General features: G+C 50.5%; 1 long non-coding RNA gene across 2 annotated transcripts; it reads left to right on the top strand.

The window, feature by feature from the left end:
- The first annotated feature begins 31,333 nt into the window (after positions 1–31,333).
- On the top strand, positions 31,334–65,534 carry LOC144317467 (uncharacterized). 2 transcript variants are annotated; one of them, XR_013383477.1, is made up of 5 exons: positions 31,334–31,475; positions 45,834–45,920; positions 48,479–48,620; positions 50,866–51,148; positions 61,909–65,534. It is a non-coding gene; the product is annotated as an uncharacterized LOC144317467 (long non-coding RNA). The 2 variants fall into 2 exon arrangements; XR_013383476.1 differs by lacking the exon at positions 61,909–65,534 and having other exon boundaries at positions 50,866–51,478.
- The last annotated feature ends 5,463 nt before the right edge of the window (positions 65,535–70,997 follow it).

Here is a 70,997-nt window from a genome sequence, read left to right as displayed (position 1 = left end):
CTGGCTACACTGTGGGGACGGGAGGCAAGGTCCCTGACCCTGACTGAGCATTTGGTCTAGTAGGCACTTTGCACCTGCTGGTTCTTCCATTGGTTAACACGGAATCCACACCACAGCCCTGTGTGGTAAGGACTCTTGTCATCCCAAGTGGGTATTTGCTGGAGCCTCCAAACTGGCCTCCCGATTCTCTTACCCTCACCCCCCCGCCTTAAGTTGATTCTCACACCATAGCCAGACTGAGCCTGTGAATCTGTGGGCCAAATCATGTCACCATTTGGCTCAAAACAATGCAGAGACTCTATTTTACTCAGAGAAAAAACAAAAGTTCATACGATGGCCTGGAAAGGCCTTGAACCATCTGGGCTGTCTACCTCCCTGGCTCTATGACTTCTGACCACTCCCTTGGTCACTCAGCAACAGTTACTATGGCCTCTCTGTTCCCAGACTGTGGGCTCTCTCCCACCTCAGGGCCTTTGCACTGGTAGTCTCCTCTTCCTGGAGCATCATCTAGACATGGCAACGTGGGGCTCTCTTACCTTCAAGTCCTGTTACCTTCTCAGGGCAGCTACCTTGGCCAGTGTGTTTACAATTGACACTGCTTCCTCACTCTGCACTTGGATCTTCCTTCTCACCTCCCTTCTTTTTCCCCATAATATGTGCCATCATCTTCTCACCCGTTCTAGAATAGCTGTGTCCAGTAGAGCTGTCATGTGAGCCACACATGTAATTTGAAATTTTCTAGGAGTCAGATTTAGGGAGATAAAAAGAAACAAGTGAAAATAATTTTAATAATACATTTTACTTAACCCCAACATATCTAAAAATACCATTCCAGCCTCTAATCTCTATAAAAATTATTAAGGAGAGATTTCCCTTTTGTTTGAAATCTTTGAATCTGATGCATTTTTTTAAAGATTTTATTTATTTATTTGACAGATTGAGCACAAGCAGGGGGAGCGGGAGAAGCAGACCCCTGCTAAGCAGGGAGCCCGATGTGGGGCTCGATCCCGGGACTCTGGGATCAGGACCTGAGTTGAAGCCTTAACTGACTGAGCCACCCAGGGGCTGCATGTGTTTTGTTCTTATGGTGCCTCTCAGTTGGGAGCAGCCACGTTACAAGTGCTCGCTATACACATGTAGCTAGTGGCTAATATTTTGGAGAATGTAGCTCTAAAGCTTACTTTCCCTTTTGTCTGTCTCTCTGCCCTCCACCTCTGACCCCACTAGAATGCTGGCAAGGTGCGGGCAGGCAGAGATTTTTTTCTGTTTCCTTCATTGCTGTACCTCCAGCTCCTAGAACAGTGCCTGGAACATAATACGTGCTTAATTAACGTTTGTCAAATGATTGAAATTGAGAACCTGAGGCCTGGTGACTGAAGGGTTCATCCCAAGGTCATGGAGGTGGGTGAGGCCAGCAGTGGCAGTGGGGGTTGGAGGGGGCTCGCTGACAGGAGGAGACACTTGAACAGGCTTGGACAAGGAGGGGACTCAGAGCCAGCAGTAGGGATTAGGGACAGAGAGGCCTCTCGGTCAGTGCCAGGCACCATTTCCCCCTGCGGATGGGGCTTATGGTTTCTGCTTGCCAGTTGGGAAGTAGGAGGCTCAGAGAGGGCAAATAACGAGCCCGAATTTATGCACAGCCAGGAAATGGCCAAGCCAGAATTTAAACCAGCTTTCCAGACTGCAGTTCTAGTGCTTGGTCCACCATACCGTGGTTGCCCCGGGGCTAGGGCAGAGCATCAACAAGTAAAAATGAATTGTCTAGACTGAATACAAACAGCCAGAAGAAAAGTGGGACAGGGGGAGGATGTGGTGGTGGCCAAACCCAGGGCTGAAATCCAGAGTCCCCAAGTGTGGTAAGGCAAGGCAAGAGATGTCTCCAGGGGCTGGGGCTTGTCAGTGGAAGATCCGAAACCTAAGCATGAAAGAAATTGCAACATGCAGCCTTGGAGGAGAGAAACAGTCTTTAAATAGACTATGGGGAAAAGAAGGATAAAATGAAAACGTTGCATCCTCTGGTTGTATAAGACCTGCTCATCCCCCACCCTGGAGGGAGGCCCAGCGCCGAGCTGTCCCAGCTCATCTCTCCCTCTGTGGGACTCACACCCTCCCCTCTGGCCTGGCCACTTTTTCCCCCTGGAGATACACAGTGCTCCTTCTCAACTCCGATCTGCCCAGCCTGAGTCCCTTTCTTTTTTTCCTAAGCAGGGAAGGATCCTGGCCCTAGCCCCAAAGGCCTTGGGAGTACTTGCTTCTCCAAGGAACCTGCCAGCTGACTCTCTTCCCTCCTGCAAGGAAGCTGGGCAGATCCACACAGACCTTGGTGGTGCTGGATCTGTTTCATATGTGAGGACCATCGTGGTGGCCTGTGGGCAGCCACGGCTGCCAACTGTTCTTCCCATCCCTGGGCACACGTGCCATCCTCTCATCAAGAAGTAGAGTCTATTTTTCCTCCTTTGCATCTGGGCTGGCAGGAGAACCTGCTTTGACTAAGAGAACATGGCAGAAGGGCTGTTCTGGGGCTTCTTGGCCTGCATCTTCAGGGACAATGTGGTTTCCATTTTGCCCTCCTGAAAGGCAGCTGCCATGTTGTAAGGAAGTCCAACTTCCCTTGGAGAGAGCCATGCAGAGAGAAGGAGAGAGGCTCAGGGCAGGAACAGCTCCCAGCTGTTCCAATCATCCCGGGTTGAGGCACCAGATGTGCGAGAGAGGTCATTTTGGATTCTCTAGGCCCAATGGATCTGCTCTTGCCAACAACACATAGAGTGAGAAGCTATCTGTTGCCCAAACATACGCAGTCATGAGCAAATGCACCAACTATTGCTGTTTCAAGCTATGAAGTTTTGGGAAGATTGTTACCTAGCAATCATAACTAAATCACCCAACTAAGTGGTCACTTCCCTGGGGCTGGGACCTTTGTCTCTTCTCAACCATAGTGTTTTATTGGCATGTGGTGGGTAGAGTGAAGTTTGAAGAAGGAAGGACATGTATAGTATAGACTCAAAGACCAGGGGTCTGTCTTGGTGGGAAGTCTGGTGGGAAGATCAGGACAAGGCAGTATTGTCCAAAGTTTTGGAGTGAGGAAAGCAAGTCAGTTCTATGGAGGTCTCATCAGGAGAAAGTGGGCCTTACCTACAGCATAAGTCGGGGAGGCTAGAGGCTAAGAAGAACTGGCCGAGAGAGAAGTATAAGGAATTTGGAGGAAAAACCTATGGAATCTTTTTCCCCTCCCTTCCTCCTCTCTTCCTCCCATCCTCCAGCATTTATGGACTACCAGCTATATGTGCCATGCCCTGGTATAGAATGACTTCTCCTTTTCTAGGGGTGGCTTTAGCACACCCCAGCCTAGAGACGGGGGGTGGGGGTGGCGAGTGGAGGAGGTAATCTCCAAGCCCTGCTGGGTTGGCCTCAGAATTGTTGGGGGAGAGAATATGCAGCCACCTGCACAGGCCACCACCCATCAGGACTTGGGGAGTAGGGGAGGGGAACCGGTAAATATTTATAATCTGCTTGGAAAGGGAAAAGGCAGAGATAGGGCCTGGCGGAGGGCTGCAGAGGAGGGGATGGAAGCCACTCAGAAGGGGGAAGAGCTGGAAGGGAGGGGAGCGGGAGTTCATGGGAAAAGGACCCCTCAGGCTGAGGTGCCTATGGGTGGAGGGCGGGGTCTGGGTCTCCTCAGGACCAGGGGGCTGGGATCCCAAACAGCTTTTAAAAGCTTGCATCTGCCTTTGGTGGTGGTGGGATGGAGGGGAGGTAGTCTGTTAACAAAAGAAATAAAGTCCTGCCCTCAGGTGGCTCCCTTCTGAGGGGGTGATGTGGCCTCTGCCCTCAGGTTGTTCCCTGTCCTCACAGAGGCTCTAGTCTGAGGGAGGAGCCAGAAGCCTAGCCAGCAGATAGCTCTTTGTTGATTAAGATGGAAACCACTCTCAAGAAAGCACTCCCTTGCCTTCATTTGGCTCTGGCAGATGTTTGGAATCACAGGGTACGGGTGCTTGACGAGCCCTGTTGGGGGCCTGCACCCCCATCCTTCCCTCTTCTTCCAGCACACATTTACAGGTCCTGCAGGGCTTCTCACTCCATTTGTTAAGAGCTGAGCACAGCTCATCAGTCTGAGCCTTGACACACATCCCCTGACGGTCTCTGGGTCTGGCTCCAAGTGGGACAAAAGCCAATATGTGTCCCCCTCCTGGGGCCCTGCCTGTTCCCTCTGCTGGGAAGGTCTGAGCGCCCCATTCATCACCTCCTCAAGCTCCCTGCAGGGAGACCATGTCCCCACTCCCCACCCTGTGTTGGCTAAGCCATCAGCCTAGGACTGGGAGTCTCCCAGGCAACGGGGTGACGGCCTGCGGGGCCCTGCCTGGTGCCTCTGTAGAGACTTGATGGGGCTCATGGACTACCAGCTCCTGAGCCTCACCAAGACTTCTGACAGGTCTAGGCTAGGACCCCGGGTCAGCCACTGGCTAAATTCCCTCTCTGGGCCTTGACTTTCTCTTCTCTGAAATGGGGACAATCACACTAGCATTGTGAGCTTGTGGGGAAGAGGTGATGTTGACATGTGGAAGTACCTAATACAGTGCCTGGTACGTAGGATGTACTCAAAACCAGTCTTTATTATGTTGTTATGTCTAGTCCCCACATCAATGTCTTTTTCTTCTCTGAATTCCTCCTTTGGTATAATTTGGTTGGTTTTTTGCCGCCTCAGTTAAAAAAAAATTTTTTTAAGACTTCATCTATTTATTTGTGAGAGAGAGCACGCACACGCACATACATGCATGCACATAAACACAAGTGTGGGGTGGAAGGAGGGGCAGAGTGGAAGGCAGGTTGGGGACATGCAGACTCTGCAGTGAGGCCAGAGCCCCACAAGGGGCTCAATCCCACACCCCTGAGACCCTGACCTGAGCTGAAATCAAAAGTCTGCTCCTTAACCGACTGAGCCATCCAGGCACCCCCCTCACTTTAAAATTTTTAAACTGAAAATAAATAAATAAATAAATAAATAAAATAAAAAATTTAAACTGAAATACCATGACTGGGTTTTATACAGAACTTTGTGAGGGTAGATCCTTCTTCTCTTACTGAGAAGTGAGGCAAGCCACGGTAGGTTCAGCCCTGGAGCCCAGGAGTGAGGAAGAGGGGTCAAATTGAGGGGAGGGGGTGTGGAGAGAGCCCTCTTGGTCAGGGATGATGCCCTGTGGCTCTTAACCCAGGGCCGGGCACAAGGCATGCCATGAGCATTTGAGAAATTAATGAACAAATGAGCAGGGCCAGAACACGAGGCTATTCTTTTCTCCTAGTCCCCCCAAACACACCGGGAGTCCCCAGTCTGAAAGAGGAGGCCTTGCATCTACCCTTCTATACACAGCTGGGCCTTGGACAGAAAACCTAGAGACCTGAGACAGGGCTGCCTGGGCCAGCTGCTCTCAGACAGTTCCCAGCTTCCATCTGATGCACCCAGAGTGGAGGAAGCTCTCAGGGGGTCCATCTCAGAAGTCTCCCAGGACTAAAGTCCTATTGTTTGGCAGAGAAGTTTTGTGGTATAGGTCTAGTCCTCTGGGACTGGGGCAGGGAGAAGGAGGCTTTCCCTGGAAATTTGACAGCTGGAAGCTTCCATTTCGGTGGCAGGGGTGGGGGGTGTCTTCTGGGGAAATATTCGGGGAGGGTGTTTACATATATTTTTCTTCTGGTACAGGAATCCCCATGTCTACTTTAGCTCTCTCTGCTTCACTCCCCATGGCTTCTTCTCTGGTTGATCCACACTCACTCCCTTCCATCCAGCTTGAGAAAGAGAGAAGGTGGCAGGGCCTCCATTTAGGGCTGGGCTCCTAAAGCTGGGATCCTTGGGGGAAAGCCTGCCGCTAGCAGTCACCCTTGAGGCCTCCCCTCACCCAGGGCAAGACAGGTCTTCTTTCACACAAGCACACCCACAGGCTTGCACACATGCAAGTATGACAGGGGTCACTGCTCCCAGTCACGGGGCTGCCGCCTGGTTGGGTAAGGGCTCCCAGGGCAGGGGCTGTGAGGCTCAGCTGAGGGCTCCGTCTTCTCAGGATGACCCCCCATGGGGCTTGGGGCAGGGGGTGGGTGCTGACCTGGCTGTTGCCCATGACCCAGATCTGCCCTCTGGGAGCTGCTGATTATTCTGCAATAACCACCTCATGGATATTAATAACCCTCTGTCTGGCAGCCACAGACTTGATAACACCAGGTCACTTCTGGTCTGGCCTGGCCTAACCGCCTGGGTTCAAATCCCAGCTGCTAATTCTGGGTCCCCGATGTCTAAAACCCAAACCTACAACACAGCTCCAACCGTGACAGCTTTTAAACCACATCTTAGGGCAAAATTAGCTTTTTGAGTCTTAGTCGTTGTTTGTTAAACTGGTACCATGACACCCAAGGATGCGGGAAATTAGGATGGGCCTAAGGTGGTGACTGGCATGTAGTAAGTAAGTGCCCAGAAAAGGTCAGCAATTGTTGTTGTTGTGACTGGGCACAGGGTGGTGGGAAGAGAGGATTTGGGATCCAACAGAGCTGGGCTCTACTTTTCACATACGTAGAGTTTTCTGGCTCTCTGAACCCCAGGGCAAGTTACTTGACCTCTCTGTGCCTCATTGCCTTTATCTGTGAAATGGGTGTGATAACACCTATCTCCCAGGTGTTAATGTGGATTAAGTTAGATAATGAATATAAAATCATTGCCACCTAAGAGGGGGGGCTCAATAAATATAGTATATGTTGCAGGAAGAATGAACGTTAGTCACATCCCTCTGTCAGGGTCTCTAGGGGCTGGGACAGAGTCTCTGTCATTGGTCTGGGTGCTCCCTGAGGATGGGGGTGCAACTCCAGGCTTGTTTCCTTGAGGCCGATCTACAGAGTCCAACAAAGGCTCAGCATCTCAGATGATTTATTCCCATGGTCGGTATGGAATGTGGAAACAGCCAGTGTAGAAACCCACAAGGGAAGACAGAAAAAAACTTTTCCTTTCCTCTCAGTAATGGGAGACAGGCAGGGCCTGGGACCCAGCACTAAGCCCTGCTCCTGGGCCTGGGAGAGGGGATGTTTGTGCCCACAGAGGTTACGAGAGCTCAGAGAAGGCCCTCTGGTGAGGCCAGTGGGCTCACCCCCACCCCCCACCCTTCTGGCTATGGCCACCCTTGGCCCTGCCCAACTCCGGAGGCCAAAACAAAAGCCCAATCTGTGGGTTTGTGTGTTGGGGGGTGCAGGGAGGAAGGAGAGCAGAAGAGACATCAGTTGGGGGAAGACCTCTGCTTGATGCTAGTAAAACCCTCCCCCAGGCCCCACGACTTCAGAGAAACTGCCCACAGATGCCGGTGGTGTGCCAGGCCCAGCCGTTGGTTTTTGTCTAAAAGGAAGTTTGCATGAAGACTCTCTTATCTCAACTGGCCTGATGTGGCTGCTGAGGAGTGAAAGAAGCCATCGGCTCCCTTGCCCACCACCATGTACCCACTCCAAAGGCTTTTCCCAGCGGTCTCCATCCTGGCCACACTTCTGGGGGAAGGAGGGGAGGTGGTTCCTCAAGCTAGGGGTGTCTGTGGATCTGAGGGGGTGCCTGCTGGGGCTCAGGGGGTTTTAGAGCCTCTCATTTCTGCCCCCCTCCCCTGCCCCTGTACTGGGTATTTGGATACCTGAGCTTCTGCTGCTATTAGTTCATGTGAGCCTCCTGGTCAGCCTGACCCTTATAGGTATGAAGAGGAAATGTCCTGGAGGTAAGGTTGCCAGGCACAGCAAATAAAAATACAGGACACCCAGTTAAATTTTCATTGTTTGTCTGAAATTTGAATCTAGCTAAGCATCCTGGTAACCCTACCTGAAAGGAGTGACTGGACCTTCCCCCTATGTGATTCCTTAAGGCACTTTGAAGATTTATTTATTTATTTCAGAAAGACAGAGAGAGAGAGACAGAGAGAGACAGAGAGAGAGTGTGTGCACATGTGCCTGCGTGGGGTGGGAGGGGCAGAAGGAGAGGGAGAGAGAGAATCTGAAGCAGACTCCTCTCCGAGTACAGAGCTCCACTCAGGGCTTGATATCATGACCCTGAGATCATGACTCACGGGGAAATCAACAGTCCAACGCTTAACCAACTGAGCCACCCAGGCACCCCCCTTCAGGTGCTCTGAGGCTTCTCTCCCTTCTCCTCATCCTTCTTGCTGCCCTGCCAGTGAGGTTCCCAGTGTAGATACTGCATTTGATCCCCTGCTCCAGGTATGTCCATAATTTCTGGCTGCAGCAGAAATGTGAAACAAATTAGGAGCCTTCTGAGAGCACAGGCAAGGTCTCCCTGCCCAAGACTGGGGGCTTCCTGAAGGGGGGTGCTTTGTTCCTCACCACCCCAAGACTGGAACCTCTGTTTCTCCTCCCAGTCATGATTGAGACCATTCTCTGGAGGAAATGAATCTGACCCCCAAGCCTGACCTTTTCCATAGACTCAAAAAAGTCTTGAGTGCTGGGACCTGGGGGAGTCCTAGAAGAGCCTGCTTCTCAGCAAACCTCCTTCTCCTCTTTTCTGATGGTCAGCCAGTGTGGGAGCCACCTGAACTCTGGATGGGGCTCAGTCCCCGATCAGCCCTGTGACCCTAGGCAGGCTCTGGGTCCCCTCCGGGCCTCAGTGTCCCTCTACGTACATCCAACACATCCACTGCTGACCTTGCGGCAGTGTTTTCCAAACTGCAAACTGTGACGTGTCAGTGGGTCAGGGGGTCAGATCAGTGGTCTGCAGCCAGCATGATGCTTTGTCTTAATTATGAAAGAGAACAAAAAATATTAGGAGAGGCTTACATGTAGTGTGGGTAAATATGATTTCTTGCAGCTCTCGGGGTATGTGTTCATATGTGTTCAGCGGTCATAGGGCAGGATGTACTTTTTTCACACGAGTTATGGTAAAACAAAAATGTCAGGAAGAAGCTATCTCAGAATCGGTGCGAAAAGGTGGCAGGGGCTGCTGGAGACCCTGAAATGGGTGTCTGCTACTTCTCTACCTCATGGATGCCAGGCCCACTCAGGGGTTCTCCTTCACTCTCCCAGGTGGTGTAGTCCTGTCTTCCTGCCCTGCTTCTGTGGGTGCGGACAGACCCTTCGCAGAGACCAGGTCTCACCCCGCTGACAGCCCTCAGGAGCTGGGGCTGGTTCCTCAGCCAGTGCAGCAAAAGAAGGTGCTGGGATCCTCAGCTCGGCAGTGCCAGCCTGCCCAGCCGCCTGACTCTGCCCAACAGTAATGCTGTATTGGGAAACCGGAGCCCTGGCCAAGTGGAGAAGCACTGCTGCCTCCCTAGCTTTCCCAACTGCCCTCCACCCTGCCAGCGCTAAAGCTTATTAACCCCTTCGTGGGGCCTGGGGGAGGGGCCCTTTCTAGGAGTTGTGGGGTCTGGGTGGGTGGACATGATGGAGAGGGTGAGGGCCTGGGGACCCTCTGCTGGGTGACCTGACGAGTTTCTGGCTTTCTGAAACTCACTGCCCTGTCTTTACTCTGGAGAATAAGATCCAGGTGTGACCCACATTCTGGGGAGGATTTGAGGATAAAATGGGAGGAAGTTGGGAAAGACCTGGTAGATTGCTAGATTGTTCTATCACTACTTGCCTCTATCTCTGTGAGTGCTGTCATCTTGCGGTCCAACTCGTGTGGTAAAACAAGCGGAAGGGGAATAGGCCCTGGAGTTGGGTCAGACTCACTCAGGGAGGGGAAGATTTGGTGTGGGGAGAAAAAGGTAAAGTCAAAAGCTCTTGATCTGTTTGCTTGCAGTCTGAGGGAAAGAATAGCCTTGTCTCAGAAACCCCCGTCTGAGGGGGAGAGACACAGCCCTGTCCTCAGGGAGCCCCAGTCTGAGGGGAGGCCTGTGGGAGCCTACCTCCTTGACCTTTTTCCTTGGGGTGGTGGCTACAGTAGGGCCCTAGAGGCGCTGAGCGGCTGGTTTGCGAGAGTTGGCCAGGGCATTACCATCCCTTTCCCTGCAGCATTTGCCTGTAGCCCTAGGTATAGTATGGTCTGGAGAGTACCAGGGAAGAGTCCTTTCCCTCAGCCATGCCAACCTTCACCCTGCTAGCTCTCTCTCTCTCTCTCTCTCTCTCTCTCTCTCGCTGGCTGACCATAGGTCTGAAACCACTTCCTTAAATTGCTCTTTAGATTTAGGGCTAGAAGGGATGTTGGAGGTCTGTGAGTCCCAGATCAGAGGAGCAAGTGGAGGCCTGGAAAGAGAAAGAATCCTACCTGAGGTCATACAGGGACATAAGTGCAGACCCTAACTCCCAGACCTGTGCTCTGGGCCAGCTGGAGATGTGGGTCAACTCAACACATGTGTAACTGAGAAGTCACTGTGAGGGAGTGGAGGGAGTGCATGTGTGCATATGTGTGCATGCACGTGTGTGCATGTGTACAGGGGTGGTGGGAGGGCTCCGGTACAAGGCACTCTGGGTCCTGTGTGAGTAGATGTGTGTTGACGTGGTGTCCTCTGTGAGAGGTCTGACTATCTCTGTCTCAGTGCCGGGAGGACAGGGACAAGCCTGCCTGTACCAGGGATATTGGACAGGTCTTATTCCATCCCCATGCCAAGTCCACCCGGCCCATCCCTCTTGGGACCGAGGGCAGAGGGCAATGAGTCACAGATGACTCAGGTGCTGGAGGCCACAGCCACGCGTGGCACATGATAGCCAAGAAGAGCTGGGCCTGTTCCTGGACAGATGAGTGACCCGGGAAGATGACACTATGAGTCTTCTTTCCTAGAGGACAAAAGGGTTCCATTCAGAGCTTTGAACCTGGGCCCTTGTGGTGGGGCTTTCCTTTCTCCCTGCATCTTTGATCCACCGGCTGGCTAAGCGGTCCTCTTCATCCTGTCCTCTCCTGGGGCAGAGGTGGAGCTGTGCTGAGCCATCCCCGCTCCCTCAGAGGTGTGGGATCAGGTTCACTCACAATGGGAAAGAGTTTTCCTCGGCCCTTTGGAGATAGCATCCAGCAGCACACTGCCCTGCCCTGCCCTGCCCTGCCCTTAGACAGTGTCTGATAGCCCTGTCTTCTTTGCCTGAGGCAAAAACACCAAAGCCTTGACCTGCTGCTTGATCCTAAAGCCTGGCCCACAGGATGAGCCATTCTGGGCTGTGGACAGCGTTCTGGGTTTGAATCTTACTATGTGACCTGGAGCTGCACTGTTTCAAAAGTTTGGATGTTTCTTTTAGCTTCTCTCCCTATTGAGACTTGCAGGCTGGGTTGAGGGAAGACCTGGAAGATGCCCCCTCTCTCTCCCCTCTGCTGGAGGTGGGGGATTGGAGAGGAGTGGACTCGGGATGGGAAGCCCCTGCCTGGCAGGCCGTGCTCCAGGGTCCCTGTCCACCTGAGACACCCTGCTGATTACAGGGTGAGCAGCCACGACCAGACACTGTAATCTGCCATCCTCCCTCCTGCCAAGGGCCTGCTGCAGTCTTTCCCAGTGCTTTTTACAGCTGTTTCCTACCAACCCTGGGAAGGGGGAAGCCCTTATCCCCATGGGGTGAACTGAAGACCCAAAGAGGGGAGGAGAAGGAGGGAGATGAGAAGAGAAGGAGCCAGGGAGAGACTGAGGGGGCAGAAAGGAGATGTGAGGGGAGAAGAGTGAGGTGTCGTTTGACAGCAGAAGCCTTTTCCTGGTTGACAGACTGAGGAAGAGGAGGGGGAGGAAGGGTTGGCATTCAATCTCTGTCCCTCAGACCCCAGCTTGGATGCTCTTCCTCAGAGACCCACTGACCTCATTACTTCGAGCAGCGGCCTCCTCCTTCATCACCTTCTACGATTATGCTGTTTGGTGAGGAAAGGGTAGTTCAGATCATGTCACTTTTGGGCTCAAATCCCTGCAGCAGCTCCTCATTTCCCTCAGAATAAAAACCAAAGCCCTCACATGGCCCACAGACCTCCATGATGCCTTCCCAGTCTGGCCACCTCCCTGACTTCCATCTCGAGCTCTCCCCCTCCACTGCATTAACCCCACTGGCCTTCTTGCTGTCCTTCAAACATATGCGGCCTGATCCTGCACCGGGGCCTTTGCGTGACCTTTCTCCTTGTTCCTGGAATGTTCTTTCTCCAGGTATCTACTCTCTCACCTTCTTTGAGTTTTTACTCAAATACCACCTTCAAAATTGAGGCCTCCCCTGAGCTGCCTGTTTAAGATGGCAACACTGGCCCCACACTCTCATCTCTTACCTTACTCTTTTCCTAAATGCTGATCACTTTCTAATGCCCTCACCTTCTACAATGCACTTATTTGTTATGAGCGCTACGTATGGATGGATGGTTTCCCCGCCACCAACTAGAATTTAACTTCCACACGAGCAAGTGTCTTTGTTGTGTTTACTGATATATCATAAGTCTCTGGAACAGCATCCAATGCATAGCAGGTGCTCATTTTGTTGAGAGAGGTATTAGTACCTATCCCTGTTGGAGAGACCTCTCCTCTCTACTTCTCTCTACTACTTACCCACTCCCAATGCCTCCATCAATGTCTCTGTTTATAATCTGTCCCCCCACCTGAAAAATAACAGTTCTATGACAGCTGGGGCTTTGTCTATCTTCTTCACTAGTGTATTCCCAGCACTTCTCTGGCTCAGAGTAGGCTTTCAGTAAATATTTGTTGGCTGGATATAAGGGACCTGAGGCAGAGACCAGGAAGAGTAGGAAGGCAGGACAGTGGCCAGGAAAAGGCCTATATGGGGGGTTCCTGCAGAGGAAGATTAGAGGGTGTCTGCTGGTCACTCTGAGGCCCCTTAAGATTCCCCAGTCTGGGTGGGAGACATGCTCATCCAGGCCTGAGTACAGAGCAGAGAGGGAAAGAAAAGGCCAGAAACTGTCCTGCCAGGTTGATGATGGCATCAGCTTAACCACTTAACCTCCTTTCTGGAGGAGGTAGCCTAGTGCTAGAGCGGTACAATGAGGAAGACCATCTGACCCCACCAGTCAGAAGTAGCAAGGACCATGTGGAGGGACTGGGATGAGGTGGAAAGATGAAGGATGTGGTAGGGGTCAGCAGAGGCCCAGATGAGAGGCAGGGCTGAGCTGGCCAGTCAAGACCTCAAGGGCTTGGTGGGGTAGAGGGGGAGGTGGGGGCATCCAATGGGGTCTTATAGGATACAGGAAGGAAGAGGCTGGGTTTCTCACCCAGAATCCCTAGAGGAGGAATCTGTCACCTTTCTCTGGGGGTCTGCAGTTACAGACACAGGGGAGATGGTCAGTGTCACCCCACAGCCCAGGAGGCCCCTAGTGGGAGCTCTGGCTGCAGGGTCTAATGGCTGTGCTTCCCTTAGAAGGTGGCACTGAGAGTGTGGTTTTATATTTGCTCCCAGCTGGTAGTTTTTTTTCCAACAAAAAGAAACTCTTGGCTTATAAAAAAGAACCATGCCCAAATCCAATGATTGCATTTGTGTAACATGAAAATGGGCTGAGAGAATGAACAAAAGTTAAAGAACCACAAACAGCAGGCACGAGGCCACGCTGCCAGCCCCACTGTCCCTGGCCACACAACCCTGTCCTTTGGCCCAAGGGAGAGGCCTGGCCGCCTGCTGCACGGTGTAGAAAACCCAGAAGGAAAACCATTTTGAAATTCTACCGCGATGGATACACTTCTAGATGTTTGGGCCATTTTCAGAGCTGGGCCTCCGCTTTTCCCCATCCTCTGTCACAACCTCCTTTGAATTCTTTAAAAGGCTCTATCTTTTGTTGTCAGGTGAGCACACTGTTATATAGGACATTAAACGGAAAGGTCGTGAGCAAAGGACATTAAGCTTTTTTCCTGAAATACCACTGGTAACCCTTGGCTTCTCTTGTAACCTGTTACTTTCCTATACCCGTGAGTGGTACTGCTGCTCCCATGGTTGCTCAGGCCCTACGCCTGGCTTTCCTATTTGATCTCCACTTTTGCTTAAGCCCCACATCCGAATCCATTAGCAATCCTGGGGCCTGTTCTACTTCAAAAATATTTCCATCCCTTGCCCTGCTCTTCCCACCATCTCTCCTGGGATCTATGGCTTCCTCTTTCCTCTCCTGTCCCTTCTATTTGTGTGTGCTCCTCCCGGCAGCCAGGATGAGCTGTGACACCGATCATGCTGCCTCTCAGCCTAAACCCTCCCTATTTGCAGCATAAAGCCTGCCCTCCTTACCTGCCTCTTGACCACCTCTTCTGCCTCCTGAAGTCCCCTCTTGCCCCTGGGACACACTGATCTCTCCGTTCCTTGAACAGTTTCATGTCTGCCATAAGAATTCTGAACTTGCTATTCCCTCCTTCTAGAACATTCTAGCTCCACGTCTTTGCATGGATGCCTCCTCCTCACCTTTTAGGACTTGGCTCAAACATCACCTCCTCCAAGAGGCCACCCTTGGGCACCTCCCGTTGACAATATCAGTCACATCAACAATTACATCATGTTTTATTTTCTTCACAGTATTCATCACTAGCTAAATTTATTTTATTTGTTTACATGTTGATTGTCTTTCTCCCTTTCTAGGATTCCAGGAGAGCAGGGACTTTGGGTGGTTTACCACTTCATGCCCATGCCTAGTGTTTGGAGTTTGATCCATATTTGAATGAGTGGATGGATGGGTGGATGGATGTTCCAAGTCTGCCTTTGCTAAACTTATAGAGGTTTTGCAACTTCTCTTACATAATCAGGAGCTTGGTAACCTGTTTGCACTCTCATTCCAAGGATTTTAGGCTTGGTTGGCCAATCGAGTTGCAGCTCATCAATTCTTGGCGGCCCCACCCCTGCCAGCAGGGCCCAGAACACACAGTAGGTTCTTGGTGCACACCTGGGGGCTGAGCTGGTTAGTTCAGCTTGGCTCCTGTGCTGATTATCCAGGTGACTTCAAGCAAGTCCGTCTATCTTTTGTTGTTTATATTCCCCATCTGGAAAGATAAAGAGGTTTGCACAGAGTGTCTCTAAGATTCTGTTTGACTTTCCAGGACCAGAATGGAATGAACTAGTTCAGGGGCTTTTTGTGGATTGGGAATGTGTGAGGGGAGGGAAGGATAGCTAGTGGTTTGGAGGGGGGGTCAGATAGAACTTCCTTCCCAGGGCCTTGAGGACTGTTTTGGGGGGATCCTTTGGCTGACATTTGCTCCCCAAAGTTTAGGATTTGCCCCTTGTCGTTTCTTGCTTCCTCAGAGTTGTGACCATGGAAGCATGGCCTGAGGACTGTGGCAGCCTCTCTTTCTGGTCTGTCACAGAGGAAGCATCTCCAACCAGAAGCAAATGAAGTGCCTGAAATTACTCACATGGACTTGGGGGTATGCCAATGAATGCATCTGGGGGAGAGAAAGTTCTTTGCTTTTGTGTTCTCCAACAGATCCGTGCCCCCTAAAGTTGAGGAACCCATATTTAGAAGGCCAGGCTGACTAAGATGAGTAATAAAAGGAAGAGGAGGAGGAAGAAGAGAGAGCACCCTCTTCCTCAATTTTTCCATGTCTTTTCTGGACCTGTTCCCTCCCCAGTAAATTAGAAGTTTGGATGATGCTAGAGTACCATCCAGCATTTAGAATAATGATGCTTACTTTTACTTCATGTGCATTATCTCATTTATTTTTTCTGAAAGCATTCCCTGCCAGCATATCTGTTTTCCAGATGACAAAGCCAGAGTTTGGGGAGGTTAGGTGACTTGCCCGAGGTCATACAGCCTGTGGGAGGCAGAGTGGGCCTGGAACCCAGCTGTTGGTTCTAGGGTTCTCCCACTGGGCCCCCGTCTGGGCCAAGGGGAGTAAAGAGAGAAAAGAGGAGGAGATCCAGGGGGATCTGGATCATGCCCAGATAGAAATCCTCAGTTTCTTCCGCTGAATTCAGAAGGCTTCCCTGCAAAGGGGGTGCTTCGGGAGCTGGGGAGCTGGGTTGTGGAGTTGGGGAGGGGAGGAAGTCCCAGGCAGCTGAAAGCATCTTTTCTGGTGGGTTCTCAGGTATTTATGGCCTCCTCGGCTGGCTGGAATGCAGGTGTGAGTTTGCTCTCGGACTTTGGGCTCTGCCACAGGCCTCCGGTTGGGGAGACTTTTCGGAATGTGCCCCTTGCCTTCCTGAGCCACCTTTGGCCTCACCTGCTATTTACCCTCCTCTTCCTCCCCCTCTACCCCCCCCCCCTTGGCAGCCTGAACCAGTGCCAGGAAATTGTTGGTCAAAGGTGAGGTCACCAAGAACCTGGAAAAACAACAGGTCCTCATTAACCTTGTTTATCTGACAGGTACCTGTTGCCTTATAAGCTTCCTCCTGCCCCTTCTCATTAACTGTGTGTCCTGCTCCCTTAGAAGCTCAGAATCTCCCAGCAGATTTGGGTATTTCTTCTGGGCTGACCCTATCGAGGTGCTCTCCACTCTTCCCGTTTCTGGTATGTGGTCTCTATATCTGTCAGGTCACATCTCAGATGGTGTGGTCACCTGGGTTTAGATGCTGGCTTCTTAGTGAGACTGTGAGCTGCTGGAAGGAAGGACAGTGTTTGTGTACCATTGTATCCTCAAAGCCTGGTGACAATGTCTGTTCCACAGATGGGTGAATGGAAGAATGACACTCATGTGCTGGTCTACAGTTCAGAGCTCACCTCCTCTAGGAGACCTCCCGGGATTACTTCCACCCTGCTCTCATCATCCTCTCCTCTCTATCTTTGGTCTGCCTGTCTATCCTGTCCTGACTTCTGCTGTTGCTCTTATTTTAGATGTGCGTTTTACACGCACCACAAGTGAGCTCTGTGAAGGCAGAAACAGTGTCTTCTAATTCTCTTGTGTGGCTCCCTGACCCCACTCCCACTCCAGTGCCGTGCACACAGCAGATCCCTAATTGATGCTTACTAACTAACTGACCCATGGGATCTGGGCCGGGTAGGGGGGCAGGAAGGTTAGATTATTTCTCAAGGTCTCCCAGCTTTTTAGTGAAAGAGCTTGGGCCTGGGACACCTGGGTGGCTCAGCGGTTGAGCATCTGCCTTCCTCTTAGGGATCCGGGGGTCCGGGATCAAGTCCTACATCAGGCTCCCTGTGAGGGGCCCGCTTCTCCCTCTGCCTATGTCTCTGCCTCTCTCTGTTGTGTCTCTCATGAATAAATAAAATAATAAAAATATTTTAAAAAGAAAGAAAAAGGAAGAAAGAAAGAAAGAAAGAAAGAAAGAAAGAAAGAAAGAAAGAAAGAAAGAAAGAAAGAAGGAAAGAAAGAAGGAAAGAAAGAAAACGAACGAGCTTGAGTCTGTCCTGGCCCAACCTGTGCATCATTCCTCAGACCCAGGGCTCCTTTTGTGTGCAGTGCTGGTATTTTAAAACCATCGACGTTTACCCATTTTTTCACTTAAAAGACATTTGGCCAGAGCCTTCAATGTGCCAGGCACAGTGCTCATTGTGGTTCTCAGAGCTGGAGGTGGTATGGTTCCTGACCTCAAGGAGGTGAGATTATTTACCAGAGGAGGCCTCAGCATTGGAGCCAAACAATGGGGGCAGTCAGAAAGCTTCCTTGAGAAGCGGCACATGAGTCCCTTACAATATTTTTACACAACCATTCATTTGGTGCAAGCTGGCTAAGAGAAGTCTTGCCCAGCTCCGTTAGTCCTAGGTATGCCAGTGGCCCACCTGTGGGCCTGGTTCATGGAGAGGGGGAGAATGCAGGCCATTCCTAGCACCAGCAAGGCCTGGAGCCACAGACACCAGCAAGCAGCAGGGAGAGGGCCTGTTGCCTGCCTGCTGGCAGACATGCTGACTCAGAGGTGAGCAGAGATACTCCTGAGGCCCTGCAGTGACTCGGGGCAGATCTGGGTCCAGGACCCAAGTGTCCACACTCCCACCCCTGTGCTGTTTCCCGGAGATTGCCCACCTCCCTTCGCCTTCACAAGGCCAGGCTCTGGTCTGGGTGCCACTCGTGGATAGAGTGCTCCTTACCGGGTCCCCTCCTCTCCCAGTGGCAGATGGGCATTGACAAGATGGCCCAGGCCGAGATACCTGTTGGAAGAAGGTGGGTGTGAAGGAAGCCTAGCAATCAGGGGCAGAGAGGATGGCCATCAGAGAGAGTATGCCTCCTGGAGACGTGTGTGCACAGCAGAGGCCCCATTTCTCACAAGCAGGGCAAACCCATCAGAGGAAGGGTGAAGGCACAGGACTTGTTGGCCACCAGCCTTCGGGAGCAGGCTGCACACATGCAGCTCCCAGGCCTTGTTTTCCCCAGCAGCTCCAGGGCACAAAGTCCAGTGGGGTGATTTTGTCATCTCTTCCCAGGGTAGCCTTAAAGGGCCAGCACCTTCACTTGGGGTTAATAGGTCACCAATAGCCCGGGATGTGAGTGTGTACAAACAATGGGTGGGAGAGGTGGTGACAGAGGGGCTGGGAAGACACCTGCAGGGGAGGAGAGTGGCTCCTTTGAACACCTCCTCTCAGGGGCTGCCTCCTCTCCTGGCTGGGCCATGTGTGTCTTTAAGGGCAGACAGCCCAGGGAACTTGTGAGTGCAAAAGGGAGGGTAAAGTCCGGGGTGCAGCTCCCCTCAGTTCTGACAGGAGAGCAGTTTGGGGGAGGAAAAAAAACCTGGCTTAGATTCCCACAGTAGGGGTGGGAGGTCTTCTAGTCAAACGAGACGGAAGAGCAGGTCTTGGGACCTCAGGAGGTCAGGCCTTGGCTAGGCAGGTCCCCGGGGCCCCTCACCCCCACCCCCCATGAGACAGACTCCTATCCCATACACTCCGAAGGTACACCAACATCACCCCATCCTGCCCGGCAGCTCCCTGGTCCTTCCGTTCTCCATCTCGGTCCTGCCTCCCAGTTTGGGAAGCAGAATAATTGTAGTAATATTGATAATAAGGGCCACCCTTTGTTGGGCCCTAAGGCTATATATAGATTCTTTTGTAATCCTTCCAACAGTCCTGTGCGAGGGTACAAATTTCACCCCCACATCTAACAGAGTGTAAAAGGGAGCCTTGAGCTATGTAACTGCTCAAGATCATGCAAAGAGCCCGGGGCAGAGTGGGTCTTGACCCCTGGTCTGTGCTGCATCAAAGTTTCGTGCTTTTTACCACTGTGGGTGATAGACTGTGGCCCTGCTGTTTGTCTAGCAGACTGGCTCAGCCAAGCCTTCAGAAGGCTTTTATGATTTGCCCCATCCAGCCTGGGAATGGATGAATGAATGAGTAAAATGCAGTCTGTACATACAACGGAATATTATTCAGCCCTCCAAAGGAAGGATGTGCTAACGTACACCACAACATGGATCAAACCTGAGGACATTTTTCTAAGGGCAATAAGCCAGTCACAAAAAAACAAATCTACGGGAAGAGCAGGAATGGGTCACAATAGTCCCTGATGTCAGTGTGTGTGAGCATCGGTGCAAAGAGGTGGGAATCTAGGGCTCTCGAGTTTGGCTGTGTTGGATCGTCTGTCACTGCCTTGGCCTCTGTGGCTGCAAGTGGCTGTGGCCTCCCTGTAACCTGGGGGCTCCCCAGGGGCAGAGCCAGAGCTCTGGAGGAGGCAGAGAGATGGACAAGGTGACCCTTCCAGGAAAGCTTGCTGTGGCCAGGCTGTCCCTACTTCTGCGAAGGCTTTATCTCAAGCTTGCTCTGCTTTCCTACTCGCGGGTCACAGAGCAATTCATGACCACTTTTGTCTGTTCTCAGGCATTTAAATCTAATGACTTCCACCAGATTCCTGCCTGGGGCTTTTAACTGTTATCATCTGGCTCGGAGACCACACGCCGGCTGCTTATCCTTTCTCAAGCCCTTTGCACACACAATTTCTTGGGGGTTTGGGAGAGCGGGTTTTATTAACCCCACTAGACAGATGAGATCACTGAGCCGTGGAGAGGAAGTGCCTCATCTGGAGCCTAGCAAGGCCTGGTGGCAGAGCCCATCCAGGCCCTCAGCCTGGGCCTCAAGCAGCTTCCCTTAGCCTGGGCCTCACGCAGCTTCCTGCTGTGCTGCTTCTCTGGGCCCTGTGCCTCAGAGAACTTTCTCATCTCAGGCTTGGCATGCTCTGGAGTTACACTTTGCTTCTAATTCTTTTACTTAATTTTTGTTTATTGTGGTAAAGTACACTTAACATAAAATTTACTGTTGCAACCACTTTAAAGTGTACAGTTCAGTGGCATTAAGTATATTCATACTGTTGTGTAACCATCTCCACCATCCTTCTCTAGAGCTTTCTCCTCTTTTCCAACAGCAGCTCTTCACTCACAGCCGACCCCTCACGCCCCCACACACTGAGCTGAGCCCCTGGCGGCCGCCATCCTATTTCCTGTTGCTATGAACTGGACTACCCTAGGTACCTCACGTAAGTGGAGTATTTGTCTTTTTGTGACTGGCTTATTGCACTTAGCAAAATGTCCTCAAGGTTCATCCATGTTGTGGCGTTATGTTAGGGTTTCCTCCCTTTTGAAGGCTGAGTGATACTCCCCTGTATGTGGAGACTACATTTGGCTTATCCATTCATCCATTTAATAGGCACTTGGGTTGCTTCCACGTTTTAACTAGTGGGAATAATGTTCACCGTGTCCCTGCTATGAACTCGGGTATACAAATATCTCTTTGAAATCCTGCTTTCAATTCTCTGGGGTAATATAACCAGATGTGAAGTTGCTGGATCATGCAGTAAGTCCATTTTTAATTTTCTGAGGAGCCATCAAACTGTTTTCCACAAAGGCTGCATCATTTCCTGTTCCCACCAGCAGTACCAATTTCTCCGAATCCTGGTCAGCACTTGTGATTTTCAGGTTTTCTGATAGTGGCCATCCTGATGGGTATGGTGTGGTACCTCATTCTAGTTTTGATTTGCATTTCTCTGATGGTAGGTGATGTTGAGCATCTTCTTATGTGCCTATTGGCCATCCATATGTCTTCTTTGGGGAAATGTCTCTTCAAGTCCTTTGCCTGTTTTTGAATTGGGTTATTTTGTTTTGTTGTTGCGTTTTGGGAGTTCTCTCTATATTCTGGGTATTAATCCCTTATTGGGTATCAGATACATGATTTGTAAATATTTTCTCCCATTCTGGGGGTGGCCTTTTTATTCTGTTGATAGTATCTTTTTTAAAAAAAGATCTTTTTCAATTTATTTTTTTAAGCAATCTTTGCACCCAACGTGGGCCTTGAACTCACCACCCTGCGATCAGGAGCCGCATGCTCTACTGACTGAGCCCACCAGGTGTCCCGATGCACAAAAGATTATAAGTTTTACAAACGTATAGGACTCTTCTTCCTGATGCTGTCATGCTCGAAGCTGGCTACTTCACCTGAGATACCAGAGTCACGTACCTATGTCACCTCTAGACCTGTCTCGCCAAGTTGGACAGCTGGACCACCTGGCTGACCTCACTGACCAACCACATAGCTCCTTAGAGGTCGGACCCTGGCCTAGTTGAGGTCTGTTTGAGTAGCACCAGCACAGGGTGGGCACACAGCAAGTGCCCTGTGTGTGTTTGGTGAAAGGATGAAGGTGATCTTTAGTGACACGTGATTTGGACTGGGGTAGCGTGGTGGAAGAGATGGAGGGCTTCTGGTGCGTGGACAATGGGTGTGAGATGACCATCCAGGAGGTGGAAAGCAAGATGGAAGGGAGCACAGACTCTGGAGCCTGAGTGCCTAGTTCAAATCCTCTTCTTGGCTGTGCAGGCTTGAGCGGGTTACTTAACCTCTAGGCCTCAATTTCTTTGTCATCTTTGAAATGGAAGTCATAACAGTATCTAGCTTAGAAGGTTAGTTATGAGAATCAGATGACTCATAAAACACTTAGGGCTTAACATATCATCAACATGATACAGATGCTGGCTGTTATTATTATTGCTTTATTATAGTCTCAGCTCTTTGAGGTCAGAGAACACATTGGTGTGTTCTCAGGTCTTGGTGTCTCTAGCACCTAGCACAGTGCCCAGTGGTACTTGGTCGCTCTTTATGAATTGAATGAAAGTGTCTTTTGTCAACAAGGCAGTCTTTTCCTCTTTCTTTGGTTTCTCCTACTGTGGTTCTCTGGCAAGTTTTGTCTTGTTCTCAAGTGTTCTGCTTCACAGTTAGGTCTTGGTCTCCCTGATAGGCCTCTTCTGATGGCCTCCTCAGCATTGTTGTTACTCCCAGAGGTCCCTGGGAGCCAAGTCTTGGAGGGAGGGTGAAGGATGATCCCTGATCCTTCCCTGGGTCCACTGGCATTGGGGCAATAGCTCCTCTGTGGACTGCCCTGCTACCCTCCATTTATGGGCACTGATGCCCTGACCAGCTGAGGTCCAGGTGTCCCAGAGCTCTGTGCTCTGCCCAGGGTTCATCCCTCCCTGGGTTCTTGATGTCCCAAGTCCCCTGACGTCACCTTAGGTCCTATGACTTGCCCCGCCCCACTCAGGAGGGACCTTGTTCCTGAAGACTTTGGCCTTTCTTCGGATATTCCTGGGCAGTGTGGCAGGTAGGTCAGGTGCCAGTGGACAGTGGGGAGACTTGGAGGTTGGCTTGGGGCTGGGGTGGGGGTACCACTTTGCCCTGCATGGCTGGCTCTGGGTGTAAGAGCAGTGAGTCACACCTTTCAGACAGTGGTGAGGAGAGAGAGCAGGGCATGAGCACTGGGTATGTGTGGGTGTGGAGGGTGGGGAACCCAGGTTGTTCCCATCTCCTGAGAACCCTGGTAGCTGCCTTGCATCTTTGTGCGTGTGAGGTGGGCTTATGCAGGAAGGTGTGATTTGTGAGTGTGAGTGCAGGGACCCAGGAAGGGGGTCACGTGAGGTGTGGGTACAGTGAGGGTGTGTGTATGTGTGTGTGTGTGCGTGTGCAGTGAGTGAGGTGGGCTGTGTTGTCGATGGAGTGAGTACTGAGTGTGCTGCTGGGCTTGGGGGCTGCGTGGAGGCCAGAGTAGAGAGTGACCACAAAATTACAATGTACCTTGATCTCTCTTTATTTTAATTTAACCTCAGCCTCTGCCAGGGGTCAGGTTGCTGGGTAACTGTTGGCAGTGAAGGGAGAATTTAGGGCCTCCTGTTGCCACCCCAGCTGCTGATTATCATCTGATGATGTCTTAGGAGAAGAGGGACTTGGACAGCCCAGGTGGCTCAGCAGTTTAGTGCTGCCTTCAGTCCAGGGCGTGATCCTGGGGACTCACGATCGAGTCCCATGTCGAGCTCCCTGCATGGAGCCTGCTTCTCCCCCTGCCTGTGTCTCTGCCTCTCTCTCTCTCTGTGTGTCTTTCATGAATAAATAAATAAAATCTTAAAAAAAAAAAAAAAAAAAAAGGAGAAGAGGGACTTGCCACTCTCAGTAATCACACCTCTAGTGGGAGGGCCAGCTTTCGTGGGGGGTGCTTACACCTTGACCCCGGCCTCTGTGTGTTTATGACTCTGTTTGTGTATGATGTGTATGAGTCTGGTGTATCTTTGTGTATGTACATATGTGAGTCTGTGACCTGTGATGGGCTCTGCATGTCAGTTTTGAGGTATGTGTGTTTATGGGTGTGTATGCAAGAGCAGTGCCATTGTATTTGATTGTACTGTTTGGGGGAACACATCAGGATCACATTTTCAAAATTATGCAAACGGAAACAACATCTAGAACTAAATTTTAGGGATCCCTGGGTGGCTCAGCGGTTTAGTGCCTGCCTTTGGCCCAGGGCATGATCCTGGAGACCCGGGATCAAATCCCTCATCAGGCTCCCTGCATAGAGCCTGCTTCTCCCTCTGCCTGTGTCTCTGCCTCTCTCTTTCTCTCTCTCTCTGTGTCTATCATGAATAAATAAATAAAATCTTTAAAAAAAAAAAACAAAAATATTGAAAAAGAAAAAAAAGAACTAAATTTTAACAGTCATTGTGAAATTACGATATGTATAATGCCTTTGATATATTGTTGAAACTTAATTTTCTTAAACAAATAAAAAATATATTTTTTCTAACAATTTGTTTCTCCTGATAATAAAATGAATCTTGTTTTGATCAGATGCATTTATTATCACTACCTGAAAATATTATTTAGTTGTTTATTATCTTTCTTTCACACTAGAATATCACCTTTATGAGGGCAGGGATTTTTGTCTGCCTTGCTCATGTTGTATTCCCAATAGCCAGAACAGTGCCTTACACGTAGAAGGTGCTGAATAAACATTTTTTGTATAAGTGAAAGAGAAAGTATTCCCAAGAATATGGAATTTAGTGGAAGCCTGAAGGGTAAGGAGGTATTTACCAGGTCAAGAAGGGGTAAGGACTGTTCTAGGTGGCAGGCAGTATGTACAAAGGTCCTGAGGCAGGAGGGGGCAGAGTGCATTTCTGAGGAGCAGACCCGTGGCTGGTGCAGCTGGAGTGCTCTGCGCGTGCTTGCATGCGTGTGCATACATACATGCCTGCATGAGTATGTGTAGGGCTTTCTCAGACATTTGAAGAAGTCTGGAAAGTCACTTATGGTTTAAGTGAAGGAGCGATGTGGTCAGATTTGTGTTTTAAAAACAGCCCTTTCGTTGCTGTAGGAGGCTGGAATCTGAGGTGGGGAGAATGGAAGCAGCAGGACTCGGTGGGGACCCGGTATTGTCCTTTGGGGCAGAGATGGTGCAGATTCCATGCTGGTAGTTGCAGTGGGAATGGGGCCCCTAGGACAGGGTCAGGAGGTTTTCAGCAGCAGATGGCGTGGGGTAGCCAGGGTCAGCTGGGTGGCGTTGGGATGTGTGGGAGAGGGAGCTGCCTGGAGTGGGTCTGAGATTTCTCGCTTGCTTAATTGGTTCGCTGGTGGGCTGAGTGCTTACTATGTGCTGGGTGCTCCACTAACCGCTTCACTCTCCCGGTTAATCTTCCTAGCCTTCTGAGGCGGGTCAGATATCATCCACGGGGAAAGGAAGGCTCAGAGTGATAAGTCCTCTGCTGTAGGGTTTGTGCTTGGCACAGGGAAGCCCTCCTAACACCTCATACCATCAAGGCTTGCAGTTGGCTGGGTAGCACGGGGATCATAGACATATCTGGGGTAAATATTTCATTTTAACTGGAGACCTATGGATGTGCTAACATCTGCTAGCTTTTTGGTGTGTGGCAGAGGCCTCCCCAGGGCATAGGCCCTCCGCGTCCCTGAATGTTCTCTCTTGTATAAACCACCCTGTGACACTCTATCTTCTCTGGGTTCCAGTTTTGGTTTAAAGTAGAGCAAGGACTTCATACTCTTAAGAGCCACTCAAAGGCAGGGTTCCTCCAGACTTTTAGCACGCCCAGCCACCTGGCCTGCTGGCCCCACTCTTTACACTCTGCCTTTTTCACATCCAACCCAATGGCAATGTTTTCAGTGGTTTACTGTTACCAGATTCTTCCAAACATTCAACTTGGATTTTGGAGAAGACAAGAAAACTCTTCTTTTCACAGTCATATTTCATTGTTTTATGTTGTATTGAACTAAATTGTGTAATTAGAGTAACAAGTGCCACAAACAGATTTGGGGATGAACACAGTGGCTCTTGGGGCACATGTGGTTTGGCTGCGGGAGCAGAAGTGGGCGGGCACATTGGTGATCTCCCAGGGTGGGCAGTGGTCTGCAGGCTTCTCAGAGAGAGTGAAGGGGTATCACATGAAGCCCTGGGCTAGGTCAGTTACCCGACAAGAATGTGGGCAAGGTGGAGAACTGACCTGGAGTGATGCTCTCTGTTATGTTTTACCAAAAGACGAAGTCCATATTCAGTATTCAGTACACATAGCTGGAGCCCTTAGGAATCAACAGGAAATGCTATCAGTGGTTTAAATGTTCAGCATCTGGGGATCCCTGGATGGCTCAGTGGTTTAGTGCCTGCCTTTGGCCCAGGGCGTGATCTTGGAGACCCGGGATCGGTCGGGTTCCCTGCATGGAACCTGCTTCTACCTCTGCCTGTGTCTCTGCCTCTCTCTCTCTCTCTCTGTGTCTTTCATGAATAAATAAATAAAAATTAAAAAATAATGATAATAAATGTTCAACATCAATTAATTTTTATTTTTTTATTTTTATTTTTTTAAGCATCAATTAGTTTTTAAAAAGTATGCTTCATACCTTAAATAATTGATTCCCTTAAGAATGAGCCAGACTGGGGCACTGGACTGGCAGTTTATTCTGGAACTCATATTTTCCTGAGCCAAGCTCTGTGAGAGGCGGTAGGTAGTGCATTTGGGGGTGGTGGATGCAGTGTCCTCTTTGTGTATCTATACTTGTGTCGGCTGGGGTCCATCTTGAAAGCCAGGCTTCAGGCTTCGAAGAACCTCTATTCCTAAAGAGAGTGAAGAGGAGGGCATCCTGGGTGGCTCAGTGTTTAGCGCCTGACTTCAGCCCAGGGTGTGATCCTGGAGACCCAGGATCGAGTCCCATGCTGGGCTCCCTACATCTGGCTCCCTGCACGGAGCCTGCTTCTCCCTCTGCCTGTGTCTCTGCCTCTCTCTCTGTGTCTCTCACGAATAAATAAATAAAATTAAAAAAAAAGAGAGAGAGAGAGTGAAGAGGAGATATCCTGAGCTGGTCAAGATCTGCAACAGGAAGCCAGGAAGGAGTGACCCCCTGGTCAGAGCTGATAGAGTGAGTCCTGCCTACCTGTAGGGGCAGCAGGAGGACAGAAATGGTGCTTTCTTGACACATGGTGACCCCTTGGCCCAGAGCAGGACCCAGTGGGTTAGACACCTAATCCGTGAAGACTTGCCAGGCATCTGACTAGTTTTTGACTGGTTCTGGGGATCATTTCATGTCTCAGAGGATCAGGGGAAGTGAGTGAAGGAAAAAGGATTGGTTGAAAGAATGGATCAGCAGAGTGGCAGTGATCAGGGAAACGTGGGATAAAAGTGAACCTGTTTCCTTATTCAGAATCGTCAGGGAAGGGAATTTGATCCAATTCAGTTGAATTGTCATTTCTTGAGTCATTGTGTTAGGTTCCAGAAATGCCAAGAGGAATAAGACACCATTCCTGTCCTCAAGAGCTTATCATACAGCTGTGGAGGCCGACTCCAACAAGATCATCTCCTATAACATGTTATGGCTCCAGGTTTGATGAAAGAACTCAGTGATGTTATCAAAAACTCAGGCTTTTCCTATTTTCTCCTCTGTTCTCCTGAACACATTAGCTTATTGTCCACATGTTTATTGCCCCAGGGTTACAAGATGGTGGCCAAGGAGCCTCCTACAATTGTATTCAAGGCAGAAAACAAAAAGGCCAAGGAGAAAATGGGGCTGCATTTTTTAAAAAAGATTTTATTTATTTATTCATGACACACACACACACACACACACACACACACACACACACACACACACAGAGGCAGAGGGAGAAGCAGGCTCCATGCAGGAAGCCCGATGTGGGACTCCATTCCAGGACTCCGGATCATGCCCTGAGCCAAAGGCAGACACTCAACTGCTGAGCCACCCAGGTGTCCCTGCAATTTTTAAAAAATATTTTATTTATTTATTCATGAGAGACACAGAGAGAGAGGCAGAGACACAGGCAGAGGGAAAAGCAGGCTCCCCACAAGGAACCCAGTGCCAGACTTGATCCCAGGACCCCAGGATCATGACCTGAGAGGATGGCAGATGATCAACTACTGAGCCAACCAGGCGTCCTTGGGGCTGCATTTTTATCAGGGAAGAAAAGTGTTTCCCAGAACCTCCGTCAGAAAATGACCTCTTGTGTCTCATTGGCCAGGACTGAAAGGCAGTGCTGCAAGGGAGACTGGGAAAGTAAGGGTCAGGTGGTGAGCAGAGGGCAGGGGAAAGGGGGGAGGGGATGCTCGAGATAGCTTGGATGAGCCCTGATTCATCTCCGGGGCCTGGATACATGGCCACCTGAAAGGTGGGGGTTCTGGAGGAAGGGGTGGGGCAGAATGGCTGTTAGGTAGAAGGAACAGTGTTCGCCACGTGCAATAAGAACTAAGATCAGGTCTGGGATGTGGAGAGAAACCAGAGGAGCAGAGTTAGCCTTCCCGGGGGTAGGGGGCTGGTGGGAGTCAGAGAAAGTTTCCTGGAAGAGGCGATCCCTGAGCGAGGCCTCGAGCACCCCTGTCAAGACCAGCTGGAAGGGGGACCTAGGTAGATGAATAGATAGCAGGAGAAGCACAGAGATGTGCAATAGTACAGTGCTTCCAGGGATGTGTGCACAGTTAGATAATTAGTTGAAGGATGAAGTTAGAGAGGTAGAGGTGGATGCAGGTGGAGATGTGACAAGAAACCAGACCACAGTGGGCCTTGCAAGTCCTGCTGCTAACTTGGCTTTTACCCTGCAGGGTCTTGAATGGCTTTCGGCAGAGGAGGGGCGTGATGAGCTGGGATTTTGGAAAGGTGCTGGCACAGAGAATGGATGGGAGAGGCTGGGAGAAGCTCAGACTGCAGCAGGGAGGTTCTTGCGCCATCCAGACAAGAGCTGCCCAGGGCCTGTAGTAAGATTTTCCAAATCCGCCTGCCAATATTTCAGCGACAAGATAGGAAGGATTCCATGGCACGAATCTCTGGAGGGACAGATGTCTCAAGAGGGCTGGGAAGCTCCCAAAAATGTACATCAGATTGTGCAATCGCACACAGGGTAGTCTGTGTCCCGGTGCCGAAGGAAGAGGAGCAGTGGCTGAGGAGATCAGTGGGCGGCCTGGCAGCTCTTCCGGGGGTGCTGTTTTCGGAAGGCTTGAGCAGAGGAGGGAAGGGCAAATACGAGACCGGGCTACGAGCCGCGAACGCAGTGCCTGGAAGACAAAAATAGGCAGAACTTTGTGAGAGATACTGGGGGCAACAGAGGCTCGTACAGCCGGGGATCAGCCTGTGCAGACCAGGCCGGGAGGGGGCTGTGTCTGCGCCTGCGAGATGGGGAGTGGAGAAAGGGGTGCTCCTGGGGTTGTGTTGTCGCTGCCCTTCTGCCAGAGACCAGCAAGGGCCCCACAATGGGAGAGGAAAGAGAAGCCTGGGGCCCCTGGAGTTGGGAGGAGCCCACCTGAGGCTGCTCCTCGACGAGGTGTGCAGGGGGGGCCTCTTCCCATAACACAACAGTTCAGGCACAAAGGAAGCTTCTGGACAGGACCACTGGGTCTTCTCGGTCCCCTCTGAGGAACCTCGGAGCAAGAGGCTGGGTGCAAGGAAAATGTGGCTCTGAGTTTCAGAGAGAGGAGGAGTTTGGAATCTGTAACCACACAGCTGAGGGCAGTCCTGGGCCAGGATCCCTGCAGCCTGGGAAAGGCATGGCTCATGAGCATTTACTAAAGGGAAGGGGGGTGTCTGGGAGCCAGCATGGCGAGCACGTCAGGCCAATTAAAAACAAGAGTATTGGGAAATAGATAAGAAGCGTCCATGGAATAAAATTCAAAAAGCACCCAAGAATATACAGGGAAAAGTCCGCCTCTCACCCCTGCCTACTAGCCCCCCAGATGCGCTCTTGAAAGGCAACTGGTGTTACTGCTGTTCATGTATATGATCCATCTATCCATCTACCCTTTTAAAAAAGGCAAATCTGGTGTACTTCACTTGCCACGTTTTATTCTAACTTTCTTTTCCTCTAATTATTAGATTTCAGAGATTTTTATAACAGTGAAAATGGGGCTACCTTATTTTTTTTCCGCTCTGGGAGTATCATAATACAATGCCCCGTCATTTATTACACCAGCCGCCCCCCCCACAGTCCCCAGGCTTCCTTTCTCATCGTTGTCATATCTACAATGAATAACTTTGCATGCATAGCACTTTCTGCATGTTTGATATGTGTGATATGTATGCATTTCTATAGAATACTTAGAGAGGGAGTTGTTGAGCAAAGGATTTGCACACATTGAATTTTGATAGATACCGTCAAATTGTCCAACTCTGTAGAAGTTGTGTCGATTCATGTCTCCACCCTCATAAAGGGGAGGATCTGTTTCCCTGTATTTTGGCTAACAGTGTGTTTTCCAGCCTTCAGTTCTAACTGGTGCTGGGCGACCAGATAGAAGGAATCTCTAGTTTTATTTTATGTAAAGATTTTATTTATTTATTCATGAGAGACACACAGAGAGAGGCAGAGACATAGGTAGAGGGAGAAGCAGGTTCCCTGTGGGGACCCCAATGCAGGACTCAATCCCAGGACCTCGGGATCATGCCTTGAGCCAAAGGAAGACACTCAACCACTGAGCCACCCAGGTGTCCCAGAATCTCTAGATTTAATATGCAGTTCTCTTATTAAGATTTCTGACTGATGGATTCTCTGGCTCTCAAAAGGATGCGCAACTGATAGGTGCAGAAATTGTGGGAAGTGTGAGAACTCCACGAAGTTCTTGATAAGGTCTCTCAGGTGTTTTGATGGTTAAGATGGAAAAATACAGCTGTGATCCTGAGGTAGTTTTATGGGTCAGTAGCTGGAAAAATGGTCATCCACTCATTGAACAAACATTCACGGAGCTTACATTCTATAGGAGGAGACAGGCAATGAATGAAAACCAGAATAAATAAAGAAATTATATGGTATATTAGAAGGCCATATGCCAAGGGTATTACTTAATAAATCCACATTGGTCTGGAAAAGGACAATAGATGCCATGGGGGCTCTGTCATTAGTCCCATCCTGTTCATTCAACAAGTAGTGATTGAATATCCACTATGTGTCAGGTGCCACTTTAGGAACTAGGGATACAGCTGTGAACAAATCAGACAGAAATCCCCACCCTCCTGGAGCTGATACTCCATTGGTGTCAGAATGACAATGGCAACGTAAATAAGAAAAGTATATAGCGTATTAGAAAGAAAAAAAGAAGATGGGGAAGGATGAAAAAGGCTGGGGGAGGGGGTGGTCAGTCACGATTCCAAACAGGGTGGTTGGGAAAGGCTTCACTCAGAAGGTGGCATCTGAGCACCTGAAAGAAGGAGGAGGAGAGCCCTGAGGCTTTCTGGAGAGGGAATGCTGTTGCAAAGCCTGGGAGGCTGAAGCAATGCTTGGAATATTGGAGGAACAGAGAGAGGGCAGGTGTGTGGAGGAGAAGAGACAGGGAAAGGGGGGCTGGATTGTGGGGAGCTTGGGAAAGCCCTTGTGAAGTCTGCAGCTTTTACCTGGGTGAGGCAGGTGCCATTGGAGAGTCTGAGCACAGAAGAGTTAGCTTCAGAATTGTTTTTTTTTTTTTAAGATTTTATTTATTTATTCATGAGACACACAGAGGCAGAGACATAGGCAGAGGGAGAAGCAGGCTCCCTGGGTGGAGCCTAATGCAGGACTCGATCCCAAGACCCCGGGATCACAACCTGAGCCAAAGGCAGATGCTCAACCACTGAGCCATCCAGGCGCCCCTGTAATTGGGTTTTAACAGGCTGATTCTGGCTGCTGTGTTGAGAATAGACTCAGGGCAGAGCAGGGAAACTGTAGTGATCCAAAGAGCAAGGGCAAAAGTCATGCGGCTCTTGCAAAAATCCAAGCGAGAAATGACGGTGGTTTGAACCTGACTGGAAGTGACAGAGAAATGGTTGGATTGTGATGTGCTCTGTAGATAGAGCCAATAAGAGTTGCTGACACATTGACCAGGAGACATGAAAGAAAGGGATGCATGAAATAGGACGGCAAAGGTATTTAGTCTGAGCAACTGGAAGGATGGAGTTGACCTGGCCAGAGATCCTGAGATAGTGGGGCCTGTGGGTGAGTGGGATGGCTGGGATGGGGCAGACGGGAAGGCTGGGTTTAGAATGCTGAGTCTGAGATGCCTGTGAGACATCAGGTGGCAATGAAGGGGGACAATGGGACATGTGAGTCCTGGAATCAGAGGGGGAGGCTGGGCTGGAGACTTAAGTCTGGGAGCCAGCAATTTATAAATCATATTTAAAGCCTCTCACCAGGATGAGATCGCCCAGGGAGTGAGTGAAGACAAGGACGAGAAGGTGTCCCAATGCTAGCCATGGGGCTTTCTGATCACAGAGTTGGGTAACAGAGAAGTAGCAGCAAAGGAGGCTGAGAAGGAGTGGCCAGGAGGTGGGCGGGGGGGGGGGGGGGGCGGAGGGGGGCGGCAACCAGGAGGTAGCTTGAAAATAAAGTGAAAGAAAGGTTTCAGTAAGAGGCATGACTAACTGTTCCAAATGATGCCAAGGGGTGACTGGGGATGAGGACTGCGGATAGACTTTGGCAGGGGCCGGAGCACCAGGGGGTGGGGTGGGGGCCGGGGAATCCCACCTATCACTAGCTAGGACTTGGCAGAGGCCTGAATGTTACACCGGTCCCATTGGGAGGAAAAGTGAACACCAGGGAGAGAGTTGGGACCCAGAAGGGCCACAATAGGTGGCCATGAAGGATCTAATGATACGGGTGGCATTTGGCAGTCTCTGCATGGGGATGGGGGGGGTCCCCCACACCAGCGTCTAAGAACAAAAGACTTGGAGGCTTGTTGACAGCTCCCAGTGTGTCAGCAGTGACGGTTAGTGATCCGAAGAGCAAGGCAATTATAGGCTGGGTTAATGGACATATCATATCCAGAACAAGGGAGGTGAATGACCTGCTGGGTTCAGCAGCACAAGGCACCCAGGGGAACTGGGTTTAGCTGGGGGAGGGGAGGTGGGAGTAGACATGGCAAGTGTGTGTGGGGAAGGCACAGGGGTTGGGGCCTGGAGAGGAGCGGACTTGGGGGCGGTGAGTGGTGTCCACCATTCCAGGAAGAGCTCTCCCATGAAGGTATGTCTCAAAGTGGTGGAACAAAGCTGAGTGAGTGGAGGCTGAAATGTGCCAGACTTGGTGCTGTGACTTTTTCTCTATTTATTGTGGCTTCTCCATGAAATTTTATAATTTGTGAGCATTTCAAACCATTTCTGACCTAGGAGTGACCCACAACTTGCTGAATGCCTAAATCTCAAGTCTTGGGAAAAACAATGCTTCCTCTCAAGATCAGCTGAATGAAACGAGCAACTTCTAATCTGATCGTCAAGCACGGCAGAGGAGGTTTATAGTGGTAGGCCACAGGGCTGGGGGCTTGGCCTTCCTGGGAACATGCTGTCACTGACTTAGCAGAAGGCATGGGCAGCTGGCTCCCACAGAGCCACCTCTCATCCCTCCCAAGTCTGGGCAACAGCGTGAAACTAGGAGAGAGCAGAGTACTGGCTCCTGGCCTCACGGGGCCCCCAGTCTGATGGGGACGTGATGGTGGAACAGGCTCCAGGGACTGGAAGGAGGTGGTATGACCATACCCCACACCTGGCGGCGGGGAGGGGTACAGCCTCTAAGACAATTCCTATAACCTTCCCGGTCAGTGCCATCCCACAAACTATAATATGAGCCACATCCATATTTAAAGATTCTTCCAGCAAGTCACATTAAAAGAGTAAAATGAACAGGTGAGAAACATTTTAATATATTGTACATAGTCATGTGTGTATTTATTGTACCTAAAATATCCTCAACTATTCTCATTTCAATGGGTAATCAAGGCATGAAACCTTAATGAGATCATTTAGATGATTTTTTCATACTAAGTCTTCACAATCCGTGTGCATTCTTTATGTATGTAATAGCCTATCTCGATTTGTTTTTTTTATTATTTATTTTTTTATTTATTCATGAGAGACACAGAGAGAGAGAGAGAGAGAGAGAGAGAGAGGCGGAGACACAGGCAGAGGGAGAAGCAGGCTCCACGCAGGGAGCCGGAGGTGGGACTCGATCCCAGGTCTCCAGGATCAGGCCCTGGGCTGAAGGCGGCACTAAACTGCTGAACCACCCGGGCTGCCTGCCTATCTGGATTTGGACCAGCCATGTGTGCTGGGCATTGAGGGCTCAGTTACCAGTCTCATGTTTTTCCCTGTGCCTGAAGGAGCCAAGGCTGCCATGGGTGTGCGGGGACGTGGAGCTGGTGCCTGCCTGGCTGTGGAAGGGGCCCTCTGTGCACCCTGGGACACGATCCGCTGTGCGTCGTGTTGGCACGTCCCCATGCGTGTTACTGGGTGGTAGGTGGCCTGTGCCTTGTGTGCCCGCTGTTTTCTAGCTGTGGTAAATGTTAACGAAGAGGTGGGAGGCAGGCCCTCTGGGAGGCCTGGGCTCTCCCCACAGGAGGAATGGAGATAACGCTGTGTACCTTAGATAGGGCTTTGGGCCTGGCCTATGAGGCTGCTGGGCCCTGAGCTGCCGGGGAAACACAGGCTGGCCTTCTGTTCCCAGGACCAGGATGCCTTGCTGGGAGAGTCTCAGAACCCGCAGATCTCAGAAGTGCCACTTGCCTTGACGTGTGCACTGGCCTCGCCCCACTCCTCAGTCCCTCTCACAAACCACCTCTTCACTTGAAGACCTCTTCTCTCCAAATCCACTTGCCAACAAGCCCAGCTAAGCTCGTTAAGATTTAAGGACATGGGGAACACATGGAGTTCAGATAATATTTTCTTAAAAAAAGAAAAAACCAAACAACCCAAACCAATCGCACTCACTTGTTGAGCACTTGCTGTATGCCGGGCCATTACATAGGCTGCCTTCTTCCTGAGGCATGCGGGCCACAGGTTGTCACCTACCCCCCCACGCCCTCCAGGAAAGAGACTTGCAAATCAAATAGGTCAGTCACAACTGGGATACAAACCTGAGCTTTTGATTGGACTAGTTCTAGCTACCAGAGAGTTCTCTCTGAGGACGGGAAAGCAGGAATAGTTACTTGTATTTGCATAAACAAACACTGGAAGGACACTTAGAAGCTAATGTGATTACATATGGCAGCGGGAGTGGGGAGGAATGGAGGTTTTGGGGGTGAGAACTCTCAAAGTATATCCCCCTGTATTACTTTGATCTTCGAACCATTTCGATCTATTACCTAATTTTTAAAACAAATGAGATGAAATTTTAACTGTTCATTTTTTTCCCTCCTGATAGAGGAAAATGAGTAGATGAGCTTGATGGCTGAGCTGAAAATTTTTTGATGTCCAGAATGTGTGTGGGCCTTATTTTCCATAAAGATCAATTAATTAATTTGGATGTCAAAAAAGTGACTTCTTTCTATGATTTGGAATTGGTCTTCTTAAACTTGTATCCTTGGTGCCCATTTCCTATTCTATAAGCTTCCAGTCTGATGAGGAAAATAATCGATTTCTATCCCTCAAACAAGCCCCAGTCTGTGATGGAGACACAGCCCTGCCCTCAGGGAGCCCCAGTCTGAGGGGAGACACAGCCTTGTCCTCAGGGAGCCCCAGTCTGAGGGGAGACATAGCCCTGCCCTCAGGGAGCCCCAGTCTGAAGGGGAAACACAGTCCTATCCTCAAGGACCCCCAAACTGAGGAAGACAGCCCTGTGTTCACAGAGTTCCCAAAGTCCAGCTCCTTTGGCCTATGTCTGGGAAATGAAGCTGTTCCTCTGTGCTCTAAAGCACCGACTTCTGCCCTGGGCCTGGCTCCTATTTCCCAGCAGGAAACCTCTCTCATTCTTGGCCTGCTCAGTGTGTCAACACTTGATTAATTTCCCCTGAGTGCTGTCTGTGGTTCCCCAGAGGTGTCTGTGTGTCCTTCATTGCTTCCAGTCTCTCCTGGAACGGGGGAATGCGTGGCGTGAGGGCATGCAGGAGGTGGGTGGCTTGCAAGGCACAGATTCTATGCTATTACTCAGACTGAGCCGCGCTGAGCGAGGGTGGGCCACAGTGCTGGTCTGTGTGGGGATCTGGGGGCTGCCCTGCCCTTTGCTCAAGTAGCACATGGGCAGTGAGAACTGGAGAGAGGGCCTGGGAAGTTTCTCTTTCCTTGGGCATCTCATTCAGTGAGTCTGACCTGGAAACAGGCAGAAGGATGGGAGGCTCTGAGTGTGCTCAGAGTTCCAGAGGTCATTGACCTGGGAAGGCAAGGGTGAGCCTGGGGTGGAGCAGGCCAGGGCGTGGGCACATGCACACACACGCGCACCCCCCCCCCCCCAACACACACACACAAGAGGCTGTGTTTCCTTCTAAGCAGAAGGCACTGCCCTTGGCAGAACTGTCGGGGCCCGTCCCATTTCCAGCCAGGGTTTCTCAGCATCCTTGAGGGGAGGCCAGGCTGTGAGGCCAGTGGGCTACCACCAACTGCACCCCACCCTGCTCTGGGAAGGTGCTCACTCCACCCCACCCCAGCCTACATTCCCTTTTCTTTCCCCACTGGCAGAGGGGTCCTAGGGGTCTGGACCAGGCCTCAGAGGCTGGAACATATATGAGGATGAGAGTGATGGAAATCGGGTTGGAAGACTGAGGGGGTTGCAATGGAGTGAACCTCTTGAATATCCCCTGCCTGTCTTCCTGTCTCCAATCTTGACCTCCCTTGTCCCCTTCCAAGCTGGCTGTGAAACTGAGAGGGAGACCCTGGCTGCCTGCGGGGTCCCAGCAGGCCCAAGTGGGGACAGCAGCCACTCTATCAAGTACAGACATGGAGTCTGAGATTCCTAGCACCTCAGAGGTACAGAGGAAGGGTCTTGGCATGATCTGGTCCAATGTCCTCATTGGACAAGTCGGGTAACCAAGGCCCATAGAGAATTTGGGAAAACATCCTAGACAGGCTGCAGAAGACAGGGCTCTGGGACCGGGACCTGGAAAGCAATTTGCTGGAATGATACGGGGGAAATGTCAGGGTTAGGGCGAAGAAGATGGGAAAAGAGAAAGCCATTTGATGGGGAGCGGGGCCGGGGGTGTTTGCCCAGAGTATCAGGCTGGCAGGAGAGAAAAGGCATTTGGGATCTTGGAAGAGACCTCAGGTAACCCCAAGCCTCAGCAATCAGCTCCCTAGGAATGTCAGCCAGCCAGCAGCACCTTTGAAAGAGTGCCTTTGGTCTGCAGCCCAGGGTGATCTTGGGCAGGCTATCCCCACTCAGGACCTCAGTATCCCCATCTGTAAAAGGAGACTAGTACCCAGCCTTCTTAAAGGACCTCTCATATCCATGTTTTTACATGATAAAACATGATTTACATGTTATCTTTGAGAGACTTTTCGGGATCCGGCACTTCTTACTCTCCCTGTGGGTCAGTTTCCACTTCGGTGAAATGGGGATAAAAAATACTTATCTCCCAAGTTCATTGTGAGGGTTAAATGGGTTAATACATGTAAAGCATCTAGTGCCTAGCACACAAAAAGCTCTTACTAAATGTTACTTATCATTATTTTTATTATTCTTTTCATTATTTTTATTATTAATAATTAGGAGAGTAGTTGTCCTTGGCCTTTAGTGGGTTTCTTTTTTAATGAATGATCTGGAAAAAGGGCCTCTGTAGGTCATTTTAAAGGCAGCCTGGCTCCAGGGAGGCCCACATCCTAATCCAGGTACCACTTAGTCTAGGCTAGAGATCCCAGAGGAAGTAAGACCAGGCCTGGAAGCCCCCGGAACTTCATGCCAGGACCTGGGGTGACACAGGGTTTCTGGGCCTTGGGCCCCAGAGGCAGAGTCAGCACCCTCCTCCCCCACTCCACCCCAGCTGGAGACACCAGGCTGTGAGGCTGGCTGGAGATAGGGGAACACCGAGAGGCATCCCATGGAGGGCTTTCAAGAGGCTACCCTGCTCAGGGTCAATATTTGTTCAGCTCTTGGGCTGGCATGGTCCATCACTGCCTCTGGTCTCACATTCCAACCATCGCACCCCTATCTCAGGAACGCGCTCCCATCGACTTGGCGGGCCGCGCCCGACATCTGCAGTGGTCTGCCCTGGGCTGCCGCCCCGCCACCCCCACTCCCAGGCAGGTGCGCGGAGGATGCGGGCCAGGTGTGGGCGCTGGGCCCTGCCCTATCCGCTTCCCCATCATGAAGCTCTGGCTTCCTTGCCAACTGCGCTCAGTGAGGGAGGGGAACAGGACCTTAGATTCCTATTTAAATCAGACCATTACCTCCGCATACATTTCATCAACACTTAACGGTGTTCGGGGAAGCTAGTGCCCTTCTACCTCCAAAAGAAGAAAAGACGTCTAGGCTCTTGAGAAGCTTGTAATCAAACAAATTTTTCTCAACGATCAATAACGTCTAGGACCTCATTTCAAGAAAGACTAGTATCATGGGACCCCAGTATTAGATCAGGGTTGTATAGATATATATGCAGACATACAACTAGATACAAAATACTTTTCAAGTTCAGTTTATGCACAACTCAGAAACAAAAATCAATTTGCAGTTTAAGTACAAAGAAAACAATGGGAGCAATCGATTTCCGATGGAGGACATGCACCTTAGTGCTGAAACCAAATCATCACTTGGAGTGTGAACAGCCCAGGGACTGCTGGAATCCAGGGTTTTGTTCCTTCGCAGGGATACCGGAGAGTGGTTGGCGCTGACTGGACCCAACACCTCGTTTACATATTAAGCCCCGCCTCTGCTCTTTCCTAATTGGCCCAGGACAATTGGTTCTAATAAGGTCAGAGGCCCAGCACTGAGTCTAGTTTCTAAGTGCAAAGGCCCTGGGGTTGTAAGGGGCAGGTCTGAGGACACGATTAATTGCAGCCAGGTTCTATTCAGGCTTTTCCCTGGTCGGTTACTGTCTCCAGAGCTCCTGACTTTCACCCATGAGCTCATTTGCTTCTTTTTTTAAGGTGGAGAGCTGGGCAGGGTAAGTTGTTCCATGTCTCTGAGTTTTTACCCTGTCTCCTTGAGGGAAGGCATAAACTTTTAAATTTATTTTTTTTAATATTTATTTATTTATTTTTTATGATAGTGACACAGAGAGAGAGAGAGAGAGGCAGAGACACAGGCAGAGGGAGAAGCAGGCTCCATGCACCGGGAGCCTGACGTGGGATTCGATCCCAGGTCTTCAGGATCACGCCCTGGGCCAAAGGCAGGCACCAAACCGCTGCGCCACCCAGGGATCCCAACTTTTAAATTTCTATTCTTATTTTCTCCCCTTTCTCCACAAAAGGTAGCATGCTTTCCACATGGTTCTGTATCTTACCTCTTCAGTTTACTCCATCTTGGAAGGCTCTTGCTGATGGTATGTGAAGAATGCCTTGAACCTTTTTTTACAGCTGCATAATATTCCATTATATGGCTGATCTGTCATTCATTCAACCAGTCCTTTGTTGAGTTAGGTCATTTCCTTCTTTAGTTTTTACAAACAATGCCCCAGTGAATAATCTCGTACATATGCGTCATTTCCCACGTATGAGGTATATCTGTGGGATCAATTCTCAGACCTAGGATTGTTGGTCAATGGGTATATGCCTTTGTAATCTTGATACATATTGCCAAATTGTTCTCCACGGAGATCGTAACAATTAAACTCCCACCAGCAATGGTTGAGTGTGATTATTTCCCCACAGCCTGGCCAACAAAGTGTGCTATTAAAAAAAAAAAAAAAATTTTTTTTTTTGGATTTTTGCCAATCTGATAGGTGAAAACTTGTATCTTACTATAGTTCTTAGACATGCTTTTATTTACAAACTGTGTAGCTGGGAGGTGAAGGATGCAGTGTTCTGTGGGGGAGTGAAGGATTTCCGAGCGCCAAGCCGTCAGGGCAGGGCTCAAGCTCCTGACCTTATTTGCTTTAATCCATGGACACCTGGCCCCAGGAGAAACTCTAAGTGCAGCAGGACCCACCCAACTCATCTCCAGATCTGAAGTCTTCTGGAAAAGCCACATCAGCTTATCCTTGCCTGTGGATGGGTTGGGTGGGGCGTTGGGTGTATCAGTTTGGAGCATTCTCCCAGATGTTGGATAGGTTGCTGGGACCTCACACCAGGGGGGAAGTTGCCCTGCAACTTTAACCTCCTCCACCAAAGACCATGCCATTTTTCCAGGCTGGTCCTCTCTGGTATGTGAGAATCACAAGATAAGAGGCTCCAAGGAATGACTAGATGCTAAGCCCCTTTTAGTCTTGCTAGAATCACAATATCCATGGTGTCCCTCAGGACCAGAGACCCTGTAGAAGGGGAAAACAAGGGTGCCGGCATGATTGTTCTGTGTGAACCCAGGTTTGCTCCAGGTGATCACCACTCTTTCCTGAGATTCATTCCTCAAGGAGAGGCCAGAGACAACCTCACCCAAAAATATGTGGGCCTGGTATTGCTGAGGCATGGGAGAATCAGAGAAGGGCCAGGGTGGGATATTCTGCCCCTGGAACCTACTTGAGGGTTCAGATGCTGGGCCTCCTTCCTTCCAAATGCCACAATGTTTACAACAGCATCTTGACCCCAGCCTGGGACCCCAGAGCAACTTAGTAGGATTTGTGGGTCAGCACCCCAGGATCTTGGACACAAAGCAGCTCAGACTTAGAATATAAAACACCAGAGTTCAAGTGACCCCAGACAGTACCCAGTTTATTTATGGTACAGCTGGGAAACTGAGCCACAGGTAGGGTAAGGGACTCACCCAAGGCCCCCCAACTAGCAGATGGCAGGGCCAGGCAAGGCACAAATATCTGGACACCAAGGCCAGTCCTCTCGGAGCTCAGTCCTAAGGGGTGGGGGCTGAGCCTGTTTCCTCACCACTCTTTCTGGCTGAATGTGGGTGCCTAGGATGGTGGGTGCCACTGCTTGGGTGGCTGCCAGCTAGGCAGGACCCCCAGAAGCCAGAGTGGATGAGCGTATTTACAGGGACCACCGTCAGCATGCCCAGATTTGTTTCCCGCCTGCTTTTAATTGCACCTAATGACTAGCGAGGAACCGAAAGAATCGCTGGCTCCTTCCTTAGGCTTCCCTCCTCCAGACACAGGGAGAGGGGCAGGTGGAGGCAGCCGGCCTTCCCAGAAGTCGGCCTAATCCCTTTGCGTGTCTTGGGAGAACTCTTAATGAGGATTGTTCCAAGTGGTGGGGGCAGGGTGGGGGTGGGGCTTGCTTTTCTGCCAGTGCCTGGAATTTCTGAGAACCACTCCCCCAAGATGCCAAGCCCCAAGTTTAGCTGCTAAGGCTCTGAATTCAAGGAAAGAGGAAGCTGTGAACGAGGCATGGAAAAGGGAAAAGCCCTTGTGGCAGGAATAAGATGTGTCACTCTGCTTCCTCATTGCCTTCTTGATTGGTCGCCCTACCGCCAGCCTCTTTTGCTCCTGTATTTCCTGCTCCTGGAAATTTCATCTCCACTGCTGTCTGCTTGTTCCACCCTGCCCCCCGCCCTCCCCCCACCCCAACTGAGAATGGCCCTGTTCAATCTACCTCCTCAGGAATCTTCTGCTACTGTTCCAGCCCCATGAGCTTTCCGCTCTTTGAACCCTCAGTGGCTGGGACATAGAAGTTGCTCAATAAACCTTCATTAATTAGACTGTGTCGAGCACCTGACATATATCGGTGTCTTGGACTGGATCCCCACCGAGATAAGGACTGGAGCACCTGTAGCTGATTTGGGAGGTGATCCCATGAACTGGTGGTCAGGGAGTAAGGAATTGAGGCGGGGAAAGGAAGGAAGCTGACAGAATGTGCATGTTTGGGCAGATGCCCCTGTGGGCACCTGGGATGGAGCCGAACTGGGGGCCCCCTGGAGACTGGGTGGAGTAGTCACCTCAAAGTTACCACCCAAGGGGAAATGAGCTCAGGTATTATCCTTAGATCCTGTGGTCATTAGTTGAGGGATCCTGGGGTTTGGTGTCAACTCCTTGGCACTCATGGCCTGCTCTGTGTGTGAAGCCAAGAGGGCTCAAACATCAGAATGGGGAGTGCTGCGGGGGATGTGAGTGGGTGTGTCTGTGTCTGTGTGTGCTAGCAGCTGGGGGTACAAGGATGAGTACAGCAACCCCTGCCCCGTAGGACTTCACAGTCTAGTGAGGGAGCAGGGTGCTAAACACATCATTCCAGTACAATGTAGTAAATACCAGAATGGAAGTATCCATCTTGGGCCATGGAAACTTAGAGGTGGAACCCTTGGCCAGCCTGAGATTTTGGGAAGATGTCCCAAGGAAGAGAAGGGAGCTGGAATTTGGAGGAATGACTCCTCAGGGGTGGAGGAAAGCGGCAGGGCGGTCCACACAGAGGGAAGAGTAGGACCCAGTCACATGGGGGCAGGGAGCACTCCTGAGCTCGTGGTCAGCTGATGTCACCAGCTCTGCCACCATCCCTACCCCAGAGTAAGGGTCAGCTCAAGTTCAAAGTAATTTTGAGATAGCAATTAATCTTAACATTAACCTGGAAAGACTGACTGATGTTGAATTTGCAAACGCAGAAACATTTGCTCATTTAAGGAGCTTCATTAGCCATGTGTCGCTCATACTCTTTGAAGTACACCAATGGTCTCCAAAACAGAGTTGGGCAAGCCTGGCCCATTAATATTTAGGAAGGCACTGGAACTTTACTTCTATTTATTTTTTTCTTTCATCCTTAAAAAATGTCTATTTAGGGGTGCATTTTTCAATAATGTACTTAACTTATTAGTATGGTGGTACATGTACATTTAAACAAGTAAATATACACATGGATGGGGCACATATCACAGACGTTTTATTAATAGAAGCATAGGATCAAAAGACTCAGGAGCCTATTGGAGTGGATGATGGCTGGGGCCTGCGTGGGATACGCCACAGGAAGAAGTTTCTAAGAACCTGCTTTTCTCCACCTGTCATCAAGAGGTTCGGGTTATTTTCTCTAGTGGCATCTCCAGTTCTTTGTCAATAACCCTGTACCCGTTGACCTATCAGGAGCTTGCGCCCTCTTTGGTAGAGGAAGCCTCTGTTTGGAGCTGTTTCCATGGCAACGAGGCTGAAGCCATCATTTGCTTTCTCTGTTCCTGGGCCCCCTTCCCTGGCGGCTGAGGTTTCCAGGCCTGGCACAGGTCCGGTGTGCTCACGCTCTCTGGCTGACGCACAGCTTCCCCAGCCCTGCTCCAGCCCCTGTACCCCCATCCTGGCCTGGCTCCTTGGTCCCTGACTGATGACTACAGTCACTAATTACCTTAGTCATCTTTCCATCCATGCTTGTTGAGCTAATGGGGAAGGCAAACAGAAATCTCAGCACATGTGGAAAATTTTTGCTGACATGGCTAGAGGCCATGCCCAGATTTGGGGGGATTAGACCTTCCACTTTGAGACTATGGGGATGGACCCCCAGTGTCTCCATGGTTTCATGGGGAGGTAGTAGGCAGCTTCCCTGGTCACTGCCCTGTCTCCCGGTTGGAGGTTCATCTTATCAAACATGGAGCAAGGTGGGGTCAGAGTGGGGGCTTGGGGGTCAGTTATCCAGACTTGGGGCTGTTTCCAGGTGGGACTCTCAGCTCTTGGCCCCCCAGGATGCCCAGCTGGCCCAGTCAGCTGAATTGGGAGGGCGGGGCCTTGGCTGCAGGCTCTTTCACACCTGAGGCCTGTTAATAATTACCCCGGGGGAGGGTAAGGCCTCAGAAGACGTCGCTAATGAGCCTGCTAAGTGACAGCTGGACCCTTCCTCCTCACCTGCTCTGGAAAACAAGATCTGGCCAATGAATTATTTGACCCTCCTTGGGCTGGGAGCTCCCTGAAGACAAGGGCTATGTCTCCCCCTCAGATGCCCCCCCGCTCCGCCCCAGTCCTTGGAGACTTCTCCATTGTCAGTACCAGACTTCTGTTCCTGTTGTTGATGTTGGAATTTCTGCCTTGAGCGGGTGCCTCCTTGCCCTTGGGGGAGGCTGCTCCGCCTAGTACTGGTTATAAGGAGAGCTGTCCAAAAGAATAGATGGTGGTAGTGTTCTAGATCTGCACTGCTGAGTACAGTAGCCACTAGCCATATATGGGCTGCTGAGCACTTAAATCGTGCCTCTGAATGACTGCCTTTGTAAAATCTAATTTTAATTAATTTAAAATTAAATAGCACATGTGACTAGTGGCTACCATACTTCACAGCACAGTTCTATAAAGTGTCAGAGGGGGGACTTGAATGGGTGGCATGCAAATTTATGCCACACAACCCTCTGAACTGCCATGCTGTTGGCGAGTGAGAGCCCCTTTCGTTGCCCTGGCAGGCCTGAAGGAGTCCAAGGTCATTTTCTTCGGAGGAGGCTCCGAGGAGGCTGGGGGCTTTCTTCCCCCACTCCAAACCCCCCAGGCAGCTGAGGGACCCAGAGGAGCAGGGAGCTGGCCAGAAGGCACCTGTTCTTAACGAGGGTCCCCAGGAGCTGGGCAGCCCTCCCTCCACAGGGCACGGGGCTGTCGCCGCCTGAATGAGGGAGATTTATGGAAAATCCCCTCACACAACAGGCGGATTTTCCAAGCCTCATTGGCTGCTCTGGTTTGAGCCTTCATTAAGGAGAACGGGGGGACAATGGAAGAGGTGGGGGTGAGGCCCTGGGTGCATTCAGCTCTCTATCATTCAGCACTGGAAACTCCATCAATGCCTGCCCCCCCTTCCTTGCTCGAAGAGAGGTCACACACTCTCTCTTTTTAATAGTAATAATAAAAGGACCATACCCAGTAAAGTCAGACTCCTCTTTCTTGCATTTTAAATATTTCCAGAGGAGACATACTGTTGTTTTGCTTTACAATTCCCCAAGCCTTGTAACGATACAGTCTGGAATGCTCCCTTAGAGCTAACCTAATTGTCTCCTGCTTTTGACTGGACTTAGTAGGATTTCTCTTCCCCTTTAAAGTTATGGCGACATTTCAAAGTGTCAAGGGCAAGTGTATAATTTCCCAGTAAAAAATTGCAGTTGGAAGAAGTTACTATCTACTGGAGCTGAGGGACCTTGGAGATTTGCGGGCCTACCCCCTCACTGTGCATTTAGAGAGGCCATGATCCCCCCAAATGGGTAGTGACAGGGTTTGAGCACGAATACGTGCTCTAAGCTGGTGCCTGCCCAAGTACTGACTGCTTCTGATGGGGGTACATCTACAATAAATACTCAGGGATCTTTCCTGAGGAGAGAGCAATTCTTAAGCCAAAGGAATGGGTTTCTAATAGTGAAATATTAGGCCTTATTCCACAGATTTTTTTTTTTTTTTTTTTTTTGGTCTCAAAGCCCCTTCTGGAAAGTGTTTAGTGTGATAGAGATCAGTGGAGGTATCTTAGAGGAGGTAAGACTTTAACATGAGCCTTTCGGGGCGGTAAGATTGCATGGAAGAAGAGAGGGATGAGGCATTCCCAAGGGCAGGACTAGCTGGGGCAAAGGCTCAGGAGGACCACCAGCAGAATCCTGGGAGGGAGCCCTTCCCCTGTGGTGGGGACAGGAGACGAGGTGTCATTCACCGAACAGAAAATGGATGGGCACAGCCCGTTCCCTGAGATGGTGAAGTGTCCGAATCCTGGGAGTGACTTGCCTTGTTGGAGGAACTGGCTGGAGCAGGAGGTGTTTATGGTTTTCCCTCTCCTGGGGGCAGCCAGAGCTAGCCAAGTTTACAATTGCTCAGAACTCAATGTGTGCATATGTGAGTGCATGTGTAGACAAGTGTCCCCACTGCCATCAGACCTTCACTTCCATGGCTGTGCAGGCCTAACCTCCTTACTGGGTGAAGGTGCTTCAGCTGGGTGCTATCTGCTCTCTTGGGCCTGGTGACACTTTCTGAAGGGGGTCAGTGAGCATGGACATCAAGGGACTCTGTGGGCCTTGTAGGTTTCCTGGGGGGACAAGGCCTTGTGGGGGGATCCTGGGAGGAGGAGGGCATTCCAGCCTGGGGACAGCAGGAGCAAGGAGATACTTGAGTATGATGGTGTGTGTGCATGCACACCTGTGTGTGTGTTTGATGAGCCTTGGGTACGTGGAGGAGAAAAGGTGGGAGATGGGAGGATTCTTTGCAGGTTTTTGAGCTTTGGGGAAGCCTTTACACCTGACCTGATGGCTAACAGAATCATATTCCAGATCCTTTTAAGAAATCATGCACACAAAAATGGCTCCTGTCTGGTACATAGGCCTCCATGTATTGATTTTATTATCATTAGTGATTATACTATGATGCAGAGCTAGGTCTTGCTGTTGTGTTGGGGTGCCCCGGGCACTCCATGTTCTGACCAGCGCTGAACATGAGTGGCACAGTGGCCAGTGTCAGGACAGCCTGTGGTCTCAATTAGGGGTCGGTGGTGGCCAGGGTTAGGGATCAAGCTGTGTCCAGGATGGAGTGAGCCTGTGGTTGAGATAAAGGGTCAGTGGTGGTTATGACTGGCTGTGGATCAGTGGCCAGGGTGAGGGGTCAGATACTGACTGGGAACTGTTTTCTTTGTGTTAAACTAACAGCTCTGGAAGACGCTGACCTTGTGTCAGAGGCATTATCCTCGGAGCCCAGTGCCTCTGTTTAGAGAACTCCGGAGGAGCCCAGAATGTGTGAGAGAGCCCTAAAGACTTGGGTTTTAGGCCTCCTTCTGCTAACTTAGGAGCCGAGCCCCGGGGTGGGGGTAGGGGGCAAGTGGCCTCACTTCTCTGCGCTTCTTTCCCCCTCTATAGAACGCTATCTGCCTGCCGAGAGGGTAAGGTCTGTTACTGAGCATCCTCTTATAAAATATAAGCTCAGTCGTCATTAATTGTGCCACAGCCCACACTCTGCACCCCCACGGGCCTATGGGTAAATCCACAGTGGTCACGCGGTTGGCTGGGGGTGAGGTGGTTAAAGCAGTACTCCCCAAACTCAGCTACTCCTTGGACATCTTTAAAATCGTTCTGAGGGCAGCCCTCATTCCAGCCCTCCCATGTTTTGAATTCACTGGAGTGGGAGTCTTAAAATCTCCCCAGGTGATTCTAATGGGCAACCAAGTTTGGAAACCACTGGGTAAAAGCCCATGCTAATTAATGAGCTAAAGAGAATGAGTCTTTAAGCAGCCACCTGAGGTGTGGGTAGAACCCACCAGCTGGCCTCAGGCCCCTTCCCAGTGGGGGTCTGACAGAGGGAGGTGGAGACAGAGCCCCAAGAGATGCCAGGAAGAGCTTTCTTTCTCTCTTAACCTTCTCCACTCTTCTGTTTCTCCATCTGAGAAATGGAGTTAAGATTATATTAACCTTGTTGGGGAGCTGCAGTGGAATAAAGCACATTGTAAGTTGTTACAATAGGCACCAGTCAACCAAGAGATGTCAATTGAGTTTTGGGGGTGTGTGTGGAGAAAAGCAGGGTCCCTCTAACCTCCCTTCAGATCGCTCCTCACCAGAAATTCATGGCCAGTATATTGATAGTCTGAAGCCAGGGCAATGGACGACACAGCCCTGGTGAATCCAGAATCTCTTGGCCCTGAGTAGGATCTTTGGGGGGCATGTATCCCCTGTTTCAAGTATTGTTCCTCCTAAATAGACTCTCCTTAGTTTTATTTTTGGTTTCAGGAAATACCATCTCCATAATAACCTGTAGGGTGGGTGAGGGATGAGGAGACAACCTTCTGCCCCTTCTGGCTCTCTGCAAGTGTGGGATGGGATGTCATGGAACTCCTGGAAGCTTCAGCTCAGCCTTGGAGGCCGCTCCTGGCCAGGTGTCCAGCATTTAGGGCCTCAGGAGAAAGTAGAATTTTCTCCTATGGGCTGTGTGCCTTTAAGACTCTGAGAGGAGTTGGATGGGGGCACCTGACTGGGGAAATTCCAACCAGTGGGTCTTTGAAATGGAAGTGACATCTAGTGGTTTGAAAAAGAACTGCCAAGCTGGCCCCCCAGGCCCTGGCTGGCCCTTGGGGTTCCTTTGCTGGCCACCAGGCCCCTCTTCTCCTGGGCCACACCCTGCTGGAGGGGTTTACAGCCCCAGTAATGGGCTCTCAATGGCAAGATGACTCTCCTGGCCCAATGCCAGCCTGGAACCCCTATCCAGACCCAGGTACCTATACTCAGGCCCAGGGCAGCCGGAGGGGCCCAGGAAGTGTGTCCCCTCCCCAGTGTGTCAGGGCTACTGTGTAGAGTCCCAGGTGAGCCAGACTCCTTGGGCCTCCTGTCCCTTGATTCTGAGGATCCCTGTCTTGCGTCCAGCCACACAGAAGTCTTATGCAGCCATAGTGCTGAATCATCGGAAACCTGCGGCCTGGCCGCTGTTATGCAACAGCCCTGCCACTGGCCTGCTAGTGTCAGCTCCAGACCTTTCAGGCAAGCGAAGGGCCTCAGGCGGTACATGGAGGTGTGTGAAATGGGGCCTGCACAGAGCCTTGGCTTTGGGACCAAAAGGGTTGGACAGAGGAGGGGGACAGTGTCCAGTCTATGGCTCTCCAAGGTTTCTGACTTGAAGAACCCTAGTCTGAGGGGGAGACACAGTCCTGCCCTCAGGGAGCCCGTCTGAGGGAGGAGACACAGCCCCGTCCTCAAGAATCCCAGTTTGAGGGGAGACACAGCCCTGCCTTCAAGAATCCCAGTCTGAAGGGAAGATACAGACATGCCCTCAGGGAGCCCCAGTCTGAACTAGAGACACAGCCGTGGCTTCACAAAAATCCCAGGTGAGGGTGAGGGCAGGAAAGAATGACGCACACATGAAACAGGCTGATGACCCTTGAAAAGCTCTGGAAAAATCAGGGCAGATGATTATAGGGTAGTAGAGCCCCCGTGACTAGGCTGGGAAGGAGGCAAGTGACAGCCTCTGGGATTAAGTAGCAAGTGCTCAGGGGAAGCAATACCTTTAAAGGTGGCAAGAAACTCACCTCTGTCCTCCCTGTATTTAGACCTGGGTTTCCCCCCTGGTATCTGGCTCACAGAGTAAAGGACCCAGTCCACCTCAGGCGCTGAACTCAGTAGCACCAGAGCCTGAGCAGGTGATAAAAGGGGCATTGCCTGGACACCTGGCATACCTTCATTTCGTCCCCACCTGCTGTGGTCCTTCCCTGCCTCTGCCCTGTCCTGCCCAATCCCAGAGTAAGGCACAGCTGCTTCTGGCCTCAGCTCCGCAGTTCTGGAAGCTTCCTTATGCCCCTTCTCTATAATCCTAGGCTCAGCCACATTCTTCTGGATGAGGAAGCATCTGTTCCAGAGAATGAGTGTTTCAAGGTTGACTTCCTGAAAATGCTATGCAGTTGGCTTCCTTTTAAGAGATTGGACACCTAGCATCTTATACTCTCTAGAATTTCTGAGGTAGGAAATGTGTGTCTAACTTGGTCTTGTTGATTTTTATTTCAAAGAAGTACGGTAAAGGAACACCTGGGTGGCTCAGCCATTGAGCATCTGCCTTTGGCTCAGGGCATGATCCTGGAGTCCCAGGATGAGTCCCACATTGGGCTCCCTGTAGGGAGCCTGCTTCTCCCTCTGCCTGTGTCTCTGCCTCCCTCTCTCTGTGTCTCTCATGAATAAATAAATAAATCTTAAAAAAAAAAAAAGAGGTAGGGTATGGACATGGCAAGACAGAAAATTCAAGTACAGAATATTCAAGTAATAATTGGTGAATCTAGGTGAAGACTATGGGCAGTTCTTTTCGACTTTTCTATAAATTTGAGTTTACTTCAAAATAAAATAAAAAGCTATAGCCAAATTCAAAACAGAAATGTGAATCTCTCTTCCATCCTTTTCTCCAGTCACTACTTAGTTCCCTTTCTTGGAGGCCCCTGAGTTAACCAGTTTTCCTGTATATCTTTCTAAAGATAGTCCAAAATACATTTATAAACTCTTTTTTTCTCCCATATAAATGGTGGCATTCCCCCACACTGCTCTGCATTTTGGCTCCCACTTAACATATTTGGAAACCACGTGATGGGAGTACACATAGAGCTGTCTTGTCTTTTTTTATGGCTCCAGGGTATTCCACTGAACTGGTGATTCAAATTTTCATTGGGAAGATACTGTATCATGAAGAGAGAGAAGAGAGCATAGACTTTGGAGTTTAGATCTCTACCACAAACCAGTTGTTTAATGTCGAGCCAGTGAGTTAATCTCTTAGTGACTCAGTTTCCTTACTTGAAGACGGGTTATTAACGGCGTCTGGCTCAAAGCATTTTCTGAAGATTCAATGAGATAATACTTGTAAAGGGTATAGGTCACTGCCTGGCATGCAGTAAGCACTCAATAAACACTAGCTACTGCTCCCAAGATAATTTGGCCAGACCCCTGCTTTGAGAGAGCCGGGCTGGTTCCGGGCTTTTATTATTATAAACAATGCCACACACAAATATCCTTGTCTGCACATCACTTGGTACTTGTGGGAATGTATCTGTAGGGAAGATGCCAGGGACTGGAGTTGCTGGGTCAGAGGCTACGTGCATTTTTAATCTGGAAAGACGCTGCCAGGTTGTCCCTTCTAGGGGGTCCTCACCTCATAGCCACAATGCTGTGTTTGAGCCCGTTCCCCCATAGCCTTGCCAACACAATTGTGTTTCGCTGGAACACAGCATTTCTCAAATTTACGGGGCACAGCAAACTTATGGAGCTTCTTGGGGGATTGCTTGGCCTTCGACCCCCCTCCCCACATACCCACCCAAGTCTATGAGGGTATTTGCTGGGAGAAGCCCGCCCACGATGGGGCTAGAATGGTCTCCAGCTTGCAGAAGCCTCAAGCTGGCTCTGGCAAGACCCAGACACGTGCACCCATTCTATACGTTTTTATTAAACGTATGGTGCTCACCACGTGTTTATACGTTGTTGGTGGCTGGTTTTTCTGGGCCTGTTAGCACAGCACAACTGTTGGTTAAATCTGATAATACTCAAGATTGTGCTTGTTGTCACCATTTCATGTCTGAGCCAGGGATTTGCGATTTCTAATTACATTTTTAACATTTTATCATACATATGAAGGCACACAGACAATGCCAGTATACAATTAGCTATCATAATGGGGAGGCCTGATTATTCGACCTGGAGTTAGACTTCCTGCTGTGGATCACCTATAAACCAAGCTCTCGGGATGCCTGGGTGGCTCGGCGGTGGTTAAGCATCTGCCTTCAGCTCAGTGCATGATCCCCGGGACCGGGGCTTGAGTCCCGCATCAGGTTCCCTGCTAGGAGCCTGCTTCTCCCTCTGTCTCTGCCTCTCTCTGCGTGTCTCTCATGAATAAATTTTAAAATGAAGAAAATAAAAAATAAACTTAGCTCTCTTCCTTCTCTTCATGGAAAATTGGAGTCAATTATAAAAAAATAAATAAAATATAAAAAAGCAGACCCTGCATTGAGTAACCTATCATCTGAACACTGAAACCTCACCAACACTAAATATATTAGAAGGGTGAATATTCCTTTACAAAAGAGCCTCTGCTGAACTCATTTTAGTAGATTTTTATTGAAGCCCTTTTAGAGGATTAATACAGGCAGAGGATTGTTTGAGGATGGGGGCTTAGGGTGGGAGAGCAGGCCTGCTGTATCTCTTACTGACTTGAAACTGTTCTCACCCACAGCCTCCACGTACTCCGATCTTGCAGGCCCCGGGCTGGAGCGCTCCCTTATGATTCACTCTGATTTAGGCTGGCGTGCCAAACTTTCTAGGACTTTTGTGGGCTCCCTGGCCTACTCTGGCATCAAAGCCTCCGACGCCTCTTTCCCCTCCGATGACCTTACAGATCTGACAAATGCCAAGGACTTTGTCTACGCTAGATCTGGTGTAGAGTCCATCCCAGCTGCTCAGAGTGGTGGAAACAAATTGGCTGCATCTCCAGAAGCCCCTAGGGGATCAGGTTTGAGGTGAGGGTGCCCTTGAATGAAGGTCAAATAGGTTTCCTTTTTTTCCACTTGCTTAACGCACTTTATTTTTATCTAATTGCAACACACACAAAGAAAGGTGCACAAATCATAAGTTCATAGCTTGAGGATGTTGTAATGTGCATCTCATGAGTTTTACATGCAATTAATCATCCAGATCAAGAAATAGCGCCCTGCCAGCTTCCCACAACTCTTGCTCAATCTCCCTCCCCAGTTGTCACCCCCATCAAAAGCAGGCACTCCTCTGTTTTCTATTCCTGACAATTCGCATGGCATGACTTTGGCACATTACATACATGGCATCACATCGCATGTACTCGATTGTGTCTGATGCCCCTTGCTCGGCGTTGTGAATTCACTGTGTTGTGTGTGTAGCAGTTCGTTTACTCTCATTGCTCTGTAGTATCCCGTAGTGTGAATATACAATGTTTAATCCATTCCACTGACAGTCATTGGGCCGTTCCCAGTTCAGGGCTACTGTGAATAATGCTGCTGTAAACATTCTTATCTATGCCTTGTAGTATACAAGTGTCCAGGCTTTTTAGGTACGGAGGGCAGGAATCACTGTGCCAGAGGGTAGACAGGGCCATTTTCGCAAGTGCTTTTCCAGTGGTGGAGCATCAGAGCTCTGAACAGCTCCTCCTCGTCCCCACCCACACCACTGTCAGTGGTTTCCATTTACTGTTCTGGTGGTCAAAATGACCTTTCCAAACCACAGATCTTTTGATCACCTTCCCGCTTTGCCCCCAACATTTTATTGTGAAAACTTCCTAACATACAGAGAAAGCTGAAACAATTGTGCCGTGAGGACCCATATCAACACGATCGCAAGATCTAATCACGTAATCGACATTCAGGATGATCATTTTTTCCCCCACGTGTCTAATCATCTATCCATCCGTCAACTCTCTTCTTTTTTTGTCATGCTTCTTCAGGAAGGCAAAATTCACACAGCATCACGTTTATACATTTCAAGTTCAGGTGGTTTAAATAGGGGCACTAGCTCCTTCCTCTTGCTGAGTAGTAGTTTATTGTGTGGATATACCACAATTTGTTTATCCATTCTCCTGTTAATTGTCCCCATTTGGGTTTTTTTAAATAAAGATTTTATTTATTTATTCATGAGAGACACAGAGAAAAGAGGCAGAGACACAGGCAGAGGGAGGGAACCTGCTATAGGACTTGATCCCAGGACCCCAGGACCACGACCTGAGCCAAAGGCAGATGCTCAACTACTGAGCCACCCAAGGGTCCAGTCCCCATAGTGTTTTAATAACAGGATCACAATCTGTCCTTGCCCATTTATGGAGTGGTCTATTTATGGGAAGAGGAAAAGGTGGAGAGAGGCAGAGACAAAGAGAGTTAGAGACAGAGAAGGCAATATTCCTGTTGCCTCCACAGGTCCCATCCAAATCAGCACTGGGCCTCCTCTCTACTCAGAAAATTTCCAACTGCCTTGTGCTCAGCTATCTCTCTGAACTCTGCATACCTGGCCGTCCGCCCTCTGCTAGTGTCCACAGTTCACTGCCCCGGATTGGTATCTCTTTCATGGCTGACTGTCTTATTAAGTCTTACAAAGTTCACAAAGAGCTCAGCACATCCTGGCACACGATTTAGGACTGGGGAAACAGTGGCCCTCGGTGCCAGGTGGGCTCTTTGAGGGAAATCATGGCTTTTGTGTCCTTTTGCTGTAGTTCCAGGCCTGGTGCAGCATCAGGCACACAGGGAGGGAGAAGAGTGGACAGGGTGGTGGTATGGGGGGGCCTTCTACAGTCAAAGCCTAGGGAGGTCCCTATTAGGAATGACCCCGGGCCCGGGCTGAGGGTTGCCAGATTCTGATGCCAAACCACAGCTGGGAATGCCAGGATCACTAACGAGTTCTTAGTGAGGCTGGGGAATGAGGAGGCTCCTGCCAACAGAGGCTAAGGACACTGTGAGAGGTGGCCGGGACCCCCCAGCTGGTGAGAGGCCAGAGCAGCAGCCAGGCACAGTGCTTTCCTCTCATCACCCTCTTACCCCGTAATTCCCACGGTTCCTAACTTCTCTCCAGACTCTCGGCTGCTCTCTTTGCATGCTTCTGGGAGTGCTGAGGGTGTGGGCTCCCGGGCCTGGGCCAGTGATGCCTCCCACCTCCCTCCTTGTCCCCGGATCTGAATGTGCCTTAGTAGCTCCACTGTTGTGCTGGAGGTCCTCGAATGCAGTGGTTCTCATCATTGAGCGATGCCTGCTCAAGTGCAGAAATGAATTCCCCATTCAGCATAGGAGGGTCAGGCCTGAGAATTTTTTTGCATGTCTAGCAAGTTCCCAGGTGATGCTCATATTGCTGGGCCAGCGACCAGTCTTTGAAAATTACTTCTGTAGCACCCAAGTCGCTCAGTAGGTCAAGCATCCAACTCTGGATTTCAGCTCATCTCTCAGGGTCATGAGATCAAGCCCTGTGTCAGGCTCCACACTCAGCTCAGAGGATTCTTTCTCTGCCTCTCCTTTTTGCCTCTCCTCTGCTTGTGAGCTCTCTCTCTCTCTTATAAATAAATCTTTTAAAGATTTTTTTAAAATTTGTGTATTCATGAGAGACACTTAGAGAGAGGCAGAGACACAGGCAGAGGGAGAAGCAGGCTTCTCACGGGGAGCCTGGTGCAGGACTTGACCCCAGGACCCCAGGATTACCACCTGAGCCAAAGGCAGATGCTCAACCACTGAGCCACCCAGGTGCCCCTAAATCTTAAAAAGAAAAAAAGAAAAAGAAAATTTCTGCTCTAAAGCTTTGATCTCTCCTCCAGGGTCTCAGCTTAAACCCTCCTCCTGCCTGATGGGAGCTGGGGGAGGGCAGGGAGAGGTATCTGTTTCCTTCTCTGCACAAGTCCCAAGAAACATTGGGATTTTGGTGACCATGATAGTGACGGTCGGAAACTCACACTGGACTTGCCTCTGGACAAAAGGCATGGCAAGACTTCCACAGGAAGGGGGCAGATACAATGTCTTGTGGCCAGCGTATCGTAAGGACAAAAACCCATCAAAGCTGGAGTACCTGAGTATAAAAATTAGTAAGTGGTTTCATAAAAGAGATCATGAGAACTCACTATCCTATTTTAACTGCAGTGTCAGTGATAAACTTAGTTTTGATTTTGGAAGTAACCCCTGTGAAAAAGAACTCAAAATTACATGGGTCAGACAAGATAGTAAGTGCAGCTTTTCTGGCAGTGTGCTAGAATGATTGTCTAGTTCAATCTTGCCATCAGGCCAGGCCTAAAAAAAGGTTCTTTAACACACTCAACCTCCAAGCCAGTCCTATGAGGCAGATCTTCTCATTCCCATTTTACAGATGAGGAAACTGAGGCATAACAGTTAAATGGCAGATTCAGAATTCCAACACTGAGTCTTTTTTTCTTTTATTCCACCTCAGACTTTAAACCCCAAAGTGAGGTGGTGTAGCTCCCCTTCTTAAAATTTTAAATACTGGATGTTTAGTGAGATTTTCCCCAATACTTTCTAGCCAAATGGTAGACACATCAGTTGAATCGAGGGCTAAGGCAAGCTCTTCTGTTACCCGGGGTGTGAACTCCATCAACCCCAGCAGGCTCAACAAGAATAAATCTAGCATATCTGCTGTCAGAAATGACAGATTTGGAAAGAGATTCCTTTATAGGCTTATGTGAGCTTAAGACAGGTAAGATTGATCAGGGAAGATGATCCACTGTGATCACTTTTAATTGTTCTTCAGCACCTGGAATATGTGTGCTTAACCAACCAGGCGCACTGCTTAGTGCTTGCTCAGGGGGATTAAGGATGGTGCTGTGTCAGCTGGGCCCCCTCAGCTCACCCCGGGACAGAGGGGTATTAAGTAAGGGAAGTGTCTACCTCCTCTGAGTGTGTGCACATGGTCATATGCATAAGCTCTGCTCGAACAGACACCAACCGAGTAGCATCCAGGATGCTGCTGCCTCCTGGAATTATTGTGGGGTCCCAGATTTGTGTTAGGAATTTCATTCCAGCCAAAGTTTATCGCTCAGTAAAGAATTCAGACAGGGAGTGAGACCAGTTATGGATTAGATAGTGAGCTTTGGGTTGGGGCGGCTGGTGGCAGGGGTGAGGATGAGGGTGGGGGAGGAGTGGGGATGGTGGAGTTTCAATGGTTGGACATAACAGAGAATGGTAACAGCAGTGGTGGGGGGTGGCAGTAGGAGATGGGGTGTTTGAGGAAGGGTGGTTATTGGGATGAAAGGCTGAATGGCTCAGGGAACCAGCTGGAAGATCCAAAGCCAGGGATGGAAATTTGATCATGGCTTGAGGTGGCTGGGGAGAGGGGAGGGTCGCCTGGAGGAGGCATTGCTTTCGGATTACCCACTCTCTCTCCAGAGGTGCCTGCTCGGGGTATTTACCGAACCTGCTCCAACCGTGCAGCTGGGAGGTCCTTCCTGGCTGAGATTTAGCAAACCTGTTTCCCCAGGAGGCCTCTTTTCCCACCACAAACAGATGGGTGCTGATGTCAGCAGGAGGTAAACCTATAAGTCAGCACTAGTGGGGGTTGTGCTCAGGGGCCAATGGAAGAAAGGGCCCTGCCTGGCATGGTCTCCTCAGACCCCCCCACACCCCAAAGGGAAGGCAAGGCAAGAGGCCATCTCAGGAGGCTCTGGCCAGCTTCATGGAGTAGGTGTGCAACCTTGGGCGGCCTGAGGCTCGCGCCTGGAGTCAGAGAGAACCCCAGACGCGGAAATCAGCAGGACCATCCGGTTCATTCCCATGCAAAGAAGAGAGGTTTTATGACTCCCATTTCCCAGATGAGGACACTGAGGCCTCGGGAGGGGAAGAGTTGTGTCTAGGGTCCCCTGGACAGGCAGCAGCGGAACCAGGCTCAGCACCTCAGTCCTCAGACTCCCGGCTCTGAGCTGTGTTTGCAACAGCACCTCCAATTGCACGTGGGTGTGGAAGTGAGGAGCAGTGGGCCCTTGGGGCAGGAGTTGGACAGAACCGGGCTGACTCCTGGGCCTGCCACTCACTTGAAGGGGAGTGTCCTTGGGCACCTCTGTTTTCTCCTCTGTGAAATAGGAGTGCCCAAATACCGCTGCGAGGGTGAGGGCAGGATTCAGCAAGATAGGCAGAAGTAAAGCTCCTTATGAGCGTTAGTTTTCTTTCCTCCACAAATTATTAGTCCTGGGTGGGAGTTTTCTGTGCACTTAGCGTGTGTTTGTGTGTACTGCTGTGCATGAGAGAGCATGTATAAGACTCTGGTGTGTGTGTGTGTGTGTGTGTGTGAGAGAGAGAGAGAGAGAGAGAGAGAGAGAGGAGATTGAGAATCACAAATCCTGGCCAGGTAGCCCCAGCGAGGGGAAGTCACAATGTTTACTGATCTTGGGACGCATTAGAGGTTTGAGCCCCTAGGATTCACCTGGCATGGTGGCAGGGGGGTGCCTGGAGAGGGCGGTGCTGCAGGACCCCCCAGGCTGTGACAAAGCCTGAAAGCTGCTGCCTTAGGAGCTGATGGGGCAGGGCAGGGCTGTCTCCAGGTTGGGCGGCTCATCTTCAGGGCTTAAGTGAGCTTGTCCTCCACCCTTGGTCCTCAGAAGTCAGGACTTGGGAGTTGGTCCTGAAGGGGTCCCTGTGGGCATTTGTACAGCAGTCCAGTGGGGATGTCTGCCTAGGGGTTGGAAAGTGGGCTTGAGGGCACCAGGACAGGGGAAAGGAGGTAAGGCCAGTCCCCAGGCCTCCTGCAAATTCCACCTTCCTTGCAGCCCAAAGTGACCCTGCCTCCCCTTGCTCTGGGAAGAAGCCTGAATGGTAGGAGTCTAGTTATTTGTGCTGATTATCAACATTTGCATCACATGCCACTTGGGAGCTTGGTGACCTAGGATGCAAATCCACTCCCCAACATGCAGATTTTGTGACATCAACAGAAACACTGGTGCCTGGGGAATTGCTAGGGCACAGAAGGGTCTCCCTCAGAACTGCTTCTAAACTGCCTATAAGGGATACCTGGGTGGCACAGCGGTTTGGCGCCTGCCTTTGGCCCAGGGCGCGATCCTGGAGACCCGGGATCGAATCCCACGTCGGGCTCCCGGTGCATGGAGCCTGCTTCTCCCTCTGCCTGTGTCTCTGCCTCTCTCTCTCTCTCTCTGTGACTATCATAAAATAAATAAATAAAAATTAAAAAATAAATAAATAAACTGCCTATAATTTCCCCATTGCATTTGCAGAGGTGTAATGTGTTGGAGTCCGTGAAGGTCAAAGCTGAAGTCAGACCTTGATGGCCTTCTAGTCCAACTGTCTTACTTTACAGACTAGGATACTGAGGTCCAGACAGGAAGCATAACTTGCTTAAGATTATATAGTCAGGGGATCCCTGGGTGGCGCAGCGGTTTGGCGCCTGCCTTTGGCTCGGGGCGCGATCCTGGAGACCCGGGATCGAATCCCACGTCGGGCTCCCTGCATGGAGCCTGCTTCTCCCTCTGCCTATGTCTCTGCCTCTCTCTCTCTGTGATGACTATCATAAATTTAAAAAAAAAAAAAAAGATTATATAGTCAGGAGTGCAGTGTGGGGTCAGAACCTGGTCCAGCATCTTCCATATTCATTCTTTGACTAAATATGCACAAAAGCACTTATTTGGTGAACATCCTTCACGTACACCCAGCCTACCCTTCCACAGCACCTCTGGCTTTATTTTGCACCAAAGCAGTACTTGACATTACACAGTTTGTTGCTTATTTTCTGCCCCTTCCCCCCACTAGAATGAAGCCCCCCATGGGGGCAAGATTTTTCCCCCCATTTTATTCATTGCCTTGTTATAAACATCTAGAACACACAGTTGCACAACAAGGAATTATGGCCTTCATTTGTTCATTCACTGGCCACCTCTCTCCATTCTGGAGACTGATAACACAGAAAGGAGTTTGAGCTGGTCCCTGTTCCACAGAGGTCCCTCCTGCCAGGCCCCAGCTGCCTGAAGGTGGGAGGCATCAGCTTGCCTAGGGAACTCTGGAAGGTCAGAGTTGGTGCTGTGGAGATCCTGGGCCCTGACTGTTCGAGGCAGGGGTTTAGGAGGAAGGACACAGATGTTTATTGACGCTTGTATGGCCTGGAGAGTGGGGACTGGGGCAGAGAGAAAGAAGTCCAGGTTCCAGCCCCTGCAGTGCATATGGTCAGATAGGGAGACATTACTCAAGTCTAGAGAAGAGCTTTGGGTGGAGGCTCAGTTTTCTCATCTGTAAAATGATGCTGAAGACACGACTCTGGGGGTGCAAGGAGGTGAACCTTATAAGAGATGATCTGTCTGAATGCCCTTTGCGCACACACATGATCTGAACCCCCACCCCAACACATGATGGCCTGTCCTCCTAACCACTTCTCCATTTTCCCTGGGTGAAGTCTCCAGGGAGTGGGGCTCTGGGTCTCTGCCCCGAGAAGTGAGCCAGGCTCTACTTTCTCTGCTCCCCAAGCCCTCTGTGGTTGATGGCCTAAGAGGTCACCCAGTTTCCTCTGTCCCAGTTGACCAGAACCCTCTGGGCTCTGGGGGTGCTGCAGATTTCCTGGCCAGGACCCAGGCCCCCGCCTCACTAGGGGCTGTGAACAAGAGAACAACAGACCAGATTTTGCAAGCCTGAAATAGTTTATGGCCAGGCTGAGGCAGGGAGGAAGGAGGGCATGGCCCCAGGAATGCGGGAGGAATGCCTGGGAGGCTTGTGCCTGCCCCCCACCCGTCCTCAACTCCCCAGGGGAAAGTGAGCACAAGCTTCCGGCCACTGGGCAGCAGAGAGGGAAATGGTCTGAGCCCTGACATTCCTGGGCCGGGGCTCCCAGGCCAGTGTGCAGTGAGTGGGTGTATGTGTGAGGAGTGAGATAGTCTTCCTCTCTGGGGATCACCCCGAAGGAGGCCACTGGGATAGACCAGTCTATGCCCCTAACTCCCATCAGTCTTCCCGCTGACTTGGCCGGTGGCACTGTGGACACAGAGCTTCACTTTAGGGAGGGAAGAAGATTGTTTTTTGGCTGGAATTAGGACCTCTGTGTCTTCCTTTAGACGGAGAGCCCGCTGAGGTTAGCATCTGTGCGTTCCTTCAGGCTAGGGAGTCCTTAAAGACTGAGGTTCTGATGCCCCCATCAAATAGAAGTCACCTAATGGGAGGGCTGTGCCACCCCTCACCCAAATGCCTCTCATGGCCAGCATGTGTGGCTTTCAAAGCTGGTCGCACAAGCTGCAGTCTCCATCCTCATTCCTCCAGGCTCAAGACTTGACTGCCTTCAAACCTGCTGCAGAATGGGGAGTCTTTAGGGGCCGGCCGAGTCTTATGGACTGGACACCAGCCTATCCACAGCCTTCACCTCCATACCTGTTTACAGGACACCTGAAGCTCTTAGCTGTGTGAGGGGGGGAGAAGCCAGATCTCCGTTACCCATCTGGATAGTCTACTTGGCCCTGCTGGTACCGTACTCTGGGCTCGCTTCCTCTGCTTGTGGTCTGGGGTCCATCCTGCGGAGGGCTTGGGAGCAGACAGGCCACAGCGTGTAGCAGTCTGTCCACTAATAATACCCGCACATTCCCGGGACCTGTATCGGGGCCAGTCATCTTCCCTTTCATGTTTGACCCTGTCCCAGTGAGCCAGGGGATGGGGTGGGGGCCGGGTCTGGCCCGAGGTCAGGGGCAGACAGGCAGGAATAGTGGGAGGTGGAGAATCGGTGTCTGGCTTATTCTCAAGGTTCTAGCGCCCTCAGGTCCCACGAAGGCTTTGGCTCTGGTAGGGAAGACACAAGCTGTCAAAGCACTGGCTGGCCAGACCCCATCCTTTTTTATACGATATGGCTCTCTTGCTCTACTGGCAGGACATCCGTTTCCAATTCCCTTCCACACTTCTAGAACAGCCCCAGCAGGTCAGTCTGTGGTCAGGGTTAAGGATAATCTATGCAGAGTTGGACCACTCTGTGGATAGCATTCTGGGGACTGAGATCAGAGTTGAGGATCTGGCTCTGACCAGAGTTGTGAGTCAGCCTGTTTTCTGGATTTAGGGGGCTTAGTCTGGTTAGGTAGGATCAGGCTGTATCAAAAATCCAGGATTAGGGATCAGTTTACATCTAGGATTAGGAGTCAGTCTGCACCTAGGACCAGGGATAAGTGTATATCCAGAGGTAGGAAGTTGATCTGTATTTAGAATTAGGACTCAGTCTGCATTCAGGACCCAGGCTCTATACTTAGGATTGAGGATCACTTTATGCTTAGGATTAGGAGTCAGTCCAAGGGCACCTGGCTTCTCAGTCAGTAGAACAAGAGTCGCATGACTCTTGATCTCAGGGTCATGAGTTCAAGTCTCACATCAGGCACAGAGCTTACTTAAATAAATATATTAATTTTAAAAAAAGATTAGGAGTGAATGTGTGCATAGGTCAAGGATCAGCCTATACCTAGGAATAGAATAGTCTATACCCAGAATTAGGGGTTAATAGACACCCAGGGGTAAGTGTGTGTGTGTTTTGCACTGAAACTGAACCTATCATTGGCCACAGAAAGTGATACTGGCCCATCTGATCATAGAAGGCAGAGAATGCAGTTTGAGTTCGGTGGAGAGAGAAAGTTTGCCAAATTCCTTAGCCATCCACTCTGGGAACTCATCTACGGGAGTTACTAGGGACAGAGTGGGGAGCCTCACCACTCACGGAGAAAGCTTCAACTTGAAGAGTCACCAGCAGCACCAGCCTAAGCCCCTTGGGGATGGAGCACAGTACCCAGGCAAGGAAGGTCCAGTGAATGGCTCAGAGGCAACATTGCCTAATGCCATGGCCGGGAAGAACATTGAGCAACTCCACAGATGGCACTTCTATTTGCTCTGTACTTCTCGAAACTCATTTACCAACAGCTCACTCTGCAAACATTTCCTGAATACCTACCGTGCTTTAGTCCAGAGGTTTTCAAACTTGAGTGCACAGAAGAATCACCCAGGAAACTTGTGGAAAAGGCCGATTCCCAGGCTCTTCCTCAGGGACTTTGGAGCACAAAGGTGCTGGGGGCTGCCCAGGAATCTTCACTTTCAATAAGCCCCTGCTGCAGTGGTTTTAAGACCATACTTGCGGGACCTTGCCTCAAAAGGCTCATCAGGTTAAAAAAAGGATTGTGGAAAACACCAGTAATGCTGCCTGGTGAGTTCAGTGGGTTGATGCCAAGGATTTCCCGGATAAAAGGGTGTACATGACCGTTTTCAAAGAAGCCTCAGGAAAGCCTTGCAAGGAAGTAAGTTTCTCCCTTGTTTCTGACCACCACTAGGTTAAATTATTCCTGTCTTGTTGCAAGAATTGCCTAAAATTTTATAGACGATCCCAAAGCATTTTCTGTTTAACTATTGCAAAGCGTTTTCCCTCTCAAAGCGTTTTCATGTGCTTGGCAAGGTAGGAGAATTAGACACACAGAAGATTTGTTTTGAGCAGAGGAGTGTAAAGCAAAGCATATTTAATGCAGTAAATGAGGCAAAGTAAAAGAACGCAAATGAAAATGCTGTCTGAGTACAGCGCTAAGAAAGGGAACAACGTGCCACAGCTGTTATTATTAATAACTCACCAATTGTTTATAAACAATCTTCCTGAAAAACACTGCTCAAGTAGCACAGACCAACTTTGTTTAAACCGTGGCCCTGTGCTTTGCCCCACTCTCCCCCACAGAGTGCCACCAGCCAAGAACCCTGCCTGCAGTTGGCCTTTGGAAACCACAGGGTATATGTTTTCATTTTCCAAATATTAAACTAAAATATTGATTATGCTTTTGCAGACAGCACATTTCTCTCCAACCTGTCCCTGGATCAAGAATCCTGGTGCTGAAGTGCTCAGTCATCTTGAGGACCTTGTTGAACACAGGGAGGCTGTACAGTATGACAACCTCCCCTCCCCTTGCGGCTCACTGCCATGTGGCATGCTTCTGCAAGGTTACATAAACTTTCTTTATTTAAAGTCTCCACTCTTCCCTCGGAGAATGAATGGACTTCCGGGCCTGCCTGTGGGGCAGGAGCTTTAGATATTGTGCTGCTCAGAGGGGGAGAGAGGGCTGGACTGAGTCCCAGGAGCTCCTGGAGACTACACCCGCCCTGTCTGGTCCTGGGAATCCAGACCCTCCTGCAGGGAGGACAGGAGGTGACCTTCCATTCCTCTGGGCTGGGCTGCAGGCCACCTGGTCACAGGCTTCTTGAATACTGTCAGGGAGATTTTTCATTTATCCTAGTTAAATTTCACCTTGTTGGTTTTAAGCCAGCATTTCCAGAGCGGTATGGGATTCTTCTGGTTCTTCCAACAGACCAGTCACTTTCCCAGCCCCCTGGACACTCCTTACCTTTGGAGTCACACTTCCCCAGGGCATTGATCTATTCCATTCATTCATTCAACAAGCCTTCAATGAACAACCATGAGACTCTCCATACAGGGCTAGGCACTGAGATCCAGAGGTAGCGCCTGGTAGTGCATGGTGACAGTGTAGACAGATGACCACACACAGAAGCAGATCGTCTCTCTCTAGCATGGTATAAGTATGCCAAGGAATTAAGGGGGCACAGAGGGCACGTGGAAGACAAGGATGTCTTCATGAGGAAGATAACATTTTATTTATTATCTGAATCTCAAAGTGTGAGAAGGGAGGAGTGGGCTGGGGGTGTCCAGGCAGAGACAACAGACCGAACATAAACCTGGAGTCTGGAAATAGCAGGGCCAGGGATGCTTTCGAAGCCAACTTCTAGGGGCTGTATTATGAGGTTCAAAGCAGAGAGTGTGGGGGGCTGGGGTTGGAGAAGCCTTTGGGGCAAGGTCATAGTAGAGCATGGGGAGCCAGGGCCTCACCCTGGGTAGGGAAGCTGGTGGAGAGGATGGAAGGTTTCAGATTGAAGAGAGAGTGACCTGATCAGTCTGCCAACTTGACACTGTCCATTAATAGCAGCTGTTGTGGCTTTTCCATGGCTGTGGGTTCTTTCTTTTCTTTTCTCTCTTTTTTTAAGATCTTATTTATTTATTTGAGAGAGAGTGTGTATACATGAGCGGGGCGTAGGGCAGAGGGAGAGGGAGAAGCAGGCTCTCTGCTGAGCAGGGAGCCCCTGACACTCCATCCCTGACCCTGGGATCATGACCTGAGTCGAAGGCAGACACTTAACCGACTGAGCCACCCAGGCCCCCTGTGGCTCTGGGTTCTTCTTTTGGTTCTGGGTTCTAAATAGCTCTGGGAAGGTAGGCTGCCATAAGAACTGGACAGTGTTGGGAGCCACTCAGCTGCAAAATCTGGGGGAAGGAGAGAAGTCTTCTAAGACAGAAAAGTCTGGATTTAGATGCCTCACTATTAGAGTTCTGATAAGGTACGGAACCCACCTGAGCCTCGGCTGCCGCGTATGCAGAATGGAGCCATCCAATACTGATGGCCAAGTGGCAGGGAGCAAGTGAGAGAGCCTATATGAGAACTATCGGGGCGGGGGACTGGAGCTCAGGCTAAGACTGTAACTGGGGGGACCAGAGCCCCCTGGCTGCCATCTCCATTGCTGCCTGAGCGGCAGGCTGTGATATCCCTCCTCGAGGGAGGTCTGATAACAGAGCCTAGAGAGCTATCCCCACCATAAACAGTCAGGCCGGGGGTGTCTCCTGATCTGATACCTTGGCCCTGTGTGCCCCGCGGCCCACCAGTTCTCTGGCCCCAGAGCAGGGGTGGGGACGAGAGGGGTCTGCTTGGCTTCCGGCAGGCCTCACAGTTGTGCAAGGCTGCCTGATTCCAAACAAACTGTTAACCTACCGCCTCCCTGGCAATTCCAAGCATTCTGGCCAGCAGGTGGCCAGGCTGCCGCTGGTCTGGGCAGCCAGGGCTCAGGTCACAGGCCAGGCAGGTCTGGCTGACCAACGGTAAGTCTAGTTTCACAGTGTCTGGCTCTGGCATAGCAGGGTCCCTGGTGGAATGGAAGGAGCTCTGGGCAGGGAGTCAGGGGTTCTAGGTTCTAGTCCCAATTCCCCCATCAACTCACTGTGTGACCTGGGGTAAGTTCCTTGCCCTCTCGGGGCCATAGTCACCTTAGCTGAGCCTCGGACATTTGGTAGTGATGGTCCAGGATGCCTTCCACTGTGGAGTGCTGGGAGTTTGGGCTACTGTGACCTGAGCCCTTGGAAAGATTGTGAGGCCTTTCCCCAGACTCAGAGCAAGGGCCATACCGCCCCTCCTCATTTATTCTGTATCAGTTCCAGCTCCAAAGAGCAAACCACAGGCATGAGAAGAACTCTGGTCATGTGTGACCCGCATAAGAGCAAGGAAGAGCTTCTTGGATGTTTTGGTTGCTTCCAGGTGCTGCTTCATTCATTATTTAATATATTCTTTCATTCAACGAAATTGAAGAATGAATTCATTCATCCCTTCTTCATTCACTTGGTTAACAATATTAAGGGGCACCATTAAATGTCAGACACCATGCTAGGACCTGGGATTTACTAGTGAGACAGATGTGCAGAGAGTCCTTGGCCTTACACGAGCTCTTGGGCTGGCCTGGCCTACTTTTTCTTGAGAAGCTGGAATATAGCAGGCCCAATTCAGATACAGTAGTATCTGAAGAGTCATCCCTGAGAGCCCCAAGACCCAGTGGGATTCTGTCCACCCTAATTGTGTAGAACCCTGTCCTAACCACTGAAGGGGAAGTGGAAAAGAGAGTAAATATGTCTCTGCTCCAGGAAGCCCCCATGCTGTGCCAATACCCAGCCCTGACTTCTGGAGCTGGCTCCTCAGGGGACCCATGGGAGCCATGCATCAGGAAGTGCGATGCCAGCCCCTGTCCTGGAGGGTTCTAGGGTGAGGACAACCAGCAGGTCCCAAGAAGCAGGGAGTATTTCTCTGGGCTGCTGCTTCTGCTTATGGATAATACAATGTTCAGTAAGAAGGAGTTGAAGAATGGGGGCTAGACATGGCCCCATCACACTTTGGGTCTGGGGAAACTGTCTGTGGAAGTGGTCATGTCCTGGGGAAGATTCTGGGTCCTTCCAGAACTTGAGAAGGTGGAGAGGGGCTGCCTTGCTTAGCACCACATGAGGAGTTGACCCCCTGGTGTACTCTCCAGCACAAGCCTGCCCTGGAACCTAGCAAAGGCCAAGATGGTATCAGAACAGAGGCCCGTTCATGGGGGACCTGGCCCATGGAGGAGTGGTGGCCTACCTTCCACAGGGGTGATGGCTCCCTGGGCCATGCCGTCCTCCTGGCCTTCTAGGCTCCTAGGGAAGTGATGCAGAAGTTCAGGAGAGGTGCCATGCTCTGCTTCCTCCAAACTTCTTGCACTGGGCTCTTGCCAGAGTTCAAACAGGCAAACATTGACAAGACTCCTTTTTTTTCTGTCCCTTACCTTTCAATAATCTCCATTTTGTTTAGATCCCTGTTGAGCTTGGCCTTTTGGGTAATTCCAGATAGTATGTTTAGTATTCAAATTCATTAAACTAGTTTAATATCCCAAGTCCGTGTTGGTTGAACTGATTTTCTCTTGGGGAAATGGAGTTCTAGAGTTAGGACTAGGACTTGCTCGGGCTCATCCGTCTAGCCAAGGCTGAGTGAGGACCAGCACCCGGGCTTCAAGGTTCCCAGGCTGGCTGCCTCCTGGGCTTGCTCCAAAACTCTATCTGCATCATTTGTGGGGCCTACCACAAAATGAAAATGCCAGTCCACTTGTATAAACATTATTAGGAATTTCAAGATAGTAACAGCAGAGCATTAAACCAAGTGTGCAGCCCTTCTAAACATGGGCCCTTGTACAAAGGCACAACTCACGTGTCCATAGAGCTTGTCTGAACCCTAGGAATGCGGAAGGAGGAGGGCGGACCCCAGCCTGGTCGCCCCTGGGAGATTGAAAGATGTGCGTCTCATTGCTGGATGTGTCTCTGAGCCAGCCAAGATTTCCAAGATCAGTGAAAGCCACCGTTTGGGGATCGCTCCTGGACAGAGGGGCAGTGGGGTGTAATGCCAGGCTTTCCAAAGGTGAGGGAGTAGATCCAGAGGTATATCTTTATTAGCAACTAGCTGTCTTAAATATCTCCCATGGAAAGTTCTTAGGGACCGCAGGGAAGGGACTGGAGGTGCAGCCACAGCCTCCAGCAGAGGCTCCAGGCTGAGTGATGAAGGAGGTGCCGAGGGGGAGGAGGCTGCTACAGTTCCTACCACCTTATGCAAGAGGGAGAACAAAGGGGCTTTGCTGGGAGGTATTATAAGATTAAGTGGCTGGTCCAGGACAAACTCAGCAAGCCCCTTGGGACCTGAATTAGCAACAGCAACTGAAAAGGGGGAATTAAAGCTCCTGGCCCTCTCACGGAGGCCCCCACCCCCTTAGTCCCTGCCTGGGCCTCCTCACAGAGCTAATCTGCTGCCTAGCCCAAGTTCCTGCCTGGGGCCTGTGAGAGGGGCTGGTCCCCTCCACTTAGAGGGGACGTGAGCCATCCTGGGGAAGGAGCTGCCTGACCCCTGACCCCTGACCCTTGGGGCACAGGCTCTGAGCAGACTGGGTGGCCCAATTTGGGCTGAACTTAGACACTTGGCTGAGCTCTAAGTTTGAGGAGAAATCGCTGCTTCTCTCTGGGCCTCTCCTTCCTGCTGATAAAGTGGGAATTTGGGGCTGTGGACCCAGTGGCCATCCGGCTAGGGGTCCTTGAGCTGGTTCCAACAGGCCTCAGGGTAGACACCTCTGAGCAGCATGTGCCCGACGGACAGGAGCGTCCGTAGTACAAATGAGACTCTGGACTCGGGCCAGTGGGTGTCGGATTAATTTAAAAAATGAGAGGGTGTTCGAGGTTCCAGGATCTGATCTCCTTTGGCCTTCCTGGTTTCGCTTCTTACGACCTCCCTCCTGTGTGACAGCGTAAGCTGCAGCCACATCGAGCTGCGCACCCCCTGCTGTCTGCTCCTGCTGTTCCCACTCCCTGGAATCCCCTTTCCTGCCTTGCTCTCCAATTCTTGAGGCCCCACTTTGTGGGTACCTCCTGGGAGCCCCCTCCTGCCCCTCCTAAGGTCTCTCAGGGCACTTACTAAGCTAGCAGTCTTCTCTCTGTCTGTGTCTCTTTCTCCTGAGAGAAGTGGGCTTCTAGAGAGCTGGGGCACAGTCATGCCCCCGGGGCCACACAGGGCCTCGGCCTGTGTACAGCACCTGGATGCCCTGTGACCAGGACCTCTCGAGAGCTCGCTGTGCTCAGGAGAGACAAGGATGACACGGTGGCACTGGCACAACAGCCAAAGCACCTGTGTGTTGAAGTCTCTGGAGGGAATTACAGGGTGGCAGGAAAACATAAATCCAGGTGAATCTGTAAAGAGAGGGTTCCCGAGAAGAGACCTGAGGGGTTAGGAGAAGGTGGGAAGGATAGGAGAAGAGCTTTCCAGGCAGAGGGAACCAAGGGCGTACCCTCCCCCCCCCCCCCCCCCCACCGCAGGGGACCAGGCAAGCTGTGCAGAGGCGCTGGGGAGAGCAGGACATGAGGGTGGAAGATGTGGCTGGGGCGATCCAGCAGGCCTCGGAGGCAGAGGAGGGGATTGCAGACCTTATCCCGAGAGCAATACAAAGCTATTAAGGGGTTTTAAGCAGTGAGCGTGAGCGAGGTGATGAGATTTGCATTTCTAAAAGATCACTTTCGCTGCTGTGTGGAGAGTGGATTAGGAGTACTAGAGGCTGTCGAAGTCATGAGAGGGGACAGAGAGGGGAATGGACAAATTGAGAGATTTAGGGTGGGAGTTGACAGAAACTGGAGGTTGTTGGGATTTGTCGGGAGAGGCAGGAAGAGGGGAGGCTCCAGGTTTCCAGCCAGTTCCTTGGGATGGTGGGTGGTGCCAGCGGATGGACGTCATGCATCTGTGCATCATGTGCCCCTGTTTGCAGGGCCTGGGGGTGTGGACCCTGGAGCCAGCCTCACTCCTCGGAGCCGGCCCGTGGGTCAGGACTGGGGGGCTGGGTCGTGGCCGCCGGCTGTTGCGCACTGTTAGTGTGCCAGTAAACGCGTACGGGACAGAAGGACACAAACCCACACGGACTCGGACATTACGTGTGTACACACACCCTTAGACTCATGGATGTATTCTCGGTGCCTGCCTGGATGTAGACATTCACACACCCACATGCTTGCACATGTTTACCTGTGTAAATAGATCTTAATTATTAATGATAAAAATAACCAACACTGATCGAGAGCATGGTATGTGCCAGGTGTTATTTCAAATACTTCAGAGCCCGTAGAGATTCGCAAATATTGCCAGAGCCCGCTCACAGTATGTCTGTGTGAATCCTGTGCATGTACTCACATGTGTATATGACGTGTAGGCATGTAAACGTCATGCAGTACATACTTTGACATAAATACACATTTTTATTACAAAGGCACAAATGGCCCCAGAGATATTTTCAAGTGAGCGCATAGGCGCACTCATATATATACGGTGTACACATTCAATTCCCACACGTATGCTTCCTCTCTTGTGCAATATTCATGTGCTGTACACACACGTATTTGTGTGCAACACCCAAGTGGTACACACTGGCACACACATCCTATGCTTGGGTCACAGGCTCATATACGCGGTACACACAGATACAAACTCTTTGACCCTTTCTCCCACAGGGCAATTTATGACCATCCGGGCCCGTGTCCGGATTTGCCATTAACATTAATGAGGTGATGTCGCCCGGGTGTTCGGAAACCCTTGTCCGGGCGGGGGTGGTGGGGTGGCAACGGGAAGAGGACAGAGAGGCCATGGTCACAGAGGAGCAGCTAATTATCCGGCTGACCAAGGTTTGATTGTTTTTCCCACGGCTTCCCCCACTGTCCCCAACACAAGGCCAGGTTCTGGCTCTACCAGAGGGGGCTGGGGGCCGGGAGCAGGACCAGGGAAGGGGAGGGGAAGAAGGCAGTGGGAGAAAGTCGGGGGGGGGGGGGGGGGGGCGGGTACGAGGCCCATTTCAGTGCTGCCCCTCTCCCTCCTCAGACACACTCTGCCTAGAGCTCTCTGAACTCTTCGAAACTCTTCGAAATTCTTAAAGGTGTGAATCTCTGTGGCCCTTTCTGCCTCACAGTGAACCTGGTATCAGAGTCAAATTCAACATCTTCATTTCAGGAAGATTTTATTTGCTGACCCAGGGGGCATATAAGGAGTCCCACCACTATGTTACCACCCTGACATCTGGCACACAGCACAGTAATAGCCATTTACAGTGCTCGTTGCCTCTTCCATTCTCTGAACCAGCATCTATGGACCATGAGACATTGTTTTCAGCAACTCAACTTCCTGCAGTCACCTGAATCCATGAAAAACCTTTTCTAAGCAGGAGTGAGTATGGGCTTCCCATGAACTCATCAATCAGAGAAATGCTTCCCTAGCTTTTTGGGCATTACAACAAGAAAGGGAAATTATGGTAATGAAAATGCAACAAATGCAAATAACCTCTGCACACCTCTTTCCTGTTTGCAGAAGTGTCTTTTTCTTCCCTCAAAGATTTCATTTATTTGAGAGGTGGGCAGGCGGGAAGCAGAGAGAGAAGGAGAAGCAGACTCCCCTCTGAGCAGGGAGCCCGGAATCATGACCTGAGCCACCAGGCGCCCCACAAAGTTGTCTTTCACATCCTTGATGCATCTGAGGCTCACAAGAGCCTTGTGAGGCTACCAGGGTAGGTAGAGTTATCCCCATTTTGCTGATGTGGAAACCGACTGAAAACGGAGAGGTTTGCCTGTGATCATGTGACTAAGGAGAAGCAGGACTAAGACTTGTCTCTTTGAAGCCACTTCTCTGAATCACTCGTTATGTGTTCTCTGTCATTTATTTGTGGGACTTCTCCCAAAACATAACATGGATTAGACTCCATGAGCTACTGGGGAACTTTTCATTAAATCTCCTGAGTTACCTGGAGTAGTCCTGGGGTGGAAGGTGGAGGCTGTGGTCCCCAGACACAGATTAGGATCTTGGACTCTGATGCTGGAAGGAATCTGGGTGGCCTTTTTGTCTTCCTATAGACCTAGATGGGGATGGGGCACCTGGCTGGCTCATTTGTAGAGCATTCAACTCTTGATCTTGGGGTTGTGAGTTCGAGCCACACGTAGGGTGTAGAGATTACTTAAAAAAAAATCTTAAAAAAAAAAAAAAAGACATAGAAGGGGACGTCAAGGGCTTTTTGAGCCCAGATGGCATCAAGATGAGGGCGCTGGAGAGGGCCTCCAAGAACCTTGGTCTAAACACACCTCCAGGCATGTCCAACCTCAGGAATTATTAACTTGGTTTTACAAATAAGGAAACTGAACCCTGACAAGGCATTAGGGTAACAGTATTCATTGAACACCTATTATTATATTATTGAGCTATGAGTCCAGTAGTTAATATGATGAAGGACTAAATGAGCACAGCTCTCAAGGTGCTTATAGTCTGGTGGGGAAGAAAGAATTTAACACGTGGGATCACAGGGTCTGGGTCTGAGTTCCCACTTAGAGGGTCATTTCTCTTTATACAACCCTGATTAAAAGTCACTTTAACCTCTCTGAGCCTTGGTATTCTCATCTCTAGAATGGGAATGTGCCTACTTTCCTTCAAGCCTGCCATTAGGATTAGATATATAAAATACCTGTCGTAGCGCCCCTCACAGAAAGGTGCTGTTCCTCCTGCCAGGCTCTTTTCTGCTTCCTTCTTTCCCCTCCCTCCTGGCCACTCCTTCAGAATCCGACCACCTCTTTTGAAAACATCTGAATTTTAAGCCCAACTTTGTCAATTTACCCACCATCCTCAGCCCCACGCTAGCTTAAATAGGAAGCATGCTAGGGGGGTCAATAGCCCTCCCTTGTGGCCTCTAACTTCATCCATCCTCTACCCAGAGGAGATAAGGAGACCCACAGGCACTCCCTCCCCCCTTT

This window comes from Canis aureus, chromosome 7 (assembly GCF_053574225.1).
Source record: "Canis aureus isolate CA01 chromosome 7, VMU_Caureus_v.1.0, whole genome shotgun sequence".
NCBI classification, from domain to species: Eukaryota; Metazoa; Chordata; class Mammalia; order Carnivora; family Canidae; genus Canis; species Canis aureus.
Note: the sequence above shows the minus strand (reverse complement) of the source record. Positions and strands in the feature narration are given on the sequence as shown.